This window comes from Myotis daubentonii, chromosome 12, assembly GCF_963259705.1.
Source record: "Myotis daubentonii chromosome 12, mMyoDau2.1, whole genome shotgun sequence".
Taxonomy (NCBI): Eukaryota; Metazoa; Chordata; class Mammalia; order Chiroptera; family Vespertilionidae; genus Myotis; species Myotis daubentonii.
Window position 1 is genome coordinate 61,190,436 of NC_081851.1, and position 72,089 is coordinate 61,262,524.

The following is a 72,089-nucleotide window of genomic DNA, read 5'->3' on the forward strand; positions in this document are numbered from 1 at the left end:
TCTAATGAACAAAATAAACTGACAAACAGAAACAGACTAATTGATACAGACTGACAGCTGTTAGAAGGAGGGAGGTTGGGGGCCTCGGTGAAACAAGTGAAGGGACTAAGAAAAAAAAATAAACAAAAAAACAACAACCCCAAAACTCATAGAAACAGACAACAGTATGGTGATTACCAGAGGGAAAGGTGGGTAGTGGAGGTAAAGAGGGTAAAGGGTGGATAAATGGAAGGATACACTTTGGGTGGTGAACACACAATGTAATATAGAGATGTACACCTGAAACCTGTGTAATTTTATTAACCAATGTCACCCCCCCCCCAATAAATTCAACTAAAATATAACACCAACAACCAAGCAAGCAAAAAAAAAAAAGCAAACTTGATGTGTCTGGCAATCTGAAGTTCTTACATGAAAGAGACCTGATGGAGATTTTTCCCAAAATTTGACAATAATCCTAAACATTTACATGCTGTGAAGCTGAAAGAGACTTTGAAGCTGTCAGTAAATAAACACTGTGTTAACTGTGTTGGAGGGAAACACCAAATCACCTATTTTCTCTTCAGAAAATGACATCCCCAAATGGAGTAACATAAAGAGCCAAAGACTATGCAGCCGAAACAGTCAGACACAAGGTATTAGAGAGGAAGGCCATGAACTTAATCAATAAAAATATAATTTTTCTGTATGTTGTGGTATTAACTTCATAAAATTTGTGACGTGGGGTTTGTTTTCTCATTCTAAATAAATATTTACTTGCATGTCCAATTTTGATTCATAATTTGCTTTCTTAAGGCAGTTCCCCAAATTTGTACATGCTTGAGGCCCCATGCATCCTGGATCTGCTTCTGAAAGGGGCTGCGTGGCCAACAGTCTAATTGACAGTGGCCATCAGTGGATATTTGGGTGTGCCTATGGCAACATATCCTGCACCCAAATGCCATTTGTCATTTGCATGGCTTTTAAATGAAACAAAACCGCAACAACAACAAAAATTAAGAGCCACTGCTCTTGACAGCAGAAGCAAACAAGTAACTTCGCCAGCGAGCGAGAATCACTCTCCTGAATTCAGTGTTTGTTATTGCTCTGTGTTTGTTTACACTTTTACCACGTGTACATGTTTATACATTGATATCGCACCATGTGCACGCATTCTGGTTACTTATTGCTATCCTACAACAAATTACCTCAAACCAGAATGCCTTGAAACACAATCATTTCATTATGTCTTATGACATCTCACTTTCTTGGATGGTGATCAAGACAAGCTTGAAGTACAGTTCAAACAAAGGGAGAAGCTTGAAAGATAAATATTTGCCAGGCGGATCTGGTGGCAGTGGCATCACCCACCGATATCTCAGCTTGAGCGAAGAACTGCTATGGGAAATAGAAAGAAGGGACTCACATTCTAAACATTTATTTTTTGAGGACAGACCCCAAGAATATTGAGGGAGGGGAGAAATGGCGAGGGGCTGGGGGAAGTGTTTGAGATGAGGTGCAGATTTAACCGTCAAAATATAATGATGAAACATGCTCGTGGCAGTGAATCCAAGGATTGCACAGGTTACCACAAGGACAATCAATTCTAAGGGCATTGCCAAGGTGGAGTGTTTTGCCTGCCCACTAGCCAGTCAGTTTTGGGGAGTTCGGAATTCAGCTTGGGTGTGAGAAGGAAAGATTTGGCTGCTCTCCAGGTACAAATAAAATACCTTGATTGTAATTAGGCCAGTGAGATGTTGTCTTAATCTTAAAAGAGATACACAGTTCCTCCTGTGAAACACAGATTTCCCACCGACTTCAAAGGCATTCCTGAGGGCAGGGCAGGGATGGGGGGACATGGGGTGTGTCCAGATAGGCTGTCTGGGGTGGATGTCATTCAAGGCTCTGTTTCTCAGAGGAGATGAAAGCACACAGCAGTGTTTGCTGCAAGCGACAAGCACAGTTTCTGTTTCCTGGTGGCTACATTCACTTCTTCATGGTTATTTTTGATACAGTGTTATAGACTATGACATAGTTGCCAAAGAGTTCCTGCCAGCATTCTTTTGTATTCTGACCTTAAGTTAAAACCCAGTCTCTACCTACGTTTTGAAACACGCTCAAGCAAGTCCAGTTCACAAATTTGGATTTCTGTTGCTCCCACTACAAAATGATTCTAGGGACTGCAAGATACCTGTGAATTCCGGGGAAGTCGATCACTCAAGCAGGTGCTCCCATGGAGTCTTGTCACGGTGCTCATGGTGCCCTTGTCCTGGACTTGAGTGTGTTCACCTCCACTCCAGCTCTCTGGAGCAAACCCATGGACACTCAGTCATCTATGCAAATGGTTGTTATGATTACACTAGAGGCCCGGTGCATGAAATTCGTGCATGGGAGGGTGTCCCTCAGCCCAGCCTACATCCTCTCACAATCTGGGACCTGTTGGGGGATGCAGGGATCGGGCCTAAACTGGTTGTGGGACATCCCTCTCACAGTCCGGGACTGCTGGCTTCTAACCACTCACCTGCTTGCCTGATCACCACTAACCACTCACCTGCCTGCCTGATCGCCCCTAACTGCCTCTGCTTCATCCAGAAGGACGTCCAGAATGACATCCGGAAGGTCGTTCAGCTGTCTGGCCTAATTACCATATTACACTTTTATTATTATAGATGATTACAGAGTTTTCAGTGCCTCGCCTCAAGACCAGTGTGTTTTCCAGAGATACATGGTTGAAAACATGGACTCTGGCAGCAGACAGAATTGCATTTAAGTCTCAGCTTCTTAATTTACTAGTCATGCGGCCTTACCAAATTATTTAACCTTTAAAAAAATTATATATATATATATATATATATATATATATATATATATATATATAGTGATTTTTTTAGAGAGGAAGGGAGAGGGAGAGAGAAAGAGAAACATGGATGTGAGAGTGGAACATGATGTGAGAGTGGAACATTGATTGGCTGCCTCCAGCACACCCCCACCCCCGGGGATTGAGCCCACAATCTGGGCTTGTGCCATGACTGGGAATCAAACCAACAACGCAGTGTCCTCTCTTATTTGCAGTGCACTTTCGACAGTTTCAGTTACCTGGAGTCCAAGATGGGCTGAAAATAGTAAATAAAAAAATTCTGGAAATAAACAATTTATGTTTTAATTTGCATGCCCTTCTGAAGATTGTGATGAAATCTCATGCGGTCCTGCTAGTCACTTCGTAGTGGTTTAGGACTAGGTCGTCAACTTGACTGTCGAGGTATCACAGTACTTGTGTGCAAGTAACCCTTACTTTACTAAACAATGGCTATTCATGTAACTTTTATTACAGTATATTGTTATAACTTCTATTTTCTTGTTGTTGTTGTTTATATCTTACTGTGCCTATTTTATAAGTTAAACTTTATCGTAGGTATGTGTATGTATAGGAAGAAACATAGTAAATATTGGGTTCATTACTGTCCACAGTTCCAGGCATCTGCTGGGGATCTTGGAAGGGACTCCTCCTGCGGATCAGGGAGGGACTACTGTCATAGAAAGGACACCAGTGAGGACACCAACTGGCCATCTCTCTGGGGAGGAGGTGTCCCTGATGAGGCGCATTCAGTGCTAAATTGCCTACTAATTCTAACCGGGAGTTAATTCTTTGACAGCAGAATCACTCATCTTTGCATCTTCTCTCATGCCCAAGATGATGCCTTGCATAAAGCAGACTGTGGGCAATAAATAGATGCCGCATGGGGAAATTATGAGAGGAAATCCATCGTCAAGCACGATTTATGGCTTGGGGCTTAGGCTGCCCCAGAGGCATTGAACCAGGATGCAGGGAGTTAGAAAGTCCAGGAGGAGCTCCAAACCCCTTTCCATAAAGAAAGAAACAGGTGCGTTTTGAAGCAGCCCTACAAAATCCCTGTAGAATGGCCCGCTGCAAGCTTCGATGACGCCAATGCTTTTCTAGAGATCATGCAGGATGAAGGCTGTGAGTTGTAGATTTGTGAGAAATCCTGGACAAGACAGTGACTTGGACACCTGTCTACCTGTCTTTACCAGAGAAAAGGAATTTTTTTTTCTTTTTAAAAAATATATCTTTATTGATTTCAGAGAGGAAGGGAGGGGGAAAAGGAGATAGAAACATCAATGATGAGAGATAATCACTGATCAGCTGCCTCCTTCATGAGTGGGGATCGAGCCCCCAACCCCAGGCATATGCTCCGACCAGGATTCGAACCGTGACCTCCTGGTTCACAGGTCGACGCCCAACCACTGAGCTACCGCGGCTGGGCGAGAAAAGGAATTTCTTAATTTTTTTTCCCCTTTTACTTTATAGAGTTCTGTCTTTGATTTTCCAAGTTTGTATGAAGGGCTTTTGCAGTAATTGACTGTTAGAACGTTGGTGTGACTGAGGAACAGAACACATACCGCATGCCCTAGTGACAGGTTGCTGTGTTTAGGTGAAACGGTCAGGGGAAGGATGCAGATGGAAAGGTAGATGCTGATTTGAGTAAGGTCAGATAGCCTGTACAGCTTCCGAAACTGCCTTGGAGTAAGTATATTACATTCAGCTTCAAAGGCCTCAGACCTCCGTCAGTACTCTCAGCAAACAGCACCACGTTTCCAGCGGCTGTGTCTGCATGTGTTCCCGAGGTTCCCTTTCTGCCTTAAACTGCAGGAAGCCACTTTGTATGTAGATGTCTGGAGAAATTAATGACTCATGGGAGCAGTCATTAGCTATATCTGTTATGAGTTGATGTGCAGAAATTCTAGCTTCTTCATCCCTTGGTTAGAAACAAACCTTAAAAAGAAAAGAAAAGAAAGAAACCTTAGGTGTACCAATTCCCAGAGTTTCCCAGCAAAATTACACTTCAGTTGTCCACTCATGAGGCACCCTTTATTAGTCAGCTCTGGCAGCCATAACTAAATACCACAGATGGAATGGCTTTAACAAGAGACATTTTCTGTCCTGGCTGAACCCAGTTTGTTAGAGCGTAGTCCCCATGTACCGAGGTTGCAGGTTTGATCCCCGGGCAGGGCACATACAAGAAGCAACCAATGAATGCACAAATGAGTGGAATGGCAGGTCGATGTCTCTCTCTCTCTCTCTCTCTCCCCCCAAATATATATACATTTTCTCACATTTCTGGACATAAGAAGTCCAAGATGAAAGTGCCTCAGGGTGGATTTCTAGTGAGGGCTAGCTTCCTGGCTTACAAATAACCATCTCACTGTATCCGCAAATGGCCTTTATTTTGTGCCTGGAGAAGGGGGGGAGGCTAATTTTATTTTTCAATTACTATTTGTATTCAATATTACTTTGTATTAGTTTCAGGTGTACAGCATAGTGGTTAGATAATAATATATTTTACAAAGTGTTCCCTCTGATATTTCCAGTACCCACCTGGCACCATACAGAATTATTACAATATTATTGACTAGGCTCCCTATGCTGTACTTTACATCCCCATGACTATTTTGTAACTACCAATTTGTACTTCTTAATCCTTTTCATCCAGTCTCCCCCACCCCAATCCCCTCTGGCAACCACCAGAGAAAAGGAATTTCTAATGCAACTGTGGATATGCAACTGCAAAAGAATAGGGACCATGTATCACAGAAGCCTCCACGCAGGGGTCCTCAAACTATGGGCCCGCGGGCCACATGCGGCCCGCCGAAAACATTTATCCGGCCCGCCGGGTGTTTTTGCCGCCGCTGTGTGCATAGGAATTTGTTCATAGTTTTTTTTTAAACTATAGTCCGGCCCTCCAACGGTCTGAGGGACAGTGAACTGGCCCGCTGTTTAAAAAGTTTGAGGACCCCTGCTCCACAGGCTATTTTAAAAGTTGTTTATTAATTGATTGATTTGAGAGAGAGAGAGAAACATCTGTTTGTTGATCCACTGATTTATGCATTCATCTGTTGATTCTTGGATGTGCCCTGACCAGGGATCAAACCCACAACCTTGGCTTATTGGGAGGATGTGCCAACCAACTGAGCTACCCGGCCAGGGCCCACAGACTATTTTAAAAAGTGACCCGAACTTTTTACAGGAAGTCATTGGATCCCTACAAGAAAGTTCATCACTCGGATCTGCTAAAATTCATTTTCTGGTTGGAGAGCTTTTGGGCTTGCCCCTGCAAGGTGCTAGCGGCTGGAGGGCAAGGGTATGCACACTTAAGAAGATAGGGGAGGGTCTTACAAGTAAATGGAGGTATTGCAAAGGAACCATAGGATGGTGTGTGGAGGGGAAGCAACATCAGGGACCTGTGTGTGTGTGTGTGTGTGTGTGTGTGTGTGCGTGTGTGTATGGGGGGTTTGGGGGGTGTGGGGGAATCAAAAGGGAAAGCAGGGCGCAAGCAATAGCTGGGGGTGAGGGCGGGGTGGCAGGGAGGGAGGAGGGGAATAGCTGTGGAGGAGGAGGGGTGATGAAAAGGTGAGAAGGAAAGGAGTGGGGAAGCAACCTCACGTGCAGGGCTCCCAAGATTATGGAGAAAAGTTGTCAAGAGAATGGGTTTAGGGAATTGGGGAGGAGGGACTTGGTCCCAAGGAGATGCCTCCTGGGTTTCCTGCAGCCCAGGGCTAAGGGAGTGGACACAGATCCCCGGGCTGCGGGGGGGTGAGACCGGGCGCTGGGGGCGCCGCCCAATTCCTCCCAGAAGGGAAAGGCGAGGCAAACCCCTCGCCCGGCCCGCGGAGCGGGGGCGGAGCCAGGGCGCCGAGGGGCGTGGCGAGGACCGGGAGGCGAGGCGGAGGGCGGCGCTAGGACCCGCCGGCTCCCGGGAGGTTGATAAAGCGGCGGCGCCGTTTGACGTCAGTGGGGAGTTAATTTTAAATCGGTACAAGATGGCGGAGGGGGAGGAGGTGGCGCGGAGGCAGCAGCCGCACCTGGAGCTGCGGCGCCGGCGGCGGACCAGCGACCCCGGCACCGAGGTTAACCACGTCTCGTCCACGACCTCGCTAGGTACGGGCGGTGGGCGGAGGCCGCGGGGTCCGGCCGGGGGGCGGGCGCGGGCCGCTGGGCGCGCGGGCTCCGGCTGCAGGCGGCGGGGTCGTGGCCGCGGCCGCTCGGCTCTCCTCCCGTCGCCGTGCCGGGCAGCCGGGCTGTCGCGCTGCCGGGCCTACCCCCGCCGCGCCCCGCGCTCCCGCCGCGCGGGGCCTGAAAGGGCGCCCGGCGGCCGCAGCTCCCGCAGCTGTCGGGGCTCGGGAGGCGCGCGTCTGCGCCCGGCCCGGCCCCCTGCCCGCCGCGTGGCTGCCGCTGCGTCCGCCCCGACCCGAGGGGGCGGCCTTGAGCCGGGGCCGAGGACCCTGGCGCGGGGCGGGCGGCGGCGGGGCTGGGTCCCGGAGAGGTCGGGGCGCGGCGGGGCGACCTGTCACCCGCGGGCGCTCGCTGCCGTGTCCCGCGTGCGGAACGGGCGGCCGGGTGACCCGGGAGGGACGGGCCCGGCCCCGCGGAGGAGGAGCGCGCGCGGGGAGCGGACGCCTCGCTGCGGGGTCGGGACGCTCTCCGGGCACCTTCCCGGAGGGAAGCGCCGCCCGTGGGCCAGGCTGCGCCCGGCGCTCGCGTGCCCGGCCCCTCGGCCCTTGCACCCCTGGGCGCGGCGGCGCGTGGCCAGGGTGCGAGTCCAGACTTGGTTGTCAAACTGGGGCCCGCGTCAGCCGCTCAGACCCTCCGACGGAGCGTGTCCGGTGCGAGGTCACCTGACCCCTGGCTCCCGGGTTTTGCTGAATTGCTGTTACCACCGCGAGTGCGAGCAACGCCCCTGCCCCCCGAGACGCGGGCGCTGCGCCCCTCTCACCGACAGCACCCCTCTATTTCGGAGGTCAGCATTTGCTCTTCCACCGTAGCGCGAGCTGAACACATGGAGTTCGGTCTGGGAATTTTGATGGTACTTAAAGGCTTTTATATAAATCGTAAAAGCTTGCAGTGAGGGCAGTCCGGCCATGGCATAAGGTTAAGAGTTTGAAAATCGCGAGTTCATATTTAGTGCAGTTAACAGAGTTCTCTCTTCCCAGAATCTGATTTAAGATTTTTTTTGTGTGTGTGTGTGAGATGAAATGTAAAACGTTTTGATAAAATAGTAACGATGAAGGCTCACTTAAATAGAAAAGTTTCTGGGAAATGCACTTCTGCATTCACGGTAGCCCTGGGACGTGTCGGAGGTGATGCCAGATGGTAGTGATTTGGTAAGGGAAAAGAAAACCAGGAAATAAAGCTTATTTTAGTATTACCTGCCAACCAAAGCACATGGCAGAACTGTTTACACAGGAAAAATAAATAAATAAATAAATAAATAAATAAATAAATAAAAGGAAGTTTTGTCCTAGATCTCTTCTGGTTGGGATTCTCAAGTAATTGGCATTGCAGATGGATTGGTTAATTTAGCGCTTTTGGACCCTAAGGGATGTGTGTGTGTGTCTGTCTGTATATCTATTTCTCTGTGTACTCGTCTAATCAGAAGCGTAAGTTTTTACTCAGTTGTGGCCATGAACATCGTTCTTATGCTGTGGTACACTGAGAAGAGATGGGATCCTTAAAACTGGACAAACACGCTCACCATTTATTAAATGCTCAGTCTGCTGCTCACAGATTGTAGCATTTTCTCTCTCCTTATTCTAGAGTTAGCCTTCACTTGATAGTCATTCCTAGCAAATGAACGCCTAAAACAGTCCCTCTCCCTGCTCATTTGCTCTGAGTCACCCATTACTACATTAGAAACCAAATAACTTGTTAAGATTTTTTGTTTAAAGGAAGAGCAAACAGGCGAATGAATAGGGACTCATCTGTTTTCGACTGTAGAAACTCTTTGTCTCCCTCTGCTTTCTGGATGAGTAAAGTTGAAGAGCTAAGTTGGGGTGAGTCAGGTGCAACTCCAGTAGTTCAGTCTTAGGAAGGTGCTTCGTGTCTCTTTTAAGAGAAATGCTTACTCTTTTAGGAAGTGTAGGATCTTTATAAAGCATTAACACTCATATTTTAATGACTTTGTAGGATGATAGGATGTATGTAGATGTGATTAAACCTAATTAGTCAAGTTTGGAAATCCTTTGAAATTATTTTTTTGGGGAAGGAAGGAACTGTCTTAGAGTAATTTATTATAAGGAACAAGTTTAAAATGAGATTATTCTGGCCTTAATTAGAGTGCACCTATTTTGGAATTCCTTTTTCGTTTGCTACTGTTCTGTAACTTTAGGATAAAGTTTTTGAATATTCACAAGTAAAAATAATTTCTTAAAATTGTTAGAATTTTTCCAAAATTGTGATTTTTCCATCTGTCTGATAGTAAGCAGCTGCCTGGAAGACTGTCATCTAGTTTGATCCTGTAGTTCTAAGACATGGTTTTACTCTTTTTATTTTTTAAAAATATATTTTTATTGATTTCAGAGAGGAAGGGAGAGGGAGAGAGATAGAAACATCAGTGATGAGAGAGAATCATCGATTGGCTGCCTCCTACACGCCCCACACTGGGAATCGAGCCAGAAAACTGAGCATGTGCCCTGACCAGGAATTGAACCCTGACCTAGGTTCCTAGGTAGACACTCAACCACTGAGCCAGGCCTGTGGGGCAAAACATGTTTTAAAAATTGCAACACTTAGTAGCAGTATACATAAAAAAAATTGTGCCCCAGTGAAGACCTGTTTGACATAAAATTGTAAGCAAAGCCATTTAGCAGGCAGGCTCTCAAATGTAAGAGCTAGAAATGTAAGGGATGGGAATAAAAGCTAAACTTTTGTAATGGTCATTTACAGCTTTTACCAAAGGAGGTTTTCCCTGGGGTGGGTGCTGAGAAACAGCCTTTTTTTTTTCTTTTCTTTTTAAAAGTGTAATAGTACTGTAGTCTCTATAACCATTTTGGAATTTCACAACGCAGAGTACTAACCACTATACGATCACGGCGAGCTACTGGGGACCTGACCCATTTTGGAATTTCAAAGTTCAAGTGTGTTTACAAACTTTCCGGACATTATTTAACTTAAGGAAGATAGTTGGGAATATAAAGTAATTGAACTTGATTCCCCAATGAATTCATTACTCATGTAAGTTTCTTCCGATCCTTTACTCTTAGCACCCTTAGTACAGAAGACTCTGGTTGACGGCTTTCTCTGATAGCTTTAAAAATGGCTAGCAGAAAAAACCCCATTAACCTGAAAATACGATGGCAATAGGATAATACTTGTTACTTTATAAAGTACTTTAAACATCTGGCTTTGATTTTATTTTCTTTGAAAATCTTTCTGTGAGGGAATTAAGTTTCCCTATTAGAGGGAATGATTGTGACTTGTCACAGAAACTACTCAGAGGCCCTCTTACTTAGAGAAAGTAGGAGGCCTTTCTTCATTGAAAATTATCACAATTAGAGATGACTGGGTAAAACTTTGAAGTCTGATATCATATCAATGAGAAGATAGGGTTGTTAAAAAGTAATGGGTGGCTCAGTTGGCTGGAGTGTCCGCTGGTACACCAAAAGGTTACAGATTCGATTTCCGGTCACGGCACATCCTAAGTTGCAGGTTTGAATTGATTGATGTTTCTCATTTCTCACATCGATGTTTCTCTTTCTTTCTTTCTTTCTTTCTTTCTTTCTTTCTTTCTTTCTTTCTTTCTTTCTTTCTTTCTTTCTTTCTTTCTTTCTCTCTCTCTCTCTCTCTCTCTCTCTCTCTCTCTCTCTCTTCTCTCTCTCCCTCTCTCTCTCTCTCTCTCTCTCTCTCTCTCTCAATAAAAACATATCCTTGGGTGGGGATTAGAAAAAAAAAGTAAAGATGGGGCAAGTCACTAAGTGAAGTGGGAAATTAAAAATTTTTTTAAAAAAATCCTCATCTGAGGTTATGTTTATTGACTTGAGAGAGGGAAGAAGGGAGCGAGAGAGAGAGAAACATAATTGGATAATATTCGCCCCAACCGGGGAATCGAACCCTCAACCTATGTATATGTATGCCATGACTGGGAATTGAACCCACGACCTTTCGGTTTACAGGACAATGCTCCAACCAGTGGAACCACACTGGCCAGGGCAGGAGTGGGGAATTTTAAAGTAGAAAGGGTAATGGTAGATATTGTAGAAAGAAGTAGAAGTAATTAAATAGAACAATTTTGCTTGTGCACATTGAGAAGCACGAAGTCTTCATAAATGCAGAGCCAAGATAACTACTGTATTTTAAAAATGATTTTTCCAGTTATTACTAACCACAACTCTGTGTGTTTGGGTGTACACATATTTGCTAAACTTGAGTAGAAATGTGTGTATATAGGAAGACACACTCAATACCCACTCTGGAGCAAATGGCTATAAGGTAGTTGATTTTATGGGCAGATGTCTATTTGAAACAACTGTTAAGTCATGAAAGACTAGTGCAGGGGTGGGCAAACTTTTTGACTCGAGGGCCACAATGGGTTCTTAAACTGGATGGGAGGGCCGGAACAAAAGCATGGATGGAGTGTTTGTGTGAACTAATATAAATTCAAAGTAAACATCATTACATAAAAGGGTACGGTCTTTTATTTCAATAGTTTTATTGCCTGCGGGCCGTAGTTTGCCCAAGGCTGGACTAGTGTATACATCCTGTTTTTACACAAGGAGATAGTTTGTACTTTTCACTGACTTTGGGTTTAGCCTTCTGGCCAATACAAGTAGAATCTAGGGGATTCCCTTGCTAATGTGCCAACTTAACAAAATTTACTTACATAATTTGTATTTCTATGGTTGGCATCAAAATAACCAGTAACTCTATGAACTTGGTGAAGAATGTAACTGATGAAAGTTGCTTATCTAGATCTCTCATACATTCATCTTTTTATTGCATAATACGCAGATTGTGGGGGTTATGTTTCTTTAACCATAGAGAAGAAAGATGGTGTATGGAAAAAGGAGGAGGAATCCAAACCTGAGTGACTTCACTTCAACTCTCTGGTCCTCGAAGCCTATGACATATGGGAGTGATGATAATCCCCTAACAGGGCTGCTATGGGAAACAAATGAGATGACGGGGTACAAGTGCTTTGTAAATTGTAAAGTTGTCTGTGCTTAAGACACAGTAATAGATATGTAAGGAAATGCCAATTTGACTACTTGTGCTATTATTTATATGTGTTTATTTGCAACCAGAAAGTCTCTTCTAATTGTTTTTCTGTAATGTGGACAGAGGTTTAGTTTGGACAAGGGTGGTAGGTAAATTTTTAACTTTATGTGTAAAATGGTGATAATGTGTTCATGATTAGGGTATTGTGAGTGTTAAATGTGATAAAAATGCTTAACCCAATGGAAAACATTCTATTAATGGTAGTTATTACTATAATTTGTGGTTATCTAAGAGGAGACTTTGAATGAAAAATTAATTTGTAAAATAGGTGACTTGAAAGGTCCTTGTTTAGTTTTTTATAAGATAAAAATAAACATCCATACTTCTGTCATTTTAATAAACTTGCATTTTAGAGGATCACTTCATGTGGCAAAATAGTCTTCTGAAATTGCTTATTTCAATTACAAGATTCAATATGAATTCATTTTTTAGTTAAGGTCATGACAGTTTCCAAGTAGAGTGCTTTTTAAACAGTAAACATGCAAAATCTAACGATGGTCTGTTATGCACAAGAATTACTAAAAAATGATTGACTTAATACCACACTAATTATTATCATATATAAGAAATAGCTGATGAATGCATCAATAAGTGGAATCAACAAATGGATGATTTTCTCCCCCCTTCCCTTCTCTCTCTCAAATCAATAAAAAAATTTTCCCCTTTATATAATAATTTATAGTAGAGTCACAAGTAGTGATTAGAACATAGTTATTTTGACCAGTGACTTACTTTTGAGTTCTATAAACTTCCTATGACCTTCAGAATGGATTCAGAATGGAGGCTTGGATTACTCAGTAATAACATTTCCCCCCTCCTACAAAGTTAATAATCACCTTATTGGTCTTTAAACTTTTTTTGATTATTAAATAGATAATTTATGAAGGCACTTTGAAGCTTTAAAGCCTTCCTTAAATTCTTTAAAGGGGGTGAAATTGGCACACTAAACAAGCTGTTTTTTCTGTATTTGAATGAATGTATTTATGAGATATTAAAAGTTGGATTAAGTTCACTTGTATTAGAATGGAGGGTGATTTTTTGAATAGGAGAGAAATCTTGGCTGGAAAATGAACCTTGTTCTTAGATTTTTAAAAAAGACAGTTATTAATTAGATCTTCAGAAATTGCTGTTTTCATCAGCACTTTAATTTTAAAATAAGTATGTTAATATAGACTGGCTACGTGGAGTTTTTGTTTACAATTGAGAGGCTTTTTACGTATTGCAAGAAAATGACAGTGTACTTGGATATTGTTTTCAAAAAATTCTAAATTTAGGCTAGAAGGTCAAGGGAAGGTCAACAATTGTAGCTGATGCCAAATGTCTTACAACTGGATGTTAAGATGGAAATTTTTTTAATATTTTATTTTTATTGTTGACATTATTACAGATGTCTCACCCCCCCCCCCCCCCCCCTTTGTCCACCTCTATTCAGACCTTTCTCTCCCTCCCCTCCCTCTGGCTTAAGATAGAAATTTACTGCCTTTAAGTTACAGCTAAACTTGTGATTGATGGAACAGGGTTTGTGACCACAGCTCTTTACCTAAAGCAGTGATATGATAATTCACACCTTGTTGTAAAAGTTTAATTTTTTTAAATTTAAAAAGCAATAATCTTTGTAGACACTTGGAAAACACAAAATAAAAAGGAAGAAAGTAAAAATCATATCAACTAGTGGTAACCACTGCTGACATTTTAGTATACATCTTTTAGTTTATATCCTTTTGTAATTTTTCCTAAATTAAGATCTTACTGTAATTTTGTAATTTACTTTTTCATTTCATATTGTATTTCCCTATGTGATTAAAAAAATCTCTACAACATGATTTCTTAAGTGGCATTGAAGTACTACTTAACTAATCCTCTTTTTGGGTGTGGGGTTATTTCTTGTAAATAATGCTGGCTAAACATCTGTGTAGATAAATCTTGACATTTAGGATAGGTTATAAAGTAGATTTGTGAGTCAAATGGCATGTATATTTTCAAGATTGAAGACACACATCAGTAAATCCATTCAGAAAGGTGTATCCAGTCTGTCTCCCATTAGAATTAGTTTTGTGCTTATTTACAGATACTTTTGTTTACAAGTGGGCGTTATTTAAAAATGCAACACAGGTAAAAATGGAGATCTTACTGCTTTATTTACATATCTTTGGTTACAATTGATGTTGAAAATTTAATAGGATAACTGAATGCAAATTATTAATTGTATATGTTCTTTGACCATCTCTCAGTGTTTCTCTTATTCTTTCATAGATGCCCTTTTGCATACAATAAATTCCTTTTCATATTTGCTTTTTAATTAAAAAAATTTTATTTATAATTTACAGTATTACAGATGTGCCCCACACTGTCTCTATCAGTTGACCATATTGGCGTGGGTCAATTTCTAAGGTCTGTTTTGTTCCATTGGTCTATATACCTGTTCTGCCAGCACCAGGCTGTTTTGATTACAGTGGGTTTGTAGTATAGTTTGATATCAGATATTGTGATCCCTCCAACTTTGTTCTTTCTCACGATTGCTCAGGCTTTTCAGGGCTTGTTTTGGTTCCATATAAATTTGGGGATATTTGTTCTAGAACTATGAAATATGCTGTTGGTATTTTAATAGGGATTGAGTTGAATCTATGGTCATCTGCTTCAGTGTCCAGTAGTGTGGTAGACTCCAAAGTTTAGGAGCTGGGTTCAAATCGCCACCACAACCAAGCTTCAGCTTCCTTAACTAAAAACACACACAAAAACCCCCACTTTAAAAGTTTAATATGAAAAGATAATGTCTTAAAAGCACTTGGCATGTATTGAGTGTAGAAAGTTACCCCTTTTTCAGGGTAAAGGAGAACCTTATGGGACGGATTAGTTTTCTTTTGGGGGTAAAGAAGTGGAGAAGGACAGGCCAATAGACGACCATATTTAGACAAAGAGCTAGCTTTTTTCCCATTGATGTTATAAGTTGACACCTACCTTATAAAAGGGCTTTGCAGTTGCTTGTAATGAACACCTATGTTGAAAAGTGCAGAACAGCCTCCTGTTCTAAGCTTTCATGTAGATGGGAGATCAAATAGAACTTACGCATATTTGTGATTACAGTTTATCATTAAGTTTATAATTTCAGAAGTAGAAATTACTGTGTGCCAGTGTTGTTGAGGAAGACTTCATGGAGATGGGTGGACTTTGTCAGGCCTTGAAAAATGGGTTGGTCTTAAGAGAGCGTAGTGTAGGATGTACTAGTTTGAAAGATAAAGATAGTAAGGGAGCTTTTTGCAAAATAGTTTAAGCACTTGTCTCTCCTTTCTAATAATTTTTCTAAAAGGATTGCTTAAAAAAGTATTTAAAAACAATTAGAGAAAGGCAGTTGAAAGAACAAATGGTGTTAGAGCAACCTTCCTATATAATAAAAGGCTAATATGCAAATTGATTGAATGGCTGAAGGACCGGTTGCTATGATGTGCGCTGATCGCCAGGGGCAGACACCTCAACAGGAACTACCCCCTGGTGGGAGCGCTGCTCAGCCAGAAGCTGGGTTCATGGCTGGTGAGTGCAGCGGCGGGAGCCTCTCTGGCCTTTGTGGCAGCACTAAGGATGTTCGACTGAGGGCTCCCGCACTGCAAGAGGACGCAGGCAGGGCTGAAGGACTTCCCCTCCCTCCCCCTGAGTGCACAGATTTCGTGCACCGGGCTTCTAGTGTTTAATAAAAGAGGAATATGGGCTGTTTTCCTGTACCCCAGTAGAGCAAAGAATTGATTTAAATAACTGGAAAATTCTTAGGAAAACTGCCTGAGCAGTCCCAAATGTGACTTCTTAAGAACTATAGAGCCCTAACTGGTTTGGCTCAGTGGATAGAGCATCAGCCTGCGGACTGAAAGGTCCCAGGTTGGATTCTGGTCAAGGGCATGTACCTTGGTTGCGGGCACATCCCCAGTTGGGGGCATGCAGGAGGCAGCTGATCGATGTTTCTCTCTCATCGATGTTTCTAACTGTATCCCTCTTCCTTCCTCTCTGTAAAAAAATAAATAAAATATATTTAAAAAACAACAACAATCAAAATAAACAAACAAAAACTGTGGAGATGTGTTCCTTCTTCCTGTTTTTGAGCAGGTGTATTTTAGGAATGTCTAGTTCAGTGATGGCGAACCTTTTGAGCTCGGCGTGTCAGCATTTTGAAAAACCCTAACTTAACTCTGGTGCCGTGTTACATATAGAAATTTTTTGATATTTGCAACCATAGTAAAACAAAGACTTATATTTTTGATATTTATTTTATATATTTAAGTGCCACTTAACAAAGAAAAATCAACCAAAAAAGTGAGTTCGCATGTCACCTCTGACACACGTGTCATAGGTTCGCCATCACTGGTCTAGTTTAAAAGAATCCTGACATGTACTTTAAAATTTCCATGCTAGAGAAACGATGAAAGGAGAGTATGCTGAGAATTTCTGACTTTCTTATCCCTTTTGTTTTCTCAAGTTAGTTACATTTTATCTAGCTGGATAGACGTTGGTTTTTGGTACTTTTCCCTTCTTTTTACTCCTTACAAATTTTGCCTTTATTGAGCCAAGTTTGGGATTTGAGTGTATACTTTACTCCCCCCCCCCCCCTTTTTTAAACTGCTGCTTTAACAAGTCATCTGAGGTAGAGTGTTGTGGCAAAATGGAACTTAAGCTTCTTATTTCCAGAGTCTTGGCAGATAGATACCAATTTGAGATTTGTCATGAAAACCCTATTCTAAATTTAAGCTTGGGTTCTGTGTGCATTGTTGTTATTAATTTTAGTGACTCCTTTCCTAACTGGTTATCCCAAATGTCAATAGCTCTTTTGTGGGGTTAATATCTTTTGACTTACTATGGAGTTAATTTTGGGGGGCCAAAAAGGGAATGTTTAAACTATTTGTCTGAGTCAAGGAAACCTACTCTGACTTTGGATTCCTGTCCCCTGTGTTACAAAACTTTGTAGCCACTGTATCAAAAATACTTTTGAAAATAGAAATTTAATGCATTGTTGCTTTATAAAGGCTTATAAGAAAGAGAATGTCTCATAAAAAATATGGAGTAATTTAGTGTTATTTGTTGCCTAGTCCAAAGAAGGAGGTTGAACTAGCTAGCTCTTACATGCATCACTTTCTCTATTTACTGTCACCTCCTCACTTTGTGCTTCTCACCTTATTCTCAGTCTCTTCCAGTTGCCTTATATCTGATTTCTCTGTTTTTAGACTCTCATTACACTTCTTACTCACTCATCACTTTCACCTTATCTTTCTAACACAGTTTTGATCTTATCACTCCTCTGCTTCAAAATTTTCCGTGGCTCTCTTCAGGATAATGCCAGTACTCTTAGCCTAAACTTTTAAGTTTAGCCTTAATCTGATTTTCAGGGCTCAGAGGGATGCCGCCTTCTCCAGGATGTCTTCATTAATAACCCTAAATAGTCAATATAGCATTTTCTTTATACTGTTCTTTTATGCTTGTTTGTGTTCAAACCTTAGGAGTTAGGATTATTATTAGCAAATTATACATCTCTAGTATCTAGCATAGTGCCTTGCTCTCTAATTACTGGCTTGAGGTATGTAGGGTGGGGACCTTCCTCACTTACTCATGACACATCGTATAAGTCATTGTGTTAGTGAATATGAACTAGTGAGTTACACATTTATTTATATTACATATAAATATATATGCATATCTTACCAAAGGTGGGCAAATAAAATTTTATTTTATTATTTATTTATTTAGAGTTTATTTGAGCCCAAACTGACTGATGACATATGCTAGAGAGCAAGATCCCAAATGCTTCTGCATTTTATATTTTAAAAGTGTAGAACTTAAAATTTTCCCTTCAATAAAGCTTATGAATGAAAAAGAATTGTTTCCCAAATGGGTGACTGTATAAATGATTGTTTTGACAAGGAAATTTTTGAAGAAAGTAATGGGAAAAATAACTGTATGCCAAAATTTGTTATAAAAATGAGATATACCCCTCTCCTTTTTGTTAAAAAGTTGTATTTTTTAAAAAAACTTTTTAATGATTTGAGAGAGAGAAACATTGGTTTTTTGGTTCGCTTATTTATGCGTTCATGGGTTGATTCTTTTTTAAAAATATATATTTTTATTGATTTTAGAGAGAGGCAGGGAGAGGGATAGAGAGATAGAAACATGGGTGAGAAAGAAACATCAATTGGCTGCCTCCTGCACCCCCCCCTATTGGTGATCAAGTTGGCAACCCGGGCATGTGCCTTGACTGGGAATAGAACTGTGACCTCCAGGTTCATGGGCCTGGGCAACAAATTGTATTTTTGGTAACTTTTTTCAATTTTCTGAAAGTCTTGAGCACATAAGAATTCAGCTTTGAGTTTATTCAACAAACTTGTTTGGTTGGCACAGTTGGAAGATGATGGATTTGACTATTATAAAGACCTGGGTGTGTATCCCTACTTGATTACTTTAAAATGTTATGTCCTTGCAGATTGCTTAATCTAAGCCTCAGTATCCTTTATACAAACAGGAAACTCATTGCTACCCCCACAAAGTGATTTTGAAGATTATAGAGATATTATGCTATTACTAGAGGCCCAGTGCATGAAATTCATGCACTCGGGGGAATCTCTCAGCCCAGCCAGTGCCCTCAGGGGATGTCCAATTTCCGGCTTAGGCCCGCTTCCCGTGGGGAGGGGGCCTAAGCCAGCAGTTGGACATCCTTAGCGCTGTCATGGAGGCGGGGGTACCACCGCCACTACCACCATGCTCGCCAGCTGTGAGCTGGCTGAGCAGCACTCCCCCTGTGGGAGTGCACTGACCACTAGGGGGCAGCTCCTGCGTTGAGCATCTGCACCCTGGTGGTCAGTGCGCGTCATAGCTACCGGTTGTTCTGCTGTTTGGTCGATTTGCATATTAGCAGGTGTTCAGTGAATATTTATTGAGAGAATCAAGACTTATATACCTTCCACTTGTGTTCTTATCGTCCCCTGAATCAAAATTACCTTGGTGGTTTTCAGTGCAGTGTTTTTATAAAGGTAGATTACTGGACCCCATATCTAATCGGCTGTCTCAGCACTGGACGAGAAGTACAAGAATCTGTATTCTAAACAAGCCACCCTGGTGGTTCTTAACATGTTAAGCGCCCAGCCTGTCTTGTCTTCGGGATGGAAAGTATAGTGTCAGTCACTGGTGACTGACAAGGCGTTTAACATGTTAAGCTTTAGAGTGCATGGGACTCACAGTTTTATTGTGTGGCTGTACCTAATTAAATACTGACAGTGTAACTCAGTTTTAGTCCCATGTATAATTAAATTACAGATGAATTGACCATTCCATAGCAAATATTTTCCTGTTGATCTGTAGAGAAGAGTTATGTGTATCTGTAGTTTTGATTATTTTAGTTATTCTAGTTTTTGTCACAAAATCCAGTATGACTCAGAACTTTAAGGATCTAGAAATCTAGAATACTAGATGTTTACCAATGCACTTCGCCCAGACAAAATAAAACCCTTTAAACCACAAATAATCTGTATTTGTTATTTTTTTACTGACAACAAGAATGGATGATGCCCTGGCTGGCTTGTCTCAGTGGTTAGAGTGTTGGCCTGTGGATTGAAAGGTCTTGTTTTTGATTCCCAAACAAGGGCATGTAACTGGGTTCTTCCCCGCCCTGGGTCAGGGTGTGTTAGGCAACCAATCAATTGTTGTGTCTCAGATCTATGTTTTTCTCTCGTTCCCTCTCCCTCCCTACCTTCCACTCTCTCTAAAAAATCAATAGAAAAAAAAAATCCTGGTGAGGATTAACCAAAAATAAAAAAATAAAAGTAAAATAAAAAAAGAATGGATGAGCTGATATCAGGGATTTAAGTGAAAAGCATAATTCAAAAGTAGGACTGATTTAGTCTCCTTTCTATGGCTGTACCACCTGAGAACAGTGGTTGGTCCTATAACATTTAAAGGCAGTTTGGTATAGGAAACAGCTTGGGCTTAATATAAAAACCAAGGTAGAAATCTTGATGCATATACTACTACTTTTAGCTGTAGAATCTTCAAGAAAAAGAAATTTTAAACTTGTTTGAATATCCGCATTTCCTTCTCTCTAAAATGGGAATAATTGTTAAAACACAGGGTTGTTGAGAGGTTTCCTGTGACGGTGCCTGGCATAAGTCAGAATCATAAGAGTCTCAGTGAAAGTAAATTCTGAAGCAGTTTAAAATACTTCATTAAAAACAGTTGTAACATTTCAAACTTATAAAAATGACAGGAAACTGTAATAGATGCCCAAATGTCCATTGCATAGATCTGTTAATATTTGCCATGTTTGTTTAGAATCCTTTTTTTAAAAAGAGAAATAAAGTGTCACTGTGTGGTTGAAGGGTTCTCCCAACATCTCTCTCCTTCCTTTCCCCCACAGATACAAGCCTCTCTGGAAGTGATATATATGTTTCCTGGTTTTTAAATAGTTCTGTAAAATGTCTATATATTTTCCCTAAATAATACATAGTATTGTGGCATATTAAAATTTTTTTTTTAGTAAGTGGCTTAAACTATGTACTTGTGGCTTCACTTTTTTTCATTTTACATTGGTTTTGAGGTTTATCCATGTGTGCACATTTAGATCTTATTCATAATTTCAATTCTCTATTTCATGGTTTATTCGTGGATATTTAGGTTCCAATTTTTATTTTTACTGTTACAAACAATGCTTCAGGAAACAAGAGACCTTGTCTCTTTCTTCATGTGCATATGTGTAAGAATTCCTCTAGCATATGAACAGAGTTACCTAAAAATTAAATTTAAAAAGTTTCACTACTGTGTACTTTGATTGTTTAAAAATTTGGACCAGGGAGCAAAAGTATACCCCCACTCCCCAAAGAAAGAGCAGATGCAAGAGTCTTGGGGTGACTTGGGTGAGATTTTTTGCAAGACTTTCCTTTAGAAGAAAATAGAGAAGAACCTAAATGAGGACTCTTAAGTTGCAGAGCCTAAATAGAATTTTTCTGAATTTGTGTTGTTGTGCAGAGTCCCATGAGCCATTCATTACTCATTGTAGCATCTTTTAACTAGCCAACAAAATTGCTTTATAAACTCCAGCCTCATTTAAAATATCTAATTTAAAATTAATTTCAGTTGAAAAATATTTTTTATCTCAAAGTACGCTGATATCCAAATGTATTCTTTAAGAAGTACTTAATATTTGATGATAAGCTTTGGGAAAATACTTTTAGCTGATATATTTGTAATCTATTTTACATTTTTCTTCATCTATTTAGATAAATGCATGAAAGAATTTTTATGATTCAGTATTCTTAAAATGGGAACAGCAGAAATTCTGTTGCATCAGTGCTGGTTACTATGGAAACAGATTTCAAGTGCAAAATAATATGTAAATCTTATAGGAAAACCACTTTTTGTTTATCTCTTGACTTGATAGTAATGAAAGAAGGAGATGAACTACATCATATACTCTTTAAAAGCATTTTTAAAACTTGGTGATTTAGGATGGTCTTGTTGGTCAAAGGGGTAAAGCTAATGAGGGACATTATCTGAAGGAGCTCAGAACAGGCCTCCCCAAGATGTGCCAGTTTGGCCAATGAATTATTTTGTGCTGAAGGCAGTTGAGACCCTACCCCTCCTTTTTTAAAAAAATACATTTTACTGATTTTTTACAGAGAGAAAGGGAGAGGTATAGAGAGTTAGAAACACCAGTGAGAGAGAAACATCGATTCAGCTGCCTGCTGCACACCCCCTACTTGGGGATGTGCCCGCAACCAAGGTACATGCCCTTGACCGGAATCAAACCAGGGACCCTTCAGTCTGCAGGCCGACGCTCTATCCACTGAGCCAAACCAGTTAGGGCGACCCTACCCCTCCTTAATTACCTAGAACTGTGGTCGGCAAACTGCGGCTCGTGAGCCACATGCGACTCTTTGGTCTCTTGAGTGTGGCTCTTCCACAAAACTTTGTGGCCCATGTGCAGAAGTAGGCTTTCGGCCTGGGCGAGTCTATTTTGAAGAAGTACTGTTGGTATTTGGCTCTGTTGACTAATGAGTTTGCCGACCACTGACCTAGAAGAATCTGAATTGGGGGCCTTGCTCACAATAAGAGTTATTACCAGAGATAACCTTTTATGGCTTATCTATAGGGCAGGGCAAACTTCTACTTACTGAGCCTCTGTTTTTACCGTCCTGTCAATGACCTTTCTCCCCTCTGAAGCCTCAAGGCATCTTACCTCATTTCTTGGCTTAGGCTGCCATATACACTTCATTTTACTTTCTGTCTCTGAACCTGTCATGCTTGTAGGGGTTCCCATATCAATATATAATTAAATTTGGTTATTTTTTTGGGTCTCAAATCAATTTAAATAGACCAGCTGTAAGACTCTAGAAAGAGGGTAAACTTCTTTCTCCCCCACATATCTGATGTCTGACATTGTTAATAGTTCCTCTGCAGGAGTCTGTAAAGTTTTTATTTTGGCAATTTGCATTATAGTTCCAGTTTCATATGAGAGAAGTTTAACTTCATAAGTTCTTTAATAACATTATTTTATAGGAGCAAATAGTTAAAACCTTTTTTTTTTTTTTTTGCTAGTAATTGATTGGCTAATAGCTTCTTTCTTTCAAAAACATAGTTTATTGAAGTCCAAGTCTTTGTCTGTCTTACTCTAGGCCAGTGGTCGGCAAACTCATTAGTCAACAGAGCCAAATATCAACAGTACAACGATTGAAATTTCTTTTGAGAGCCAAATTTTTTAAACTTAAACTATATAGGTAGGTACATTGTTATTAACTTAATTAGGGTACTCCTAAGGCTTAGGAAGAGCCACACTCAAGGGGCTAAAGAGCCGCATGTGGCTCGCGAGCCGCAGTTTGCGGACCACGGCTCTAGGTAGTACCTATTTGGGGCCGGGGCAGGGAAGTAGAGCACTACTATAAAAGTTAACCCAGGTGACTGATGATAATTCCTTACCAGTAGTTTTCAACTCTAGCTATATATCATGTCAACATATTAAAATATTTTTTACATTTACATTTTTAAAGTAGGTAGCCAGAATGGATGGTTAGTTGTGTCATAGTATTAGCGGTTTCCCAGAAAGAATGGATGATTATAGTTGAGCTTAAACATTTTTCTTCTGTGGGAACTTTAACATCACTTGAAACTACATGAAATGAAATAAAATGATATTTACATACTAAACACTTGGAAATATTGTGATCCTGGGTACTCTTACTTCCTGTGGACCAGCAGTGTTGGTATGTTGGGGTTAGAAGTGTGCAGTTTCAGGCTCTACCCTGGATTTACTGAATCAGAACATGGATCCCCAGGTGATTCATGTGCATGTTAACAGTTTGTGAAGCACTGCTATAGAGGAAATAATACTAAATTAGTAAGACCTGGCCCTTTAGTGGTCTAGGCATGTGTTTTCCTTATCTTTAAAATGGGTGAGTTTGGCTACATAATGTCCAAAACCCCTGTGAGTGATATGTTAGATTTAATTTTAAGTACAGCAAGTTCTTACTTAATTTTGATGGATTCTTAAAGCTGCAGTGAAATTACATATAGCATAATCAAGTTTACCGTAAGCTAATTGATAATAAACAAGAGTTAACCCTTTGCGGTCGTATTAAATTTGGACATGGGTGTCGTACTGGTCAGAATTAATTTCCATTGAAAGAGCAGTGATACATAACATGCAAGATTATGAAGGATAAACAAGATTTATTAATTCTTTTTTGGAACTACGTCACCACTAGTAGAATCACTACAAACGTTATCACTTTCTACGTCAGAGTCAGTATTCAAGGTGCCAAAATAAAACTCTTCATTGTTACTTTCAGATTCGCAGTACACTTCTTTCGGTAACTTTCTTTTTGCCGTTTTGGAGTATTATTTTGAAATATCTTAACAAGCGAGAATGCCTAATTACAGTTAAATGTAATTTGTAAAGCTTTATTTGAAATTCTGCGAAGTATCTCCAAAGCTTATCGATTTCTTCACTCTCAAAAGGCAACTGACTCGCCATGGTGTTTTGCATGGTGTTTTGCATGGTGAGTGTGGAACGACCGCGTTTGTTTATATTGAGTTTCGATATCTCTGATTTGTCGGGGCAATGTTTTGGTTCGTGACAAGGTCGCTTAGACACTTAAGAGCTTTCAGAGAAATTATGAACTGATACATGAATGAATAGAGTTAAGATTCGTACGGTTCCTTGCTGTGGTGGCTGAGAGCAGACATATGACCGGAACGGTAAAAAAGCTTTGGTGACTGAGAGTAGACAAACGACCGCAAAGGGTTAAATTCCTGTAGCACATTTCTGGTCATAAAACATCACTAAACTTATAAAGAAAGATCCCAAACACTTCTAATATTATACATTGAAATAAATATGAGCTATATATACATTCAAAAAGAATAGAAACAAGATTGTTATTTTCCATTGCACTTATTCCAGTTCTGGGTAGCAGGTACCGGAACACATCCCAATAGCTCAACCACCACCATCACACTCATGATGTAGAACATTTCCATCTCAAAAAGTTTCCTTGTATTCGTTTTAGTTGGCTTAGCTTGGTCTGCTATAACAAACTAGAGGCCTGGTGCACAAAAATTTGTGCATTCGGGGGGTCCCTCAGCCCGGCCTATGCCTTCTTGCAGTCTGGGACCCCTTGGAGGATGTCCACCTGATGGCTTAGGCCTGCTCCCTGGGGGATCGGGCTTAAGCTGGCAGTAAGACATCCCTCTGGCAGCCTGGAAGCCCTCGGGGGATGTCCACTTGCCAGCAGGGAGCAGGCCTAAGCTGCAGTTGGACATCCTTAGCGCTGCTGAGGAGGCGGGAGAGGCTCCCACCACCACCGCTGTACTGGCAGCCATCAGCCTGGCTTGTGGCTGAGCAGAGCTCCCCCTGTGGGAGCACACTGACCACCAGTGGGCAGCTCCTGCATTGAGCGTCTGCCCCCTGGTGGTCAGTGTGTGTCATAGTGACCAGTCATTCCCAGTCCTTCTGCTGTTAGGGTCAGTTTGCATATTACCCTTTTATTATATAGGATAGAGGCCCTTTGCATGGGTGGGGGCTGGCTGGTTTGCCCTGAAGGGTGTCCCGGATCAGGGTGGGGGTCCCGCTGGAGTATCTGGCCAGCCTGGGTGAGGGCTGATGGGTGTTTGCAGGCTGGTCACACCCCCTTCAGGGTGGGGGTCCCCACTGGGGTGCCTGGCCAGCCTGGGTGAGGGGCTTATGGCTGTTTTCAGGCTGGCCACAACCCCTTTAGGGTGGGGGTCCCCACTGGGGTGCCTGCCAGTCTGGGTGAGGGGCTGAGGGCCGTTTTCAGGCTGACCAAGCCCCTCCAGCGACGGAAGCTCCCAGCCTCTCCTTTTTTTTCTTTTTCTTTTTTTATTCTAGGATTTATTTACCTTCTATAATTGAAACTTTGTTGCCTTAAGTGGAGCTCAGAGCCGGCCAGGGTGGGCGGGAGGGAAGCCTCTTGTTCGCTCCAGCTCTGTGGCCACGGCCGGCTTAAAGCAGGTATCTGGGGTTTATTTACCTTCTATAATTGAAACTTTGTTGCTTTCAGTGGAGCTCAGAGCCCGCCGCGGCAAGTGGGAAGCTTGGCTTCCTCCATCATTGGGGCAACCAAGCCTCCTGCTTGCTCCAGCTCCGTGGCTGCTGGCCGCCATCTTGGTTGGGCTAATTTGCATATGGTCGCTCTGATTGGCTGGTGGGCGTGTCTTAGGGCATAGTGACGGTACGGTCAGTTAGCATGTTTGTCTTTTATTAGTGTAGATTACCATAGACTGAGTGACTTAAGCAATATTTACTGCTCAGTTATGGAGACTGGGAAGTTCAGAATCAAAGTGTCAGCAGATTCCGGTGAGAGCCCTCTTTCTGGTTTTGGAGATGGCTATCTTCTTGCTGTATCCTCATATGGTGGAGAAACGTTATGTCTCCCAAGTCTCTTATTAATCTCATACATTAGGGTTTCACCCTCATGAACTAATTATCCCCCAAAGGTACTACCTCCAAGTACTATCACATTGAAGATTAGGTGCCAGAGGCCGGTCCATCCTTGTTGCTTGACACAGTCACTGCAGGGAGGAAACATCTGCACAGCATATGTTTCAAGGGACTTGGCATACTGTTCTTAATATGTTTGCTCCCCTTCTTAGCACTATGTGTTCTAACCGGGGCCGCCTCCCCGAGAAAGATTGTTTCCCCAAGGTGGGGATATTTCCCTGGAGTTAGGGATTAACAGGACTAAGGAAGGGAATAAATCAGTAAAACCCTTTAACTAAGTGCCAGGCGGGTAGTTAATCACCTTAACTACGAACAATCACGCTTAAGCTACATAATCTTTACTTAGGCCATTGTCTTTCAGTTACTTCCTTGTAGCTTAACAGAACAGTAGAGTAGTGACCTTGGAATGGAGATAACAAACTAACCGGAACCTTTGGAATAGATAGATAGGATTAAAATCAACAGAACTAGATGGAGGTGGGATTTTTGGCAAAGGTCAGATAAGAAACTATGGACGTGAAACAAGGAACTGTAGAAGGTCAAGGGAGGACCCAAAACATACCATGATGTGACTATAGAGGCATGCTTATAGGATCAAATGGTATAAATACAGATGTAACAGGAGAATAAAGAAACTGGCTATGCTGATCATCTGAACACTGTCTCCGTGTCCTTCATTCTTCGCTGACTCCGCCCACACCTTTGGGAACCCCTGGACTGCCAGGGCTGGACCCTGGCAATTAGGGCTTCAACATACAAATTGAGTGAGGCAGGTACACAAACGTTTAGTCCATAGTAGTAGTCAGTTCTCTTTCTGTATCTTCTGTTCCTGGCAGTCACTCATCTGCTTTGTTACTTGTAGATTTGCTGTTTCTAAATTGAATCAGACATTACAATATTTTGCATGTGGCTTATTTCACATAGTATAATGCTTTTTAGATTTATTTGTGTCATTGTGTATTTCAGTAATTCATTTCATTGCCAAGTAGTAACCCATTGTATGGATTTAACACACAATTTATTCATTTTCCAGTAAATCAACATTTGAGTTGTTTCCAGTTTATGGACATTATGAATAAAGCTGCTATGAACATTTGTGTTCAAGCCTTTTGTTGTCATATGTTTAATTTCTCTTTTAATTACATAGGAGTGTGATTGCTGGTTGTATGGTGAGTGTATGTTTAACTGTATATAGGGTATTGCCAGAAAGTTTTTCAAAGTGGTTGTATCATTTTATACCCTCACCAGAAATATATGTGAGTGCCAATTTCTCCCACAAACTCTTGTGTCAATCTTATTATGAATTTTAGCTATTTTAGTGAGGGTATAGTGGTAACTCATTGTGTTATCAATTGACATTTTCTTAACATTTAATGGTGTTGAATATATTTTCATGAACTTACTGGCCATTCATATATCTTCTTTGAAGTGTCTATTAAAATCTCTTGTCCATTTAAAAATGGAATTGTACTTATTGAGTTGTAGAAGTTCTTTATATATTCTGAATACTGGATTTTGATGAATGATTTTTATGTCTGTTATGAGGGATATTGATCTATAGCTTTGTTTTCTTGTAATATCTTTGCCTGATTTTGGTATTAGGATAATAATAATAATACTGGCTTTATAAAATGAATTGGGAAATGGTCCCTTCTCTTTTTTTTCTGTAAGAGTCTGTGTAGAATTGGTATAATTTCTTCTTTAAATGTTTGGTAGAATTCACCAGTGAACCCACCAGGACGTAAAGTTTTCTTTGTAAGATGTTTAATGGATTTGATTTTTAAATCTGATTCCTTTTAATTTTCTCTACTAAAAAGTGAGTACCTTCTTTTAGGTAGCCAGTTGATAATGAGTTTCTTAGAGTAGGGTTCTTGATTCCAGGTATTAGGAGGCAAGACTTAATGTGAATTTAGAACTGTATTTCTGGGGAAGTGGGTTGAGGTGAATGGTGGGGTAGTCACAGAATTTTACAGTCACTTGATCTTGTCTTATATATATTGGAAACCTTTTGTTTTTTTGATTCTCCATACACCCTCCTGTCTCCCCCCCTGCCCCCCCCTCCCATCACCAAAATGCAGTGGAAGTAGAAGATAGGCTGAGAAAGTATTTTAGAGACTTTCTTCCACTTCTAATAGCACTGGCTTGTATCTCTCTTTTAAAAATGTTTAGATCTGCTTCATCTCCTAATAAAGCCTTTATTAGACTCCCTACTTAACAAAAACATCCTCCTTTTAATAGAAATCTTCAAATATGTACAGAAATGAATAACATAAGGAAACCGTGTAGACACATCTCCCGGATTCAACTATTGTCAGTATAATGGCCAATTTATTTTATTTAGTCTTTCATAGCCAGCCTCCCACAAGATTATTTTGAAGCAAATAGCAGATTGTATGAATATTTTGTGTCTTTAAAAGATTAAAGATGTTAAAAAAATAGCACATATCACACTAAAAAAATAATTTAATATCAAATATTCTGAGTTCATATTTTCCTGTTTGAAATTTTTTATATTTGCTTTGCTTAAACACTGCGTGTGGTTGATAAGCCTCTTAAGTCTCTCTTCTGTAGGTACTCTTCCCCCTTCTCCCCTCTTTGCTTTGCAATTTATTTGTTCAGTTTTGTTCATGGGATTTTCCATGTTCTAGAGTTTTCTGACTCCATCTCTGGTTGTGGTGAATGTGTCTCCTATATTTCCTTTCCTGTAGCGAGATCTAGAGCAGCGATTTTCAACCTTTTTCATCTCATGGCACACATAAACTAATTACTACAATTCTGCAGCACACCAAAAAAATATTTTTTGCTAATCTGACAAAAACATAGGCACACTTGTGATTGATTTACCAAAAAAAAAAAAAAAGTAATAATTACCTACCCTTTTTCCTCCAGAGTGACTTTTTAAATAATTAGGTGCCTATAATTGTATATAAGGCAGCGATTTACAACTGGTGTGCCGCAGGAAATTGTAAAACGTGCAATACCTGACTATTTAGTCAGGAGCACTGACCTCTTTTCTCTTAGATTGTCAAATAAAAGATGACAGCAGTCAACAATAATAGCCATCTGGTGTGAATGAATCAAAATTATACCCTTCTTTGGTCAGAGCAGCAAAAATATATTTTGGTGTGCTGCACATATCTTGTAATTAGCTTATGTGTGCCATGAGATGAAAAAAGTTGAAAATCGCTGATGGATCCCATCAATTTTTCACCTAGTAGTCTTTGAAATCATGGTGCATTGCTGCCTTTTTGTAGTCCCCATTTCTAGAGTGAAGACTATCTTGATTCTATTTATGCAGGACTTTAGACACTACTTAATTGGTTCCTGTGTGTGTTATTTCTAATTGGGAATTTGATTTAGGAAATCTGTTTCATTCTATATCATACTTGATCTTGAAAATAAATGAATATTGGACAGTCTTTTAATAACATTCATTAGGAATATAAACTCGATGTCCAATATAAACATATTATCTAGTAATGATTATATATATAATACTAATACATTATTTTAGTAAAAGACCTTAGAATTATATCCAAAGTGACTATCTAGTTCATATTTTTCTTGTTGATGCTCTAAAACTGTGAGTAATAAATGCTAGAGAAGAATTTTTCTTCAATGATTTCTTGCTTTTCCACTTTGAAACTGCTTTGTTGGTGAACTATTTTGAGTGAAATTCTAACAGACCAAGTTTGCTTTGAAATTCTGTATTGCTCTTTCTTTCTTGGCTTTACTAATGCATTCACTTTCCGAGAAATTCTGTTTTGTTGACAGTGATCTCAAATAGCAATTTCTTCTCTTCCAGGTAACAGTGCATTTGTAATGGCACTTAATACTTTCCACTGAATTTCAGAGCCAGTCAGTTATCTTCCTAAACTTCTCAAATAATATTTTCAGCTAAAAACTTACTCCTCTACTAGCTCACCTGTTCAGTTTTTAAGCATTTTGAAGACTGTAGATTGTGCCTTTATAAGGAAATGGCCTCTTTGATTCAGTTGTATGGATTTGCGGATAGGCGTTCTATCAAGTTGTCCACATCGTTAGTCAGTCTGTCACGTTTAACAAGATTACTGGTAATTGTACTGACCTAGAGGTCTATGCTTCCTTCAGTTATATTTCCTTGTCCTTCACAACTGTGCTTTGTTGAACATGATAGTTTGAACTTGGAAGATAATTTATATTCTTTTATTCCTCACTTCTGTAGACTTTAAAGTGCCATGCTTTATTTCTAGAGTGACAATATTTTTACTTAAACATTTTTGACATTATGGTGATTTACTTTTTTTGAGATAATAGTGAAAGCAAAAAGTTCCAAAATTTAAAAAAATGTACCAAAAAAAAAAGGAGAGCAGAGTGCATATATTTTTGCTAAGCACAACTCCAGGTTTTTAACTGGATGATTAGCATCAGCTAATTGGCAACAATCCTTGGTTTTGAGTTGGTCATAGTGTTTATAGTTAGAAATTTGAATTTTGATCCTTACTGTGGAAATCCTAATTGAAATAAAGGACACAAAAGCAGAGTAGAGTATTGAAAGTAAAGCAATTTCAGTTTGAGGCTTTGCCAGTTTAGGCTTATAGAGAGGTAGCAATGGGGCTTTAACTAGTTTTGCTGTTTGTCGTCTGTGTTTACAGCCTGTCCCTGTTTACAGCCTGTCCCGGCTTTTTACTCCCATTCAGTTGAGAGAGACACATCATTGTTCAGTAAAGTTCTTCTGCAAGAGTTACTTTCTTCAGGTGTGCTGGGTGGACAAGGAAGAGTTTATGTAGCTGTTTTGGCGAGCTGTGTAATTTTGAAGGTGGTGGCTGAAAAAGAACACCGGAGGTAGCTGAAACTAAGTTAGAACTGTGCACCTCACTGACCATTTTTCTTGTCTTCCACTAAACCAGTGGTTCTCAACCTTCTGGCCCTTTAAATATAGTTCCTCATGTTGTGACCCAACCATAAAATTATTTTCGTTGCTACTTCATAACTGTAATGTTGCTACTGTTATGAATCGTAATGTAAATATCTGATATGCAGGATGGTCTTAGGCGACCCCTGTGAAAGGGTCGTTCTACCGCCAAAGTGGTCGTGACCCACAGGTTGAGAACCGCTGCACTAAACGTTAATCCTGTGCTTTGCTTTACCATGTACTATTGGGTTACTCTAATTAAATTTGGGACTCGTTAGCTTTATCATAGTCTCATTTTTGGAGACTTCTGTGGACCTTAACATAGCCCTCTAAAGTTTCAGAATGAAAAGTGTTTACATTTCATACATATTTTAATCTTTGTAACTTGGAATAATTTTCAGGCAATACCTAACAAGGAAAATTGGATTGTGAATTATTAGGTGAAATTGATCCTCCCACCCCCAACTAGTTTCTGTGTGCATACAGTAGCAAAAGTTGTTTATGGAATAATGCAGCAATATCTACTGTTCACATTTAGCTGTTAAAGACTTAATTGAGATAGAAGCCATATTTAGCATTGCTGCTTATCTGTATACTAGAGACCCAATGCATGAAATTTGTCCAAGGGGCTTGGCTCTCGCAGCCCTGGCTTCGTCCAGAAGGTAGTCCGACTGTCCTGTCTAATTAGCACATTACACTTTTATTATTGTAGATATAGTGGGAAATCTTACTGGTATTCTTGGTCCTATTATAGAAGGAATGGGAAATCCAACCTCTACTTGACCATCACTTATAAATATTTTCAGATGGTTATAAGGTGTGTGGGGGGTGGGGTGGGAGGGTGGTATGGGAAGTTAATTGAAATTTTGCCTTAGTTGTGATCCTTTAGAAAAAGTTTGTAATGCAGGAATTCAAGTAATGTTTTTCTTCTTTTAAATTCTAGGTGAGGATTATGAAGATGAGAACCTAGTAAACTCTGATGAGGTTATGAAGAAACCATGTCCAGTACAGATTGTTCTTGCTCATGAAGATGACCATAACTTTGAGCTTGATGAAGCAGCTTTGGAGCAGATATTGCTACAGGAGCACATTCGTGATCTTAACATAGTGGTAGTATCCGTGGCAGGAGCTTTTCGTAAAGGGAAATCATTTCTACTGGACTTCATGCTTAGATATATGTATAACAAGGTGAATAGTGTCTTTTAAATTGAACCCAATTTAAAACAACAAACTCTACCAACCAACCAATTTTATTTAAAAGCTAATAGACAAAAACTAGTAAGAGCTGTATTTTTAGTTTTACAAAAATCAGTTCTTAATAAGACTTCTCAGTTACGACAGTAATATATGTTTGATCTCTTGATTGCTCTTCATCTCTATAATTCCTTTTTGCTTATAATAGATATTGATGCATAAGATTGAGCATCTATGTTCCAGGCATTGCAGCTCTAATCCAAGATGCCTGAATATACTCCAAAGTCTCTGAAGTACTGTTCATCTCTCCCTTTTTGTTATTTCCTCATACCTTCCCCTTCTTGAACACCTTTCCAGTGGGTGGGGTAGGCTGATAGAGACTTTTGTAGAAGTACAGCTTTGCTCCTCAAGTCACCTTCAGTGACGGTTACGTTTTGAGATGAAGTTGAGTCCCTTATAGTGTCTTCCATGTTCTCTTAGACTCATTTCTTGCCTTTGTTTATAAAAGTATCCTCTAGTTTTTAGTTCCTTGAGTGTGTCATGTTTTTTCTCAAATGTTGCTGTGCCCTTGGCTAATCTTCACAGGAGGCCTTCCCAGATGTCTAAGACTAAGTTATGTCCTCCTCCCAATACTCAAGGCACAGGTCATGTATTCTATTGATACTACTTTTTTTGATTCCACTTTATTACTTATTTTTTCTGGCTAGTATAACCTCTGTCAAGGGTGGGCCTTATCTTGAATACCATATCTCCTGCACCTAGCACAATTCTTGGCCTGTGTAAGCACTTATTTTATATTTTGGCCAATGAGCTCCCTTTCTTTACACATTTTCACTTTTTTATGGTGCCAGACAACTGTTATTTCCCTCCTCTCTTGCACCCCTCCGACTCCGACTTTTTCCCTGAAAAAAGCAAAAAAAAAAAAAAAAAAAAAAAGTTTTTTTCCATTTGAATCAGAATGTTTTTATAACAGTTGCAAGTTGGGCTGAAGGAATGGGAGTTTGATAGAGACCAAGAAAGATCTGGGAATTTGGAATGGATCATTTAGCGGGAAGGCTTTATTGAGGGCATTTGACATTTTGATATTTAGAAGCCACATAAAGATGCTAGAAATCACACTTTGACAGAATTATGTAATTGTCTAAATCAGCGGTTGCCAACTGGTGGTCTGCGGACTACTGGTGGTCCGTGAGGTCTGAAAGGTTGGGCTCCGCTGGTTTAAGGAAACCTTTGGAGCAGTGGTCGCCAACCGGTGGTCCTTGGACCACTGGTGGTCCATGAGGTCCGAAAGGTTGGCGACTGCTGGCCTAAATATTGGTCAAGGCGCTCACCTTTTTGAGATCTATATAAATCTGTAACTGGGTATGCATCTGCTTTTCAGGAAATTTTTTTTTATAGGGGTCTCTTCAGGAATATTCAAGTATGCCTGAGTATCAGAATGTAGTTCATATTAAAGAATACTATTATATTGGAAATTCAAAAAGAGATAGTATTTTAAATATATTTTATTGATTTTTTACAGAGAGGAAGGGAGAGAGATAGAGAGTTAGAAACATCGATAAGAGAGAAACATTGATCAGCTGCCTCCTGTACATCTCCCACTGGGGATGTGCCTGCAACCAAGGTACATGCCCTTGACCGGAATCGAACCTGGGACCTTTCAGTCCGCAGGCCGATGCTCTATCCATTGAGCCAAACTGGTTTCGGCAAGAGATAGTATTTTAAAGTTTTTCCACTTAAACTTGTTTTTTTCCCCCCCTGAGTTTCACACCTGAAATAGAGGAATGTATAAGTAGTGGCATATCCTTTTAAAAGTACACTGTACATTTAAAGGTGATAAAGAATTTCTGTATTTTGAGGTTCCAACCTCTTAAGTTAGTTTGAGTGTGTTGTCTCTATCTGTGCCTGAGCTGTTCACTGCAAATGTATTTGATTTCAAGTAGGTCACAGACAGTAAAATGCTAGAAGGGGAAGGAAGCTTAGGTCACTTGTCTGGCAATGACAGATAAGTTTCACCTCAGGTGCTATTTGTGATTCCATCTCTGATCACTTAGTAGGGGCTGTTCAGAGGAGGAATAGCAGCCCACACATGTATTTGCAGTCTCTAGCTAATTAATAGGATTCCTACCCCCTCTCCTGGGGAAGACACTGAAGCCATAGAAAGTTATGAGGGCTTGAGTGCTGTTACATACCTAATTAGTAACTTCTAAGTTGAAATATTTTTATTAATTTTTATTCAAAAGGTTTCTATGTAGAATTCCTGATATAAATAATCTCTCTTAATTGAAAATTGCATTAAACAGTGTCTGATTTTTAGGATAACATGCTTGTACTGATTTTATGGTGGGTTATAGTTTTCCTAGGAGATGAAAGGGGGAGAAATAATAGTGGAATGGTTTTGGATTTATTTCATTAACCTATATGCCCACGAAGATGGCATGCTAGCTAAAGAAGGTAGGAAGTGATATAATATGTGGTCTTTTCTTTTTTTAAAAAATGTTTGTTTTTAGTGTTTTTTTTTTTTATTGATTTCAGAGGGAAGGGAGAGGGAGAGAGAAACATCAATGATGAGAGAGAATCATCAGTTGGCTGCCTCCTGCACACCCCACACTGGGGATTGAGCCTTTACCTGGGCAGGTGCCCTATCTAGGAGGGGATTTGTGACCCCCCTGGTTCATGGGTCGACGCTCAACCACTGAACCACACTGGCTGGGCAATATGTGGTCTTTTGTGACTGCCTTCTTTCACTCAGTGTTATTATTTATGTATTTATTTAGAGAGGGAGGAAGGGAGAGAGAGATACATACACATGTCTCCCACATATGCCCCAACCAGGGATCGAACCTGCAACCTAGATATGTGCCCTGACTGAGAATTGAACCCACGATACAGATGACACTCCAACCAACTGAGCCACACTGGTCAGGGCACTTTAAAGGTTCATTTATGTTGTAGCATTATCGGTACTTCATTCCTTTTTAGGATAATATTATTCTATTGTATAGATTTAACAGATTTTATTTATCTACTAGAGACCCAGTGCACAAATTTGTGCATGGGTGGGGTCTGGCCGGCCCGGTCCCAATTGGGACTCATTGGGACCGGGCCTGTCAGGAGGAAGAGATGGTGGGAGGTTGGCTGTTGGGCCCTGCCCCTGACAGGGGTGGTGGGGGCCCATCAGGGTTGGGGCTGGCTGGGGGTGAGGCTGCAGGCGGTTGGCTGGCCGGCCCCGCCTCCTATTGGGGTGGGGCAGGCAATCAGGGGTGGGGCCGACTGGGGGAAGGGGCTGGCTAGCAGGAGGGGCTGCAGGAGGTTGGCCAGCCAGCCCCGCCCCCTATTGGGGTATGGGGGTCAATCAGGGGAGGGGCCGGCCGGGGGAGAGGGGCTGTGGGCCAATCGGGGTGGGGCTGGTGGGGGGGACAGGTTGTGGGCAGATTGGGGTGGGGCTGGCCGGGGGGAAGGGCTGCGGGAGGTTGGCCGGCTGGCCCCACCCCCAGATCAGGCCTGTTCTCTGGCTGCAGTGAGCGTCATAGTGACAGGTCGTTTCGGTTGTTACGGTGTTCCGTTCACTAGCTTTTTATATATATAGATTGATTAGTTAATAGACTTGGGTTTCCATCTTTAGGCTTTTGAATAATGCTATAATTGTATTAACACATTGTTTGCGGGTAGTTTTTATCGCGCGCTAACAGGTGGCGCGGGCCATTTTTGCTAATTTTTTGCGCAAATGGCAACGTTCAGTAAAATTACGATAACTTTAGTTTACGTATTTATACGTTATCCGCATACTACCGCTAGTCTATAAAAAACGTATTAATACGTGTCCCGTGCCGCTCTACCACCAGTCAACGTAAAACGTATAAATACGTTTCCCACATACAATGTGTTAACATAGTTTAACATGTATTCACTAATTATACATAATACTTTTATATATCTGTATATAAAAATGGTGTGAGGTAAGGGTTCAGTTTCATTTTTTGTATGTGTCTATCCAGTTGTCCCAGTACCATTTGTTGGGAAGACTATTCTTTCACCATTGAATGGTCTTGGCAACCTTGTTGAAAATTAGCTGGTTATAGACATGTGAATTTATTTCTGGGCTCTCAATTCTGTTTCAGTGACCTATATATCTTTTCTAATACTGGCACCAGACTGTCTTGATACTGTTGCTTTGTAGTAAGTTTTCAAATCAGGAAGTGAGAGTTCTCTTATTTTGGTCTTCCTTTTCAAGATTATCTATTGTAGTGAGGCAGGGGGTCCCGCGGGGGTGAGGCCAATGCAGTCCTAATGAAGCATGCCCGACTCCGGAGACCGGTTCAAGACGCAGTCTGAGTTTATTGTTTAAGTGCAGCAACATATATAACTTTCTGGACCAATCAGAAGTTTACACCATCCTTAGGGCAACCAATGGTAGGAAAGATAGGGTACTATGTAGGGGCTCTAGGGGGCTTACTTAGGCGGGCACTGCCACTTCCCGGTGTGCCGAGGAAGCTTGTATAGGCGGAGTGCGCTCACGCCATTGCATCTGCCACTGCACTGAGATAAATCTCCTGAGCTCTTCCCACATTGTAGGTCTCTTGCAATCCTATATAATAAAGAGGTAATGTGCTAATTGACCATCATGCCCTCAAAAGATGGCGGTGCCCACAGCCACAAGATGGTGGCGCCCAGTCCCCTCAGCCCTGCCGGGGTGCGCTCCTGCCGCCGGAGTCCCCCAGTCTCTTCAGCCCTGTCGGCAGTGAATTTTCATGCGACCATTACCTTTTTAAAAAATCCTTACCCAAGGATATGATTATTTCTTTTAGATCATCTGTTCTGGCGGAGCAGGCCTAAGCCAACAGGTGGGCGTCCCCCAAGGGTCCCAGACTGTGAGGGGCCGGGCTGAGCTAAGGGACCCCCCATGTGCATGAATTTTCATGCACCAGGCCTCTAGTTTTATATGAATTTTAGATTTGGCTTGCAGATTTCTATGGGAGATTAACTGGGATTCTGTTGATTGGTTTGAGGCTGAAAGTTTGAGTATTGCTCTCTTAATATTAAGTGTTCCTGTCCATGAAAATGGGATGTTTCCCCATTTATTTAGCTCTTTAATTTCTTTAAAAAAAGTTTTGTAATTTGCAGAGTAAATTTTATCGGTTTTTAAATTTATTTATTTTTGGATGCTATTATAAAAGGAAGTTTTCTTAATTTCATTTGTAGATTGTTCATTGCAAGTTTATAGAAATACAATTGATTTTTGTACATTGATCTTATATCTTGCAACTTTGCTCAACTCATTTATTAGTTCCAGTAGTTTTTTAGCGGATTCTTTATAGAGTCTTTTATATACAAGATCATTTCATCTGCAGTAGAGATAGTTCTACTTTTTCTTTTCCAATCTGAATACCTTTTATCTCTCTTTCTTGGCTAATTTTCCTGGCTAGAACCTCCAGTACAATGTTGAGAACAAGTGATAAGAGCGGACATCCTAATGAAAGCATCTAGGTTCTCAACACTATGTATGATGTTAACTGTAGATTTTCTTGTAAATTTAAACAAATCACGTTCAGGGTGTTCCTCTCTATTCCGAGTCTGCTGGGAGCTTTTTGTTTTGTTTTTTTTAAATCATGAATAGATGTTGGGTTCTGTCAAACACTTTCTTTTGCATCTATTGATATGATCGTGTGATTTTTCTTTATCCTGTCGATGTGATAGATTATGCTTTTAATTCTTTGAATATTGAATCAGCCTTACATCTTTTGAATAAATCTGACTTAGTTGTGGTATATAATTCTTTTTATACATTGTTAGATTCAATTTGCTAATGTTTTACTGAGTATTTTTGTATCTGTGTTCATGAGATATATTGATCTTTAGTTTTTCTTACTTGTAATGTCTAGCTAATTTTGGTTTTCAGATAATGCTGGCCTCATAGAAAGAAGTAGGAAGTGTTTCCTCTGCTTCTATTTCCTGGAAGAGTTTATAGAGAAATGGTGATCGTTATTTCTTCTTCAAATGTTTAGTAGAATTCACCAGTGAAATTGGGCTTTAGTTCATTAATTTTTTAGAAGGCTATTAATTATTCATTAAATTTCTTTAGTAGATATAGATCTATTCAGATAATCCTATTTTTGTATATGTAGTTTGGTAGTTTGTGTCTTTCAAAGAATTGGCCCATTCCAACTAAGCTATCAAAATTGTGGGCATAGAGTTGTTCTTAATATTTATTTTCATTTTGATGTCCATGAATTAATAATTTTAACTCCTCTTTGATTTCTGATATTATTAACTTGTCTTTTCTCTCTCTCAAATAAATTTCATTGATCTTTTCAAAGGAACATATTTTGGTTTCATTGATTTTTTTTTTTTCCTATTGATACTCTGTTTTTTTCTTTTCAGTTTTTTTGGTTTCTACTCTACCTGTATTCTGTTTGCTTTAGGTTATATTGCTTTTCTTTTCTAATTTCCTAAGGTGGACATTTAGATGATTAGTTTTAATTCTATCTTCTTTCCTAATGTGTGCACCAATGCTATAAATTCTCCTCTAAGCACTGCTTTTTCATGAGTGTATTTTTGTTTTAGTTCAAATGTTGTAAAAGTTCCTGTTGACCCATATGTTATTTCACAGTCTGTTGTTTAGACGCCAGTGTGTTGTTTGGGGTTTTCAGCCCTGATGTTAATTGGTTTCTAGTTTAATTCCTTTGTAGTCTGAGAGCGTACTTTGTATAATCTATTCCTTTTAATTTGTTTTTCGCCCCCAGAATGTGGTCTATTTGGGTGAATGTTTTGTGTGAGTCCGAGAGGAATGTGTATTCTGTTGTTGGATGAAATGTTTTGTAATTCCAGTTAGATTCACTTGATTGCTGGTGCTATTCAGTTCAGCTATATCCTTATTGATTTTCTGTCTGCTGCATTTGTCAGTTACTGATTGAGGGGTGTTGAAGTCTCCAAGTATAACAGTAGATTTGTCTATTTCTCCTCAAACGTTCAGTATTGTCTCACATATTTTGATGCTTTGTTGTGAAGTACATACACTTTAAGGATTGTTAAGTTTTCTTAGAGAATTGGCTCCTTTATTATATGTAACTAGAAGCCCGGTTCACAAAAATTTGTGCACTGGGGGGGGGGGGGTGGTGTCTCTCAGCCCAACCTGTGCCCTCTCACAGTCTGGGACCCCTCGGGAGATAACCACCTGCTGGCTTAGAGGCGCTCCCCTGGTGGCAGATGGCACGCCTGATCCCGCGCTGTCTCTCCCGGTTGCACACGGCAGGCCCGGATCCCGCACTGGGGTGGGCTGTGGCCGGGGATCGCGCTGCTGCCTGCCCCCCTTGCCCCGGGCTGCACACAGCAGGCCCAGATCCCACACTTGGGGGGGCAGCAGCTTTGGATCATGTTGCCGCCCGCCCTGCACATGGCAGGACCGGATCCCGCGCTGGGGCGAGCGGTGGCTGGGGATCACGCTGCTGCCTGCCTCCTCCCACCCCCCTCCCCCCACCCCGGGCCGCACACTGCAGGCCCGGATCCTGTGCTGGGGCGGTTGGCGGCTTGGGATCTCGCTGCTGCTTGCCCCGGGCTGGGCAGTGCAGCGAGATCTGCCTGCAGTATGCAAATTTAACGGCCATCTTTGTTGGGTTAATTTGCATACTCTTCTGATTGGCTGATGAGTGTAGCGAAGGTATGGTCAGTTAGCATCTTTGCCTTTTATTAGTGTAGATACCACTCTTTATGCTGATAATTTCCTTGTTCTGAAGTCAGCTCTGTCTGAAATTAGTACAGCTACTCTAGCTTTTGTTTGATTAGTGGTTGCATGGTATAACTTCCTTACTTTTAACCTACCTGTGTCTTTATGTTTAAACTGTGTATGTTTTTTGTAGACAATGAATAGTTGGGTCTTTTTATCCATAGTGACAGTTTCTGTTTTTTAATTGCTTTATTTTAGATCATGCATATCTAAAGTGATTATTGATATAGTTGGATTAATATCTCTTATGTTTGCAACTGTTTTGTTACAATTGTTCTTTTTTTTTTTTAAATATGCCCTTACTAGGAATCGAACCATGACCTTCTGGTTCATAGGTCAATGCTCAACCATTGAGCCATGCTGGCTAGGCAATTCTTTTTTGTTTTTGCTGTAACATTTTTAAGCAAATGGCAGATATAGCCTTTCACCATAAATACATGCATATTTAACAAAAGGACTCTTAATATTATTATTAATAACATAACCATAATACCATTATCATAGCAAAGAATCAACTTTGTTCTGATTTAACACCATCTAATATAATACCCACTCTGGGTTCAGATTTTTTTTAGGATTTGAAAGAGACTTTTACACTTGGATTGTTTCAGTCAGGTTCCAAGCAAGTCTTGTGGTTATTTTTAGAGTCCATATTTTTTTAAAGAGAACATTAAGCTAGTGTGAAAACATTGTATCTGTTATTCTGAGAGAGATACACTGTTTTTGACGGTCATTCTGTCGGGAACTTTGATGTCAAAATAGATGGTAGCTATTTTTTATGATTATTAAACACTAGAGTTCCAGTGCATGGATTCATGCACTGGTGGGCTCCCTCAGCCTGGCCTGTGGGGATTGGGCCGAAACCAGCTCTCCGACACCCCCCAAGGGGACCCTTATTGCAAGAGGGTGCAGGCCAGGCCAAGGGACCCCACTGGTGCACGATCTGAGCCAGGGAGGGACCGAGAGAGGGCTCCAGGGTGTGTCCAGCCTGTCTTGCCCAGTCCTTATTGGCTGGACCCCAGCAGCAAGCTAATCTACCGGTCGGAGCGTCTGCCCACTGGTGGTCAGTATGCGTCATACCAACTGGTTGAATGGTCAAACGGTTGGACACTTAGCTTATTAGGCTTTTATTATATAGGATAAGAAAACTTTCCAAAATGGGGAAAAGTGGTGTGACTCCACTTATTTAGAAGCATAAAGAGTGAAAATGTGAGCAGATTTGAGAGGGTTTAGGTGTGAGAGAGACCATATTTGATGGACCTCCTCAGATGAGATTTGGGACTGCTTTTGTAACTGCTTGTGTAATGTTCCAGTGTATTTTACTCTCACTGGATTTACCTTCCTCATCAGTAAAATAAAGAGTGGGTGATTTTTATATTTCTAGTTCTTAATTTTTGTGTTTAATTTACGTTTATGCTTGACTTTAACAGGGTCATCAAAGTTGGATTGGTGGAAACAACGAACCATTGACTGGCTTTACATGGCGAGGTGGTTGTGAAAGAGAAACAACAGGCATACAAGTCTGGAATGAAGTGTTTGTGATTGACAGACCTGATGGAACAAAAGTAAAATATTTATACTTACTGTGTTTTCTCCCGTATTCTTTCTTGAGCTATTTTCTAGTATTAAAGGTTAAAACAATACAGAACTATTAATGTCTGATAGCTTTAACTTATAGTGTTGGGCAAAAATAAGTTTACAGCTGTTCATATGGAAGGTAATACAAGAATAAATAATAATAAAAGAATAAACTGTTTTGTGTACTTTCAACTGCAAACCTACTTTTGCCCCACCCTGTATATGGATTATTATGTTAAAATCTGTGAGATAGTTAACTTAGAGTACTTTTCTTATCCTAATTACTGATTTTAGCATTTATCATTTTATATTTGACTAGAGGCCTGATGCATGGATTTGTGCACAGGCAGGGGGTGGAGGTGGAGGTAGGGGAAAGGGAGTCCCTCTGCCTGGCCGGTGCCCTCTCGCAATCCGGGACTCCTTGGAGGATGTAGCAGTGCACCAAGTGGCTGGCGGCTAGGGAGGAACCCAAGCCGGGCACCACGCTGCTCGCACTCATCCCGGCCTGCTGTGCCTACTACCACTGCTTGGTAGCGCTGCCGTTGGGTTGGGAGAGGCTCCTGCCACCACAGCTGCGCTCGCCAGCTGTGAGCCAAGCTTCCGGCTGAGTGGCGCTCCCCTTGTGGGAACACACTGATCACCAGGGGGCAGCTCCTGCATTGAGCATGAGCGCCTGCGCCCTGGTGGCCAGCACATGTCTTAGTGAGTGGTTGGCTAGTTGTTCTGGTCATTCTGGTCGTTGGGTCGTAACGGTCACTTAGGCTTTTATATATATAGATTTTTTTTAGTCACTATTGGTGAATATTTTACTTAGTATTTTAAACTTTTAAATTTCTAGGTGGCTGTGCTGCTAATGGATACTCAGGGTGCCTTCGATAGCCAGTCAACAATCAAAGACTGTGCAACAGTGTTTGCTCTGAGCACTATGACTAGCTCAGTCCAGGTGAGACGCGAGATGCTGTGGTATGATTGGTTCAGATCAGCCTAATACCTTTCCTCTTCCTCAAAATGCCTTTTGATCGGAGAAAAAAGGGTTAAAGTTAGAGCTATTTACATTTCCTGCTTGCTGTTCTGGCTCACAGTATAAAATTGTATACTTTGAGTGCTTGCCAAGAAAGTAATAAACCAATAAATAGCCAATTCCTTTGGTTTTTCTTCATAGTATCTAATGCCTTTTTTTTTTTTTTAAAGGAAAAGTTATTATTACATGTTATCCTTAGTTGGATTCAGTCATATGGCTGCCAGTATGTACTCCTGACATAAGAAATGTTTCTTCTCAGTGGTAGGTTATAGGTGATGCTGTCACAGTCTCTTGGAATTTTTGTTTTGCTTTCCAGTAATATCTGGAACATATGACCAGCCTTGAAGTTCCCATTTCCATTCTTCCTCAATTTGAAGTATCTAGTTGTCTGAGTGGAAGGAAGTTTTGGATATTATGCGATAAAAGAGGAGTACTTTTCAGCCTGGCTTCTGTTTATTTTAGGGCTTGGGATATCTGTCACTATCAACTAAATGATACTATTGGGGATCCTCAGTCTCCTTTGTCTATTTTGTTCACCCTCTTTTTCTCTAATCTTGCAAGGTGGCAGAACTGCTAATCCCTTCAGGAAAGCAGAAACCACATCTTTGTGTTTATATTATCACAGTATAGCCCTTCAGATTAGCTGGCATTGTGGCTTGCCTTAAAACAGTGGTTCTCAACCTTGGCTGCACATTAGAATCACCCAGGAATCTTTTTAAAATCCTGATTTCTGGGCCTCATCCTCTGGAAATTCTGTTTCTTTGTTACTAATGTTGTGGCCCCACCCCATAACAAAGAAACAGAATTTCTGAAGGATGAGGCCCAGAAATCAGGATTTTAAAGATTCCCAGGTGATTCTAATGTGCAGCCAAGGTTGAGAACCACTGCCTTAAAATATAATGTGGGGTGGAGTTCTCTGTCCTAAAACTTGTACCATGGTTTTCTCTTGTTTGTTTATTCAATTTTATGGTAGTAGAAGGCTTGGTTTTGGATAATCATTTATGGTCACTCATCCACCTTCTTACCCATGTGCCGGGGTCCAGCCCATCAATGAGTATTTTACCCATCTTGCCTATCTCACATGTGGTGGTTGTGTGCAGTCAGATATGAGATCTAAATGAGGTAATGCATAAGAAAGTGCTTTGTAAGCTATTAATAACCAGGAAGGTTAAAGTTATATTTTATTATTGCTTTCCTCCTGGTCTTTGAGGCTAGATTTCTCACCTTCCTTACATAAGCTGTCTGGCTGATAGATCAATGACAAATTGATCCTCCTTTCATTTATACTTTCAACAAATAATTATTGAGCATCTATTAAGTGCAACACAGTATGTTAAGTACTAATGATCTAAATGAACAAATCCTGTCTCTCATTGCTATTTGCAACCTGGCTCAGACAAGGATCTGGACCGCTTATCTAAAAGCTAAGGCCCGTGTGGTAAAAATAGGTTGGTCATGCTTTTGGTTTTAAGTTTATTTGTTTATTTATTTATTTTCTTGGTTTTAAGTTTAAATCTAGAGTTTAATCACTTCAGTCATTAGTTACTTTTTTAAGTAATCTGTTTGGAGTTAGTCAGCTGAGAATATTATTTTAATTTTGCTGACCTATATTGGCTGTTTATATTCTTGACTTCCAAGTGATTCAGCTAGATTATCACTCATTTGCTGTTAGAACAAATTGTTCTGTCTTTGGAGCAACCCTATTTTCTTAGACAACGTTATTTCTTAGCAGAGTGACGTCTGTGGACATCCATTTTTCTCCTGTGGTGGCCTAGGTCACCTTATGAAGACCTGAGCCAGAAGGATTGGACCTAGTGGATCTTTTCTCCAATTTTCCTTCCTTGAGAGTACTTAGACCTTCCGTCATTAGCTCTGGTCTATGAAAGCTTCCTAAACATTTCAGAAAGGGCGAGAGTGCCACCTACTGTTATTAATTTTTTTTTTCAGTTAGCACAGGCTGTTGAAATTTTCATGTTAAATTATTTTGTCTGATGAGTTTACTTATGTAAAAAGAGAACCATATTAGAATTGATGGTAGTTGAGACACCCACTGAGTAACTATCAGCTATATACTGTGATTGTACTGGTATCAGGGAGGAATTTATCTTTGTAGAACTATGCCCCTCACATTCATTGACTTGGAAAAAATAATTTTGGAAATAATCTTTACTTTAAAAAAACTGTTTAATAACATTAAAGTAACCTTGAGAAGGAAAATAGAAACTTACTACTTAATATACCTTTTTAAAAGTCTGCCACTTTTTAGGCCCCATATGCATGTATTCATGATTTTTATAGTTTACTACCACTGTTTTCCTCTGAATGTTTTATCCTGACTATTAGGAAAAAAGAGAATATCCTTTTCATGTGCCACGGATTAAGATAGTGAGTGGCTAAGTGATTCATTTGTACTGAGGTATAAAGTAGCCTTTATTTCCGTAAGTAAAGCTATACACAGCTGGGTATTCAAAATAAAATACCAGTAAAAACAATTTTGTTTTAATAGGTATATAATTTGTCTCAGAATATTCAAGAAGATGATCTTCAGCACTTGCAAGTACGTAAGACTTAATGTATGTCCACGTATTGAAAAATTAATTCCTACTTTATTGTGACTTTTCCCCTAAAAGCCTATAACATTGTAAGAAGATTTAATACTGCATGATTTTAAACTGATGTATGACTTCTTATTCATTAAACTTTTTATTAATTAAATTTTAATATATACCCACCCAGTCTGTTAGAAAATTAAATGCTTGGCTTTCAAATGATATCTGATATCTAGTGAGTGGTCTGTTGTAAAACAGTTTTACAGATGTCTTCTTTCAATCTCTTTGGAGGCATTATTTAAAATAACTTAATTTAATAGTTATTTACAGAGTATGGCAGGCTTGCAATGGAAGAAATCTACCAGAAACCATTTCAGGTAAATAAATATTTTATCATTTTTTAAAAGTTACCTCTATGTACAGCTATCAAGTCATCTTATTTTGTAACTGAAAACAGGTCATTACAACAAACTCATTTTTAGCAATAGATTCAGCAGAATTGATATTAATTTATGTTAATGTTATCACCAACTTATCAATTGTAGGGTAACCAAATACTGGTAGGAAATAGAACAAATGACTATAGATTCTTAATTAGATGTTATTTAATTCTAAAGCTTAAGACAGTCACTTAAATTTCTTTTAACATAATAAACTACTACAAAATAGTATAGGCTTCTTTGGTGTGGTGTATTGCAAGTTGAGGTTAATCCTGTTTTTTATTTTGGTTTCATAGAGAATTACTTCTATTTCTCCCCCCTTCTGCTCTTTTATCCCCATGTTTTTTAAATGATAGGTACAGAATATTGTCAGAATTAATCTGGGTGGAGTTATTTTAGAAGTATTTGCTTTGCTTGCTTCTCTGGAGCCCTTTCATGACAGAGATTTATTAAAAACAATTCTGCCTCAGTCTTGTCTGGCTCAAGTGATCACTTTTATGAAATACTTGGGCACGTTATAGGCTCATTTTGTGCATATGGATGAAATACACTCTATTGGTCCTGTTTCATTTTTTTCTGAGTTGGGGTATTTTTACCACTAACGGGATATTTGCCAGTGTCTGGAGACATTTTTGGTTGTCACATTTTGGGTGGGGAGTTAATTTTAAAAAACCTGCAGTATTGCTTGTGGTGGCTCTTTAAACATAGCGAAGTTCTCAAATGGAGGCAATTGTTTGGTGGTATATGGTCTGGGAGTGTTAGTTTAGGTAGGCCCTTGATATAACTATGAGCAGTATTAACTATTTAATACTACAATTTTTTATAAGGATTGTTTAGAGCAGTGATGGCGAACCTATGACACGCCAGTCAGGTGACACATGAACTCATTTTTTTGGGTTGATTTTTCTTTGTTAAATGGCATTTAAATATATAAAATAAACATCAAAAATATAAGTCTTTGTTTTACTATGGTTGCAAATATCAAAAAATTTCTGTATGTGACACGGCACCAGAGTTAAGTTAGGGTTTTTCAAAATGCTGACACGCCGAGCTCAAAAGGTTCGTCATCACTGGTTTAGGGCCTTATTTGGCTTCAATTGTTAAAATAGTGGCTTTTTTGGTAAAATTTTGTAAAAAATGATTTCTTTTCCCCCTTGTGTATAGACATTAATGTTTTTGATTCGAGATTGGAGTTACCCTTATGAACATTCATATGGTTTGGAAGGTGGAAAACAATTCCTTGAAAAGAGATTGCAGGTAAGTCCCACTTAGGAGAGTGTAAGCGCCAAGCCAGGTGAAGGAGTGGGCTGCCTGGACTGCTGCTTAGACTACCAATCTCTAGGTATCCTTGGAATAAATTGAGTATCCCAATTAGCCCAGATGACTCCACACATAATTGGTGAAAAGAGGACAATGACTTACTTACCTACATAGATTGCATGCATGTTCCTCTCTGGCCCAGCTGATCTTCTGATCATTTGGAATAGACTGGATAATGTAATGTGCATGCACTGAGCACAGATGATGTGAGGCCATCTCTCCAAGGAATACTGTCTCATAGAATGACAGCATATGGAGCTAGAAAGGGATCTTAAATATCATCTAGTTCAGTCTTCTTAAAAAAAAAAAATACGCCAAAACCGGTTTGGCTCAGTGGATAGAGCGTCGGCCTGCGGACTGAAGGGTCCCAGGTTCGATTCCGGTCAAGGGCATGTACCTGGGTTGCGGGCACATCCCCAGTGGGAGATGTGCAGGAGGCGGCTGATCGATGTTTCTCTCTCATCGATGTTTCTGACTCTCTATCTCTCTCCCTTCCTCTCTGTAAAAAATCAATAAAATATATTTAAAAAAAAAAAAATACAAAACTAAAACCCAGAAAAGTGACTTGCTTTTGATCACTTCAACTAATTATTGATAACTGGACTACAACCCAAATATCCAGTCTCCTGGCCCATGCAGATGCCATACCAAGGCATTCCTGGAAAATAACCTCGCCAACATGATCCTTTATTCCTACAGGTACTCTCCGTGGCATTATTTGGGAAACCCTTATGTTAGATACTACCCATCCACTCACATACACAAAAGATACATAAAGGTCTCTTTATTCATAAGGGAGAGGGTTCTGTCTTGATTAATACAATTTTCTTTGCCTAGGTGATGACACATTTAGTTTCTCAACCGCATTAATAAACTTTGGGTACAATATAGTTGTCTTATTTCTAAAATGAGATTAAAACCAGCTCCTCAATCTTGGATTATTTGAAAGGCATTTTTGTTTTTAGACCCTACTGTTGGAGATCATTTTAGTCATCAAGAATTTTCTCTGGTTTGTTCAGAAAAAATTAACACACAGCACATGAGGCATAGTACCTAAACTGAGAATTATGTACTTCAAAGCCAAGAGGGATTTTTAGTGTCTTACTGAAGTGACATAGGAAAGTGCTTAAAATCATCAGTGTGCAGCTTGATGACTTTGTACAGACTAAACATAGTCACCATGTTATTGGCATCCTGACTCACCCACCTCCATCCACTGACACCCACCCTTTCCCCAGCCACAAACCCTCTACTAGTATCCTGACCTCTAACTGGCTTTGTTTTTATAAGTTTTACGAAGGGAATCATACACAGTATATATTTGTGAATAGCTTCTTTTGTCCATTAATATGTTTCTGAGATTAATCCATACTGTTGCATGTAGCTTATTCATTTATTCTCATTGCTCTGCAGTATTCCATTGTATGAATAAACAATGATTTTTCAGTTCTACTTTTGATAGTGATTTAGGTAATTTCCAGGTTTTGTTGATTATGACTGGTGTATTTTGGTATGTTTTTTAGAGTGATTTTTGAGAAGTTATATTGGGATAAGTAGTTATTAAAAATCTAAAGTTAAGATTTTCTTCAAGGAAATACAGAGCTATCTCTCTTCTCCAAACATTGATAACTAGCATTAATCGTAAATAATCATTGGGACTGAGAGCTGAAATCCTAACACATTTCTAAGGTTTTTTGGACTGTGCTGGAGCGGTTCACTGTAGCTATTATTTGACCCTTTTATTTGTAGGCAGATTAATACTTTGTTTTTATCTTTGCCATTGTAAGTACTTTAAAGGCAGATTCTTAATTTATTACCTGGCTTATAAATCTCAACCATGATTTGTTATTCTGGTGTTAGATATGATTAATTATTAATTTTTTATTTTTTTTATGTCCTTGGCAGCTAACATAGGGGGGAAAAAACAATCTTTTCTGGTTTAAGACAAAGTGGGGTCTTACCAAAGTGGTCAGAAATGGATCTTTAGTAAAATTTTATGTTGTCAAACACCTATCTGGAATAGTATCTGAGTTAAGTGTGCATGCATTGAGTATGTGTGTGTTTTCTTTAAAAAGTTTTTTGCTCCTATTTGCACCTTCATTCTGTCTCCTTCTGCCCTCAGGTAAAGCAAAATCAACATGAAGAGCTACAGAATGTAAGGAAGCACATTCACAATTGTTTCTCAAATCTTGGTTGCTTCCTTTTACCACATCCTGGTCTTAAAGTTGCAACTAATCCTAGTTTTGATGGGAGATTGAAAGGTGGGAATTCCCATTCTTGCTAAAATCAGAACTTATTTTTTAGGGGCTGAAAGTTTTTAAAAATACATGATTCCTTAAATTTTGTGTTTGATACTGGAGGACATTTTAATGCATTGTTAATGATGTGATTATAATGCTCTGTGTGGTCTTTCTAGTTTTTCATTGGTTTTTTTTGCAAACAGCTATCATACTGATTAACATTTTATAATGTGGTCTGTTGCTCAGCACTGATGTCCTAAAAGTTCTGAAGGCTGAGAACATTCCAGTATTTCATCTGGTTGCTTTCTGCTATAAAGCTTTACCAGTGTATTCTCTTGATGCAACCAGATTTAAGTCTCTCCTTTTCAGGGGTGGTAGTATAACTTCATTATGTTTGTTTTTGGATTATTTTGAGAATGATGGAAAAAGGCTTAAAGATTGATGAAACTTTTACAGTATGCCTGGGAAAAATCTTAACAATTAATACAAATTTTTGAATTATTTGCCTTCTGAAAGGGATAGTTTAGTTCAGTGGTCGGCAAACTCATTAGTCAACAGAGCCAAATATCAACAGTACAAATTTCTTTTGAGAGCCAAATTTTTTAAACTTAAACTATATAGGTGAGTACATTGTTATTAACTTAATTAGGGTACTCCTAAGGCTTAGGAAGAGCCACACTCAAGGGGCCAAAGAGCCGCATGTGGCTCGTGAGCCGCAGTTTGCCGACCACTGGTTTAGTTAATACTTAATGTGGGATATGTTTGTGTAGTCCACACTTTATTATTTGACTGAAAGAATTCTTGGGGTGTGAGGGGAAGTGTTGGGGGTGCTATATTTTTTTCTAGGATATGACATGTTTGGATGAGTTTAAAGTTAATCTACTTAAGTAATAGATACTGTTAACTCTTATTTCATGAAATAGAACTTTATGAGCTCTTACCAATGGGTAGTTCCTAGCTTTTCTGGACTAATACATTGACTGATTTCACGTCCACTAGACATTGATGAAGACTTTAAACGAGAGCTTCGAAATCTGGTGCCATTGCTGCTTGCCCCTGAGAATTTGGTGGAAAAAGAGATAAGTGGATCTAAAGTCACTTGCAGGGATCTTGTAGAATATTTTAAGGTAGGAAAACTCTCACATTAAATGACTTTGCTTAAGCTAGAAATGTAGCTGACATATGTATAAGAAATTTATTTTAAAGCAAAAGTATAATATCTGCCTTGAATTTGGTATATCATCATTTAAGGTTATTTAACATTCTAGCAGACACCTTGTATCTTCTGGACAGTGATTTTGTTTACAGAACTATCCTACTTGTTCTCCAGCTCTGATATGGAGAGGAGAACCATCCACTGTATTGTGATACCACTGTCATTTGTGAATGACAATAGGGATTGGGAGCATAATTCTCCATCTTGAGCGCTTACAAAAGCCTTCTCTCAGAGTTCTGAGGACTTGATAAGAGCCGCTGAAAGTATCAGAACTGGTTTCTGAGCGCAAGTAAATTATTTGTAGTATTTTTTTCCTCTGTTCTTTTCAAAATTTTATAGCTTGATAGACAAAGCAAGACCTTTATTTATTCATAGTAATGGATAAGTGGAAGGGAAAACACAGTTAACTAAGAGTATATTTTTGGTCATTTTATACATACTATCTTTGTTTAGTTATGACTTAATTTAGTCAATAGAAAGTTGAGATGAAAGATTCCTATATGGACTTACTAAAATCTCTCATCTTGCCGCCTTACTCTTAAACCACAAGTACATAATTCTTTTTTTCTTAAACTGAAAGAGAATTTAAGCTGGTCTAAGTAAAATACTGAATTAGAATGTTTTCTCACATATTTAGTTGAAACATTGGTAGTGGAGAATTATGTTTCTTTTAATAAAGTGGATGGCATTTTATATATAACTTTGGAATATGAGAAATAACTTTCATGCACATTGGAATTATATTTAGAAACATTTCTCTAGAATATTATTTAGCAACATAGGCATTTAATAATGTTGAGCCCTAGCCGGTGTGGCTAAGTGGTTAGAGCATTGGTCTGCCGACTTTTCATTTACCACGTTTGATTCTGGCCAAGGGCACATCCCCAGTAGGGGGCATGCAGGAGGCAGCCGATCAGTAATTTTCTCTTATCATTGATGTTTCTATTTCTCTATCCCTCTCCCTTCCTCTCTGAAATCAACTAAAAAAAATATATTTAATAATGTTGAGCATAGGGTTAATTTTGTTGGAATGACACTGGATGATTTTTAAAGTCTAGGCTTTCCTTTTAATAGTGTGGATTGTTTTTATATTTATATTATGATTTTTCTTTCTTTTGGAAACCTATCAATATAACAAGTCTTCAATATTTTTAGGCTTACATTAAAATTTATCAAGGAGAGGAACTTCCACATCCAAAGTCCATGCTTCAGGTAGTGTGTGCGTCGTACATGTATGTATTTGTGAAAGAGAAAAAAATCTTTGCTTTAGAGATACTAGTAAATGCTGTAAATGGGGTGGTGCTTCTTTGCATGCATATAAATATCAGATATTTAAATCAGTACTTGTCATAGGTCCTGAAGTTTTTGGTAACCACAGATTGCAGACCTTGCACACAGATAGGCCACCAGAAATAAGAATCCTCAGTGCCTTCCCTTTAGTTGCTCAGAAAGTGTAGGAACATTTGTGTTGCAGAAGCTAGCTTAAAATGGGCCTCTGGACCACACTTCTCCTTTCCTCTGCATCTTTGACAGTGAATATTGTTTGAAATCAGTCTTATTTTCTTTTTGTATTAATGATTTAGAGTTACTTCTAATGCTGTCTCAGGCAATTTCTCCACTTTATGGTGGACTAAATAGTATTTTCTCATAAAACTCACCCAATAAGCAGTTTTATGCATTTAAAAATATCCCTCGTGTAATATTGATTAGGAGAGAGAGAACCATATTGGGTAATACTTGATTCTTTACATCTGGAGACTTGATGCATTTTAGGTTTGTGTCTATCTAATTGCCTATAATTTCCTGAGCATACTAGTATGTGGTATTTTCTATAAACCCATTTTAACAAACCTAAGCAAAATAAAATTAGGCAGACAGTTCTGTTAGAAGCTAGAAAGAGTGTTACTGTATTCTTTATACTAGTGTTTCATTGAAAAGGAAAACTGGAAGTTGATAACATTTTCTCTGGTTCATTTTCAGACTTCTTTATTGTATATAACTTACTGTGTTGATCAGAATTTATAGAGGTTTCTTTGCATAAAATTGGCACATTTTATTGTTTTAGGCAACAGCTGAAGCTAATAATCTTGCTGCAGTAGCAGGAGCAAGAGAGATTTATTGCAGAAATATGGAACAGGTTTGTAACTACAATTTAAATTTAAATTTGTAACTAAAATTTAAAAAGAGTAAGATAGATTTTTATTATGTAAAATAATTGAAGTAAATTGTACTCCTTATACAATGTTATTTTATATCATTTCCTAATTCTCTGTTATCTAATTCTGCTGGAAATAAACTAACAAAATAATTCACATAGAGTGCAAGAGATGGGTAGTATGTTATTACACAAACCATACTGGAATATTTTATGACACATGATTCATGGTGCTGTTAATTAATAGCTTCTAATGTAATTAACACTAGCTTAAGGGCACTAGCAATTTCTATGCTAAGCTTACTAACTTGAACATTAAAGTACCTTTTTAATTTATTATCTTTTTCCACTCCCTTGCCAGTAGTCTTTTGTACTCTTATGGTGTATTGGTGGGTCAAGTGAAGTCAGGTTCAAATTTCAATGTAATTATTTTTGTCTTGTATTAGTTATATTTGGAAAATTTATTTTGCCCGAGTCAGTTAAACATACAGGTTATAAATAAGTAGGTTGTGGTTATGTGTGAGACATAATGAAGAAATTTAAAATTGAACCATGTAGGTGGTTTGACTTTTTGAGACAACACTATGAGTAGGGAACTTTCAAGTGTGAATTATTTCTAGCATGTAACCTTTGTACTGTAATTGTGTCTGTACAGGTATGTGGTGGAGACAAGCCTTACATTGCACCTTCAGATCTGGAACGAAAACATCTGGATCTTAAGGAAGTGGCAATTAAACAGTTTCGTTCAATTAAAAAAATGGGTGGAGATGATTTCTGCCGTCGTTATCAGGACCAGCTTGAAGCTGAAATCGAAGAAACCTATGCAAATTTCATAAAGCACAACGATGGCAAAAATATCTTCTATGCTGCTCGTACACCTGCCACACTGTTTGCAGTCATGTTTGCTATGTATATAATCTCAGGACTGACTGGCTTCATCGGTCTAAACTCTATAGCCGTCTTGTGTAACCTGGTCATGGGTTTGGCACTGACATCTCTTTGTACTTGGGCATATGTTAAATACTCTGGGGAGTTCAGAGAAATTGGAACAATGATTGATCAGCTTGCTGAAACACTGTGGGAACAGGTTGGTATCTGTCTCTTGGTTTTCAGTGACTAATCTCATCCCTGTGACTCCCCCTCCCACACAATACTTGCGCACCTACTTTTCTTTTATATACAAAATGGCAAAAGGATTTTTCTGTTTTGTTTGGATGTATAATCTGAATATAAAGTGTGAATGGGAGAGTGTTTTTTTCTTTAAAGTCGTACTTTCAGAGTGCTTTGGTTGGCTTAAATCTGTAATATCCTTTGGACAGATTCTTAATCATAGGCCTAACTGCCAAACAGTGGGCAGGGCAAGTCTTTAAGGATTTCTTTCTTTGAGAAGAGGAAATGTAATCGGTGAAAGAGTTACGAAGGTAAGGAAAAGAAGTTTGGAAGTTCAGTACTTTAGGAAAGCAAAAGAAGTTTCTTACTAATATTGGCAAGAACCAATGCATGCATATATTCCAGGGAAAATGTTAGGTGGCATTCAGGTCTTCGTTGCCTATCATGAAGATAGTGGTGATTTGCTGATATACTACAAGGAACAATCCAATAGTGATTTCTTACACCAAAAAAAACCTTTGTTTGACCTCCGTACCAAGGAAATACTGATGAACAAAGCAAAGCACTACAGAGAACCAACTATTAATCATAATCTTTACTTCACCCAGAAATCAAAGTCGGACCTGACATGTTTCTACTAAGGCAAGCCATGTTATATATTGGCCAACTGTATGTTAGAATTTCCTATGTACAGAAAATTGCATTTAAGGATGTTGTCATTAAAGTGATGATCATCATGAAATACTTTAGCATCATGTCGAGGACCAGAATGAAAGCTACAGTTATTACTGATGGACAGTAAAATAGGCATTTTTCAGATATCATTTCTGGGCCAATGAAGTATTGGGCTTAATTGAAGATGTAGAGTATACAGGTCCACATTGGTTTTGGCTTTAAATGCAAAGACTGAAGAAGTAAAACATTTTTTTTTTAAAGAAAGTTGATTGGGTGGTGACTTTTCTTGCAATACTGCTATTTTATAAAGTGACCCACTATATTAATTTGGATTTTGAATTTATTCTTTAGAGAAACGCTCATTTTTATTCAGGTCCGATTTGGAAGCTTATGTTTGGATGTTTGTTAAATTTAAATTTTTGTCTTAAAAGTCTGGCTCTTCACATTCCTTTGATACCTTCTAATAGAAGATGGATTAAAAGCTATTACAACTTCACTTTTTAAAAAAGTGTTATCCACTTTAAAATTTTGGACCATTACTAATGTTCTGCAACAAGAATTTCAATAATTGTACAAGGTCTTCTTTTGAAAACCAGTCATCTTCTATACAGCATTGATTCTTAAGATTTTAGAGGTGTCATTATTACAAAACAGTTAAATGGAAGGATCTCAAGTGGGTGAAATTATTTTCAGTGTAGTTGAGGTAAGGGGATCACTAGTCAGAGAAGGTCTGTGCTGTGTCAACAAAACTTGTCTAAATTTTATTTTGCATTTCTCTTTTCTGTTGCTTCAGAGGAGTCCCAGGAAGGTGAGAAACCTACAGTCTCAAATTCCTGTAGTCTTAAACGCTAACTTACAGGCACTCAGTGATTCTCCTAACAAATCACTCCATGTTTTAGGTGTTTTCCAAACTGTTTGAAGTTACTAGACGCCGAATGGTTCATCGTGCTCTTTCATCAGCACAGCGACAGAGACTGCCATCCAACAATAACAAGAAGAAAAATTAGACAGTATTTTAAACTTTTTTCTCTATCTGAAGTGTTCACACTTATACATGTAGGACAATAAGCAGGACCGTCTGGGCCGGTCTGCATAAATGCTGTGTACATACCAGATTTGATGCTGCAAATAGGGTATGGAATTGCACATCCATCTCATAGGAATTGTAAATGGTTTGAATAAGAGGAAAGTGATTTTTGTTGCATTAAAAAATGTCTAACTGCATTATTTATAGCATCATAACTTTTTTTTGGGAGAAGCATCTTTTTATTTTCCACATTCCTGATTATTTTCTTCATTGCTTTGAATTGAATTTTTATATCTATTTTTATGTGTAACTCCTTTTTTACCTCATGTTTTTATTTGTTTTGCACATTTCTCATACCACAGGTATTGAAGCCCCTGGGTGATAATTTGATGGAGGAAAACATAAGGCAGTCTGTAACAAACTCTATCAAAGCAGGCCTGACTGACCAGGTGTCTCATCATGCCCGGTTAAAGACAGACTGACAGTTCATCTCCTCATGGACTCCACTCTCCCTCTTGTTCATGCTTGCTGTACAATGAGAACTCAAATACAAATAAACCAAAGTTTACAATCAACTGTAGAAGTAGTTTAGTACAACTGGCTTCACAGATGGCTGCCACAGAGTGTGAAAATTGTTGGTTGGTTTTAAGCATTCTGTTCATGGCTCCTAAGGCATGGAAATTGGCTGAGGAGCATTAGTTTATCATGCACATTTGTGCCATGTTTTTAAATCTTTCTTTTCCTTTTTACTTAAGCTAATGTTAGTGAAATTTGTTTTATGTAAAAGGATATTTCAGGGAAATATTTTAAGAAATCTATTTAGAGTCTCTCTAACAGTGTCCCATTGAATTTTAATTTTTAGAGAAGCTATGAATCACTGTATAAGGAATCAGATTGGAATGACAATGAAGCCTTTATTGAGCCACTACATTAAAAGTATATATTGCTTTACTGCCTTCAATACCAGTATTACATAAATGCATGTATCAGAAACTTCACAGAAATTACATGACAACTCTTGTAGCTAAGAAAGTGATTCTGAGGTGTACATTTGTCTTGCCTTTTGAAATTTATAAACCTGCCCTAAAAGGAGATGCATATCTGGGAATCTGAACTGTCATTATGCAGTTTAGCCTTCATGTACATAAAATATGCCATTAATTTTATTGGGGGAGGAATTCCATCCAAAAATGTTGCCTACAGCTATGAGTTAAGAGTGTCTGTACAGTGTGTAGCTTTTATTTTCTAAACTCACAGATAGGGCATGTATATGAAATATAAATATATAAATAACAATTTTGTATTAAAAGTTTTGTAGTTTATGGCAAAATCTGGTTCTGTGGTAGGCTAATAAGTACAGTCCCTGTGAAGGAATGTTTGTGGCTCACGTCGGTGTGTGAATGCATAAACTATTTGAAGTTTTTGATATATTTGTGATATTTATCTTCCTTGAGCACTGCAATCTCACCCCCCAAGGGAATCCAATGGGAATGTTTATTGTGACTTTGTTCTCTGTTGCATTTTAAAGTTATTTCCTGTAATTTATTTTCAGTACATAATTAAAAATTTGTTGTATATATAAAATGAAACTTGTGATTCTTTCTTTAAGGAATTCTTCAAGTATGTATTCCACTACATAAATCACATTTGTTTATATTGAAAAGAGCATGAGCAGGAAACACCCAAGTGAGAGCTCTAAGGTACTGTACCTTTAAGCTAAGCTTGTAAAAAGTTATTTTTCTGTGTCTGTCTTGGATAGGGAGAACTTGTGATTAGCCTGGGTGTAGCTCAGGATTTATTAATTTTTTTTTGTGTGTGTGATATATGTAAGGTTAACATTTGCAATATTTTTGTAGCTTTCTTTTAGGACACCTGTTAAAGCACCTACTTTGGTTTTTAAGTGAAGAAAATTCAGATATTGAATTGCATGCCTGAAAACTCTAAGTTTATCTTGGTTGATATTATTTCCTCCCCCTTTCAACTCCTGTTTTTCTATGGATTGTATTTGTTTCCATCTGTATTAAATTGCTACCAACTCATCTGTTCTTAAACATAAAGAATCCACCTGAAAAGTGTCTCTTTTTATTTCTTCGACTACCCTGTTTTATGAATGCTGTGGACTGTTTTTATGAATGAAAAAAATAAAAAGTTTGTTGTATAATAACAGTTCTTCTGAAATTAAAGACATAGCTTACTCTTTCCTAAACTAAAGGGCTGTGAAATCTAGACCATTGGATTTTTTAGTATTGTTGGAAGGAGTGTGTTTTCTCTAGAGACGATTACTTCTATAAAGGATTCCAAGAACACACTGGTTTCAGCTGGAAGATTCTGAACATTTTTAAGCAAGAAGCAATAAAAGAGGTTAAAGATAAACTGTTGACTGAAGTAACTTCAGTGTAGTACAATTTTCTGTGATACAGTTTTTCTTAGTAGTCTATATTACAAGGTGGGTTTTTACAAAAATAGTTTAGGCCCTAGCTGGTTTAGCTCAGTGGATAGAGCATCGGCCTGAGGACTGAAGGGTCCCAAGTTCAATTCTAGTCAAGGGCACATACCTTGGTTGTGGGCTTGGTCCTTGGCCCTGGTTCAGGGTGCGTGCGGGAGGCAACCAAACAATGCATCTCACATTGATGTTTCTCTCTCTCTGGCTACCCCTTCCTCCTTTCTCTAAAAATCAATGGAAAAATATTCTTGGGTGAGGATTAAAAGAAATAATTTAGGACAAGTGATTTATCTTCCTAGTTAAGGCAAATTAATTTGGCCCAGCCTTCGTGGCTCAGTGGTTGCATGTGGACCTATGAACTAGGAGGTCACATTTCAATTCCCGGTTGGTCAGTGATTCTCATCATTGATGTTTCTGTCTCTCCTCTCCCTCTCTGAAATCAATAAAAAATATATTTAAAAAATGACAATTTACTTTTGTGGAAGAGGCAGTTCATTTGTGACCCTGTTATAAGCATGCCTTACACATTTCTCATGAAGACAGCTAGTTGCTTCAGTGAACATCGTCTTGGTAGAATAAAAAATCAGTATTTCATTTCAAGGGTTACGTTTTCAAAGAACCCTGAGCTGGACTTACTTCACTTATTTTACTTCCAGATTGGACAGGGGAGGGACTTTACCCTTGTAGTGTGAGTGCTGTTGGTGTTAATTACATTATTTCATCATTATGGGATTAAAAGTAAGCTTAGGCCTTGGTTAAGAACCTATTAAAAATATACCAGCAAACACTGTGATGTTTCTGTTAGTGGTCCACTATGTAAGTATTCAAAATGGCCTTTCAGAAAGCCACTTTAAGCAGTTGAGTCTTTTAACTAGGGAATTGGCTTTTTGACTAGCTGCTTATCTGCTAGCATGGGTAGCTGGTGTCAGTTGGAGACACTTTTAGGTTTCAGCAGTTTCATTCATGGCCCGAATCCCCACACCGACCAGCATTGGCCTGTGCGCCTGTGTGTTTTTCCATGTGTCCTAGATGTGGGGTGGTGATGAAAACCCATTTGGAGAGCTGGCAGCCGTGCTCCTGGCCGCCACCTTCCCAGGAGGCCCGGTTTGCTGCTCAGATGACTGTCGCTTAGAGTGCACCTGGAGCCTCTGTCATGGGGAGGACTTGCAGTTGGCCCCTGGGCAAACCAAGCTAAATTAGGGCTTTCCCAAGTAGGACCGAGTTGCCACTGCCTCTACCGAAGTCATGTGCCAGATCTAGGAGTGTCTGCTTTAGATTTGCAGTTTGCTGGAGTTTAGACAGGAATTGATCTATTCTTGACATACTTCAGTGCAATACAACTACTATGCTCTTGTAGTTTCATGTCTTAGGGTTCATCAGAACTCAAGTTAGCAGTTGACCAGATGAAAATTACCCAAAGGTATGTATAAAAAGGGTTAGGAGTGGGGATCACAGCCTTTTTTTTTTTTTTTAATATATTTTATTGATTTTTTTACAGAGAGGAAGGGAGAGAGATAGTTAGAAACATCAATCAGCTGCCTCCTGCACATCTCCTACTGGGGATGTGCCAGCAACCCAGGTACATGTCCTTGACCGGAATCGAACCTGGGACCTTTCAGTCCGCAGGCTGACGCTCTATCCACTGAGCCAAACCGGTTTCGGCAGGAGTGGGGATCACAGCTACAGACGATTACTTCTATAAAGGATTCCAAGAACACACTGGTTTCAGCTGGAAGATTCTGAACATTTTTAAGCAAGAAGCAATAAAAGAGGTTAAAGATAAACTGTTGACTGAAGTAACTTCAGTGTAGTACAATTTTCTGTGATACAGTTTTTCTTAGTAATCTATATTACAAGGTGGGTTTTTACAAAAATAGTTTAGGCCCTAGCTGGTTTAGCTCAGTGGATAGAGCATCGGCCTGAGGACTGAAGGGTCCCAAGTTCAATCTTCCAGCTATAAGTGGTGCAGTAAAGCACCCTCACATACATCAACACTTTTATGCTCACCACAGTACTGTGAGATGGCTGGGAAACTGTGAGAATCCATACGAAGTTTCAGATACAGATGAGTGATGTGAAATGATGAGCAAGGTGAAAGCCGTCTTGGCTGTGTTAGGAAAAGCACCAGAAGATGGAGAAACCAAGATGCTGTTAATACGGAAGGTGAAAATCGCCTGTAATAATGCATTTAAAAACATATTAAGTAAGAAGTGAGTTTTTTCCTGTCTATCTTGCAGGTAACTGTTTGGTATGAGCTGTCAAGACCTTTCCTGTGCTTACTGCCATGTTTGTGTAAAAGGTCAGGATCCTACCTCTGGGCTGTTTTTGGTGTCATTGTGTGCGCACCTACCGACTGTGTTTCTCTTGATTAAGGAAGTGTAGTGCCAGGCACAGATTAAATCAGGACTTAATGAAAATGTCCTTAAGATATTAAAGACATGATTATAAAGATTTTTCAAATATAAAAGAGAGAACCATGTAATGATCTGGCATGTACCCATCACTCAAATAGTTATCAGCACATAGCCAATCTGGTTTCATTTATATACTCCCACATGTCTGTCCCCACCCCCAATTTAATTATTTTTAGGGAAATCTCAGATATCTCATTTCAATTATAAATACCGCAGTATGTATCCGTAAACCATCAGGACTTATTTTTAGCAACTATAATACTCATCACTTCTAAAAGAATAAAATATTACTCAATATCAAATATCCAATAAGCCTTCAACTTTCCCCAGTTGTCTTATATCTTCATACTGTAGCCAAAGTCCCTGACCATCCACTATAAATAAGAATGTGTACGTACCTGTATGTCCACTCATTCAGCACTTAGACACCTGCTATATTCCAGCTATGTATGCTATATGCTGAGATGCAACGGTGAGTCACAAAGTCTTGATATGCTAGAAAAGGATGCTAGTAGTATGGGCCAATTTTGACTTTCTCCTGAGGCTAAAATGGGAAGCCTTGTCATTTACCTAGAATACAGCAGGGGGCAGAGGAAGTCCGTTTATCCAAATCATTTGTGGCCGCTTAGCATTTCAGATGTAGCCGATTAAAACTTACTTCGTTCAGCTTTTGAAGGAAACTAGAATCTGGTTTTGCAGGGTGCTCATTGTTTATGGAACACTTGGTACCTGTGCTATCAAATCTGTGAAAAAAACATTTTCTGGAATAGTTGAGAGAGAAGCTTGTTAAGTAAAGGAATTCTACTCCAAATGCTTTAAAAAAGAGACTATTGAATGGATTTAATATTAATTTAATGTTTTCTATACAGCAAATCTGAATTTCCATTTAGGTGTTTGCTTAAATTGAACTGTGGTTGCGTTTTTATTGTTGCTGAGAGAATGGGTCAAAGAGACCATCATGCTCATTAGGGAATCTTGTTTCCTACTTCAGGAGTAGTAGCCCCTCCTACTTCCTTAGCTTTTCAAACAAGAGGAAGTTTTCAGAAATGTTGAGATAGCAAATGCCGTGTGTGTGTGTGTGTGTGTGTGTGTGTGTGTGTGTGTGTGTGTGTGTGTGTGTGTGTGAGAGAGACATGTTGCTATGGGCACAAGAATGGTATTGGAGCAGGAGAGAGGAAAGGACCAGGAATGTGGGGTGTTGTGTTTTGGGCAAAGACCTCAAGAGCATATTCTAATTTTGGACTTTTTAATGCTATTTGGATTTTTCTGGGTGCTTTAAAAAAGCGATATATGCATTTGAGTTATGAAGCTAGATATTAGAATTACCTCTGAAAAGGCAAATCTGAGCTAAAGCAAAGAGAGTTACTTGAGCAGCCAGTATTCTGTTGGCTCTTTCATTAGTCAATGCTTTCCCCCGCCCTCCTGTTCTACTCCTCTTTATGGGACAAACGGGAAAATTGTGCCAACTCTCTCTAGCTATGGTTCCATGGAGAGCTAGTGGTCAAGTAGATGTGCAAGGGGAGGGACTAAATCGATTTCTCATGAATCTGTGGCAGCACCCTCTATTATTAAGAATAAAACCAATATAGAGATGCCTATTTCAGTTCTTCAGTCCAAGCTTCTTCCAGAAACCTGAGCACTTTCAGTACTGGCAAACCGAAGTGATGATTCTGCCTCCAGCAGGAGAAAATCAGTACACACGAGCTCCTCTGAGGCAGACACATTACAGGAACCACAGCTCCACAGTGTTGCGTAATCTTATGACAAACGCCATCCGGTGACTTACAGTCCCCGAGGATCTCTCTGACCAGGGTCCCACTGGCCAGGCCCAAAGTTGGCTCCGTCTCTCCTGGTTTTTCTGCTTTGCTCATATGACTTGCTTGCACGTTTGCCTACTGCGAACAAGGCCATCTCCTGGTTTGGTGGATTCCCAACCTGTCAGATCCAGCCAGGCTCCATGGAGCTGAGGGCAACAGTCAGTGGCTGAGCAGGGAGGGCCTCTCAGGCCATTGCTTCTTAGCGCCTGCCTGTGCCTGCCGGGCTAGCATGCAGTCACCAGCTCTTTCTGTTTCTCAAGGGAAGCTGGAAGTCTGAATTGAAATAATTCAGCCCAAAATTTCTTAAAAATACAGATGGAACAAACGAAACACAATTTGTTTTGCAGGCAGTTCAGTTTGAAGGCAGCTACCTGTTCTTTGAAGTAATTCCTCCCAGGCACTTCACCGCTGGATATTCCCCAAACCCCATAACTGCAGTCTGTTCTGAGACATCAGACAACCCCCAAATCGAGGGACATTCTCTGAAATGCCTGTCCAGTAACCTTCAAAATGGCCAAGGTCATGATAAGCAAGGAAAGACGGAAAAACGGTCACAGGTCAGAGGAGACTAGAGAGACATGGTGACTATATTCCATGTAGGATCAGAACGTTAGTGGAAAAATTGGTGAATTCCGGGTAATGTCTGGAGTTTAGTTGATGGTACTGTACCAATGTTAATTTCCTGATTTTGACAAATGTAGCATGATAATGAAAGATGCTAACGTGAGTGGAAACTGGGTGAAGGGGATATGGGAGCTATGTACTGTATGTGTAACTTTTCTACAAATCTATAATTATTCCCAGATCGGAAGTTTATTAAAAAGAAAGTCCCTTCCAAGCCCGAGATAACCTTGAGTTGTTAGGGTTCGGAGAATGAGACCAGGTCTCCAGTGTCAAAACCAATGCCGTCGCCCTGGTATTCTTTCTCCCAACCTGTGTGTCGCATGCCTAGCGTGGTGTCAAGCTCTACTGTTGTTCTCTTTTAGGTCAAATGGTACCAAACACCCATCTCCCCCCAGTGGCCTGTGGATTAGTCCAGAAGCATGCAGGTGGTCATACATCTTCGCAGTACAAAATGGTGCCTCTCTTCCTCTTAGTAAGAGAGAGTCGACTCTGTGGCCTCACACACTGCTGCCCTCCAGCTGCCATTGCTCTGGGGCCCCTGGACTCAGAGCTTGAAATTCATAGACAGGGTTTCAGGGACGCTCGGAGGACTGGCACTTTGCCTAAGGATATGGTGGTTTGTCCTGTCTGCCTGCCTGTGCGGCTGGGTCATTTTCTAAATGGCTCTGGCTCTGTGGAGCAGGACCCGAGAAGACCCCCCTCCTCTCCAAGACAGCATTCCCAGCGTCAGGAAAATTGAAGAAGCAGAGGGGGCCAAGTGAGTTGTCAGAGTGAGGACGGGGCCAGCCTAGGAATGAGAAGCCTTTACAAATATGTTCATCTCTCCAGGGGAATTAAGTTTCTCCAGATTTGCGGTCTTTCCGGATCCACAGGAATTGTATCACCCTGCAGTGTTCGCAGGCGATCATTCCTCCTCGCAAAGCTCAGCCTCCCCTGTCAGGACCCAATCAAGTGACCACAAATCAAAGAGAGCTTGGACTCAGTCCACTAATAGCAGGGAAAGCCATTAGCTAGAGTTGTTTGAAAAGGGAAGTGGCTCAGATATCTCTGGTCTCACCAGAAAAGCTTCTGTAATGTCAGATTATTGTTACCAAATGGCTTAGTGGACTGAGGCATCACATTTCTCATAATGAGAGGTTATTTATTGCACCACGGAACGAACACACTCTCCCTTGCTCGCTTGCACAAGATAAGACGAAGAGGCCTTTCAAGTTGAATTAAGTTTAAAAGGAAAACAACACACATGCTCCCAGCGAATGCGGGGGTTTAGCTCTTGCTGTGTAGGGGGCAGTGTCCATGACTCCCTCTGTGGGTGGACCGGGGGCTCTGCAAGGCTCTCCAAGCCCACTCTCTACTAGTAAGTCTTGAAGTGGAACTCGTGGGGATCATTCTTTAGGGTCAGGGCATTGTTTCAGGGATGTGTTCATCTCAAGGGCTGCAGTGATTGGTTCAGGGGTAGGCATATGACAGAATGTGGGCCAATCAGAGGCCTTTCCAATGATCTAAGAAGAGTGAGTGCTGAAGGCTTCCTAACTCAAGGAGGGAGGGAGGATGGATGGGAATCTAGGGTTCCAGAGGCTATGTTTTCAGTCACCCCTGGAAATCCTGTCTCTGTGAGAGAGAATGAAGCCAAGTAGAGGTAAGGAGGGCGGAGAGACAGAGAGAGAAGGTCTTCCCGGCACTGAGAGCCCAGACACGTGGGTGAGAGCTCCAGTGCCCTTCCAGTGAAGCTCCATTTGAATGAAGCTTGTGTGCACTGGGCTTCTACCAATTGCAAGAAAGAATAGTCTGATGAACACCTGTCTTCTACAACTTTCCATAAACACCATCTCTAGATGGCACACCCCAGCTGGGCTCAGGCGTCAGGGGCCTCTGGAATGGGAGGCGGTGGAGGAAGGGGAGTGGAGTGAACACACCTTGGCTCAGGAGAAGGAGCAAAACCAGAGAGCACAGTGTGGGCTGTCCTCCCTGCGGTTCTGTTGGTTTTGCTCATTGCGTTTTCTGGTAAGGTTCTTTTGAAGAAAGGGCCCTGCAACTAACAGGGGTTTCCATTCTCGAACTTAGAAGACCTTTGCCAGCCTCTCCAGCTCTAATGTTCTTTGTTATTTCTCTTTCTTGGTCACCTGGCCTCCATGTGTGCCTGTTAGAGGCCTGAGAGCATGCTGTGCTGGAGGGAGGGTTAGGCCCAGGCCAGGAGAGTGGAGGAGGTGGGATGAGAGGGGGCCCCGAGGGTTGGAAACAGGACTGAGCTCCCACCAAGGCACAGCGGCCTCCATTCCTTCTCCGGACTCTCCTGCGGGCCCTTGCTGAGAGGAGCCTGCAATAAGGGAGTCAGTTTCCGCCTCAGCTGGCCGTTCTCACTCTTTGATGCTCCACCCCAGTCAGAGGGCAGGTGTGGCGTGCGGGGTGGTCTGCGATTCTGGACTCCTGGAAGGCGGCCTCTTGCCAAGCACAGGTGCTCTGAGGTCGGAGAGAGCGGGAGAGCCTGCTGGGAGTGTGGCAGGCTGTCAGGGCAGAGGGCGAGGGGAGGGGAAAGGATGTGGGGTGGAGAATAATAAACTCCTTCGTGGATCTGAAGGCTCTTGGAGTCCGATTTTCAATGATAAATAATCCCAGGATTTGTTCAAAGCTCAACAACGGCCCCCAGTGCCCTCCAGCTGGGCAGAGCAGCCGCGTGGGGTTTCAGACCTCCTGAGAGTGTCAGCCTGCCTGTGGCCTTCGCAGTGGTGGAGGGAGGGTTCTGAGAACACGCCGCTGGGAGATACTTATCCAAAGTCATAGTCACCACCACCCGTGTTTACTGAGTTTCTGTGCAGCATGTTAACAAACAAGGCTGTGCTCGCCGTGAGAAACTTTGAATTTATACAGCCAACCGTTACTGGACACCTAACGTGAGCCTCCGTACCATCCTTTCACGAGGCCTCTGTGTGGAAGGGGGAAGCATAGAAAAAGAAGCCGCTGTCCCCGAGTTCAAGTCCAGAGTGAGATCATGCGCTGGTGTCCAGAACGTCCTTCAATGCCCCAGGATGGGCTGCGAGTGATGAGGAGGCCCTGGGTGGCCTGGTGCCTTGAACTGGTTCACGCAAGAGCAGGAGGAGAGCTGGGCAGGAGGACCCAAGTCTGAGTCCTTGCAAGAAATCTCAGGAAACAAGTGAGAGACCACAAGTCCAGCACCAGGAGCCGGTGGAAAGATTCCAGCTTCTGTTGGGAGGGGTGGGGTCCATGCAGGGCCAGAGGGTCAGGAGGTGGAGCGCTTGAAGCTGCCCCCATAGCAAGGAAGTCAGACTGTGTGTGTGTGTGTGTGTGTTTGTGGCTGTAAAGTCCTTGGAAAGGACTTTCTCCAAGAAAGCTGAAGCAGCCTGAAAACTGGGGGAGGGTGTGCTGGTGACCAGGGTGCGACCACAGTCCCAGTTCCCGTCGCCACTCCACAGCTACTATGGCCTGTGCCCAAACCGTTTCATTCAAAAAGAAGTACTTTTCAGGCAGCACAAAGAAGTCCCAGAAAACATATTATTCAAAGAAAATGTCTTTCTAGGGCAGCAATTTTCAACCAGCGTGCCACAAGAATTCTTAAAACATGCAACACCTGACTATTTAGTCGGGGACATTGACCTCCCTCCCTCCCGCCCCCCACTTAGATTTTTAAAAAAAGAAAAAAAAAAGACAACAGCCAACATAATAAATACATGTCTATCAATAATGGAATCTAAAAATCAAAATAAATGAACAAGGAATCTAATGAACAAAATAAACGGATGAATAACATAGAACCAGGGGCATGGAAACATCAGACTTGACGAATCTCAGAGGGAAGGGGAGGGAGGGAGGAAGAGATTAACCAAAGAATTTACATGCATATGTGCATAACCTATGGACACAGACAATAGGGTGATGAAGGCCTGGGGTGGGGTGGGAACTGGGTGGAGAGGGACAGTGGGGGAAAAGAAAGGGGATCTCTGTAATCCTCTCAACAATAAAGATTTAAAAAAAGACCATAGCTGTCTGCTGTGAATGGATCAAAATTATATGTATTTTTCAGTAAGATGGGCAAAATATATGTATTTTTTGGTGTGCCCCAGAATTTTAGCAACTAGTTTATGTATGCCGCGAGATGAAAAAGGCTGAAAATTGCTGCTCTAGGATTTTAATGTAGTTGGAGGGAAGGCAGGGTGGAGTTCAGAATTCCGAAATGGTACATGGTGTCCTTTCTGACACCGCTGTCTGTGTTCTGGGAGTACTTTGGGCTCTAGGACTGCAGGGGAGGGTAAAATGATCTCACTGCAATTTGAAAAAAGTGTCCATTTTCTTCTTATTCCCCGAAGAAGTGGGAAAAAACCCAACTGTGTGTGTGTGTGTGTGTGTGTGTGTGTGTGTGTGAGAGAGAGAGAGAGAGAGAGAGAGAGAGAGAGAGAGAGGTGTTGGGGTGGGGGTGGGGTTAAAATATTAGATGACACGACATCTGATAAAAAGACTTGTTTTCTGTGTTATTCAATCACTTGCCTTGGTAAAAAAAAAAAAAAAAAAAGTTAAATCTTTCTTTTTGTTTTTTTTTCTTTTGTTAATCCTCACCCAGAGGATATTTCTTCCATTGATTTTTTTTTTTTTTTTAAAGGGAGAATGGAAGGGAAGGAGGGAGGGGGAGAGAGAGAAACATGGGTGTGAGGAAGACACATCGATTGGTTGCCTCCTGCACATGCCTGGACTAGGGCCAGGGATCAAACCTGCAACCCAGGTACCTGCCCTTGACTGGGAATCAACCCCAAGACCATTCAGTGGGCAATACCACTGAGCAACACTGGCCAGGGCAAAAAGGTAAATTTTTTCAAATCAACATTTCTAAGCTTCGTAGCAAGGATTTTAGCAGAGCAGTAGGAAAAGACCTCACATGTTTCCCAGGTCAGTTCTAGCATTGTCTTCTTTCCCTTTCTTTTTTTTTTTTTTTTAAATATATTTTATTGATTTTTCACAGAGGAAGGAAGAGAGATAGAGAGTTAGAAACATCGATGAGAGAGAAACATCGATCAGCTGCCTCCTGCACATATCCCACTGGGGATGTGCCCGCAACCCAGGTACATGCCCTTGACCGGAATCGAACCCGGGACCCCTCAGTCCGCAGGCCGACGCTCTATCCACTGAGCCACACCGGTTTCGGCTTCTTTCCCTTTCTATATTGTCATAGGCAGGAAGAAATTTGTCCCAAGGAGGCAAATTCTCTCTGTTCTCCCCTAAACCCCACCTTGAACAATGCATGTCCCAGACATCTGAAGGCTTTGTGGACTTACTAGAAGCCAAATGCTGTCAAGAATAAAACACACATCCGCTGAAAGTCCCCCGACACCCAGTGGTGAGGTAGGACTTTGTCTGGCTGTTGAGTGTGTGGGAGTGATGCCTAGTGGGGGAATCCAGGATGGTGGGAATGGGGCCAAAATACACAGCAGCTGCAAATAATGCTGGGATTTTGGCTCTATTGCCCCGAACCCTGGAGACAAGGTGGGCTCTAGGAACCCTGGGAGGGTGTGAATACTAGAGAGCTAGGCAGGGACAGGTTGGACAGGTGTGCATCCCTGTGGATTTAGCGTGTTTCCTTGAGACCCCAGTTCACTGATCAAGGTGTGAAGATGGAGGAAGTGCCTTCCATCCTGTTCTTCCTTCTTAATTTTCTAAATAAGTTGCCAGTTCACCTCTCTGAGCCTCATCTTCCTTGTCTGATGAAGGGATTGAGATAGATAATCTTTAAGGTCTTTGCAGTGTTAACCTCCTGGGTAGGGCGGCTATCTAATTTATCAGGCCCAGTGCAAAGGGAAAGGCAAGGCCCTTGTTCAAAAATCAGGGGCAAAGTGCTATTAAAAGTCTTACAGTTAGAAGGCTTTCCCCTTTCTACAGTGGCCTCTCTCTCTCTCGACCTGTCATCATGTTTCTCTTTCATTTACTTTTTAATGTTCTAAGTAAAGTTAAAATTTAATATTAACACGACTTCTACCATTCATCTTTGCTCACCATCGACTTTCCTTATACTTTTCACATGACACTTTTCATATATACTAATGCTTTCGGAGCATAAATAAGTCATCTGGCTAATCCAGACTGTGCTTGCTTAGTTTCCTTTGGGTTGTCATCATACCAGGAACAAAATGTAAGCATTTTCTGCAGAATTTGGGATCAATCTGTAGCTCTCCTATTTGAGAAATTCAGGTGTAAGCAGCCAACATTTGAAGCATGTGGTCTAATAACTAAAGATTGCCTTTCATAAATCTTGCCTTATAAACATACTCTCAGGATATTACTCAATGTGTGCTGTGTATTAAATATTTCTACCACACACACTTATTTATCACAGATCTGTGCTGAGGGAGAAAAATTTAAAAGAAAAGCAAAAAATTTGTCATTATCAAATTGCACCTAAATCAAATAAGTGAAAAGTCCAAATACTAATACTTGAATATGAATGTCTATTAATTTACAAGGTACTTGCAGTTCCGAATAATTCAATAAAAATTTTAACCCAGGTAAAAATTATAATCCATGATCTACCTTCTATTTATTTGTAAGATTGTGAATTGGATTTATTTTTTTCTGTGACTATGTCTTGTTTGTAAATATGTTTTATTTTTCATGATAGTCTGGAAGCTTCTTGGGAGCAAGGCTCAAGTCTTTTGTACTTCACATTTGGATCCCAGCTCTGCCACTTAGAAGTGATGTGACCTTGGCAAAGGTCACTAAAACTTGGTAACAAGGGATGAATAATATTACCTGCCTGAAGAGTAAATGAGAAACTTCACATGAAGGCCCCAGGACAGTGCCTGGCATGAAGTATGTGATTAATAAACATGAACTAGTATTATTATTATTTTTGTTGTTGTCACCATTTTCTGGTGCTGTCAGAATCTCTCATATTCTACCTGCAGGTAAACACTACATAATTAATTGTCATCTTGAAAAAAGGTATTGATGGTACCTTTATTATTATTATTTTTAATCTTTATTGTTGAGATGTCCCTCTTTCTTCCCCTCATTGCCCCCCTCCACCTGGTTCCCACCCCACCCCAGGCCTTCACCACCCTACTGTCTGTGTCCATAGGTAATGAAATATATGCATATAAGATTTGTTTAATCACTTCCTGCCCCCTCCCTCTGCCCTCTGAGAATCATCAGTCTATTCCATTTCCATTCCTCTGATTCTATTTTATTCACCAGTTTATTCTATTCATTAGATTTCTTATTCATTTATTTTTATTTTTAGATTCAATTGTTGATTGTGTTTGTTGCCATTTTGTTATTTTTTATCTTTTTTTTCCTTTTCCTCTTCTTAAAGAATACCCTTTAACATTTCATATAATACTGGTGTGGTGGTGATGTACTCCTTTAACATTTTTTTAAAAAATATATTTTATTGATTTTTTACAGAGAGGAAGGGAGAGAGATAGAGAGTTAGAAACATCGATGAGAGAGAAACAGCGATCAGCTGCCTCCTGCACATCTCCCACTGGGGATATGCCTGCAACCCAGGTACATGCCCTTGACCGGAATCGAACCCGGGACCCTTCAGTCTGCAGGCCGAGGCTCTATCCACTGAGCCAAACCGGTTTTGGCACTCCTTTAGCATTTTCTTGTCTGTGAAGCTCTTTATCTGACCTTCAATTTTAAATGATAGCTTTGCTGGGTAGAGTAATCTTGGTTGTAGGTCCCTGTTAGTCATTACTTTGAATATTTCTTGCCACTCCCTCTGGCCTGCATAGCTTCTGTTGAGAAATCAGCTGACAGTCGTATGGGCATTCCCTTGTAGGTAACTAACTTCTTTTCTCTTGCTGCTTTGAAGATTCTCTCTTTGTCTTTTGCCCTTGGCATTTTAATTATGATGTGTCTTGGTGTTGTTCTCTTTGGGTTCCTCTTATTTGGGACTCTGTGCTTCCTGGACTTGTAAGTCTATTTCTTTCACCAGGTAGGGGAAGTTTTCTGTCATTATTTCTTTAAATAGGTTTTCAATATCTTGCTCTCTTTCTTCTTCTGGCACTTGAAATTGTCCCAGAGGTTCCTTATACTATCTTCATATTTTAGGATTCTTATTTCTTTTTGCTCTTCTGGTTGGGTGTTTTTTGCTTTCTCATATTTCAAATCATTGATTTGATTCTTGGAATTCTCTACTCTACTGTTGAATCCCTCTACATTATTCTTTATTTCAGTCAGTGTCTGCTTAATTTCTGACTGGCCTTTTCCATTTTTTCCCCCCCATTCTCAATAAGATCCTTAAAAGTCTCACTAAGTCTCTTGGAGGTTTCTAGAAGATTCTTGAGTAACTTTATAACTGTGGTTTTGAACTCTATATCCAATAGTTTATTTTCTTCCATTTCTTTCATTTGTGACATGTTTCTTTGTCTCTACATTTTGGCTGCTTCCCTGTGTTTGTTTCTATGTATTGGGTAGAGCTGCTATGTCTCCTTGAGTTGGTAGAGTGGCCTTGTGTATTAGGTATCCTATAGGGCCTAGTAGCAGCCTCCCCAGTCACCTGAGCTGGGCCCTGTAGGTGCACCCCTTTGTGGGCAGTGAGCACAGTTTTATTGTAGTTGAGACTTGATTGCTGTTGGTGTCACTGGGAGGAATTGACCTGCAGGCCAATTGGCTGTGAGAACCAGCTGAGACTACAATGGGAGAGCTGCTGAGCAGGAGACACCCCTGTGGAGCAGGACTTGCTTCGGTGGGGCTTTGGTGCTCACTGAGTCTGCCCCTTGAGTGTGTCGCTCATGGATGTGTAGAGTTGTAATCTGGTATGGTCTGACACTGACCACTGGGTACACTGGCTCTTGGGTCTCCAGGAAGGTGCATTGGTTTACATCTATGCACAAGGGGCCATCCAGCAGGAGCTACAGAGAGATCTGAAGATTCCTCCTCTTTGTATCAGGTTTGGAAGTGCCCAGACGAGACCCAGCTGTGAAGCAAGGCAGGCTGGTGCTGGTGCTGGGTCTTGGGCCTTTTATTGATAGGTTTGGGACTCCCTGACCCAGCTGCAGCTTGTTTAGCCTAAGTAAGGACAGGCCATTCATATGCAAAAACCACTGCACACAGCTTGGGTGAGGTGGTAAATTGGATGAGGCGGGTTCTTAGGGAATCACCAGGGCGGAGCAAACAGAAATGGCTGCCAGTCAACCCTGCAAGCAAGGAGGTCCCAGCATATGATCCCTGCAAGCACCTCCATCTGGGAGAAAGCTGCCCCCGAGTTCCTGCCCCGATGCCAGACAATCCTGTTCCTCATGGTATGTGTCTGTGTCTCCCAGAGCCTCACCCTTTTGTTTGTTTGTTTGAAGCCATTGAACCAGGAAGCCTGGAGCTCAGAGGAAGCAGAACTTGTAAGTTCAGTTCATGCACCGGCCTTTTAAGAGGAACAGCTGGGTCTCCAGCAGCCTCTGTGTCACTGAGCCCCAATCCACACTGGTTTTTACAGCCCGTGGTTATGGGGACTTCGCTTCCCAGCTCTGAGAGCTTGGGATAGGGGTCTGGTGTGGGGCTGGGACCCCTTGCTCCTCTGGGGGGCCTCTGCAGAGAGACTCTCCCTCCCAATTAAAAAAGCAGCCCACGTGGGGGCCGGACCAGCCCATCCCACGCCTCCGCACCGCCTACCGTCTCAGTGTGCTTT

The 72,089-nt window shown here is 40.4% G+C and overlaps 1 protein-coding gene across 9 annotated transcripts; it reads left to right on the forward strand.

Moving 5' to 3' along the window:
• Window positions 1-6,777: 6,777 nt before the first annotated feature.
• ATL2 (atlastin GTPase 2) lies at window positions 6,778-57,327 on the forward strand. 9 transcript variants are annotated; one of them, XM_059660080.1, is made up of 16 exons: window positions 6,813-6,934; window positions 11,810-11,955; window positions 31,859-32,103; window positions 41,263-41,397; window positions 42,249-42,353; window positions 44,938-44,988; window positions 45,301-45,357; window positions 46,585-46,677; window positions 48,863-49,001; window positions 49,980-50,107; window positions 51,352-51,408; window positions 52,262-52,333; window positions 53,007-53,438; window positions 54,930-54,944; window positions 55,036-55,269; window positions 55,526-55,738. In XM_059660080.1, the coding sequence occupies exons 3-15, from the start codon at window positions 31,903-31,905 to the stop codon at window positions 55,141-55,143; spliced, it is 1,593 nt and encodes a 530-aa protein (XP_059516063.1). In that variant the 5' UTR covers window positions 6,813-6,934; window positions 11,810-11,955; window positions 31,859-31,902; the 3' UTR covers window positions 55,144-55,269; window positions 55,526-55,738. The 9 variants fall into 9 exon arrangements, with proteins under 9 accessions (XP_059516056.1, XP_059516058.1, XP_059516059.1 ...); XM_059660073.1 differs by lacking the exon at window positions 11,810-11,955 and having other exon boundaries at window positions 6,778-6,934; XM_059660075.1 differs by lacking the exons at window positions 11,810-11,955; window positions 54,930-54,944 and having other exon boundaries at window positions 6,778-6,934.
• The last annotated feature ends 14,762 nt before the right edge of the window (window positions 57,328-72,089 follow it).

Excerpts from the sequence above, each read along its gene's own strand:
- ATL2 (XM_059660073.1), top strand. The coding sequence starts at position 6,817 with ATGGCGGAGGGGGAGGAGGTGGCGCGGAGGCAGCAGCCGCACCTGGAG. Across the intron at positions 45,358-46,584 it reads TCTACCAGAAACCATTTCAG|ACATTAATGTTTTTGATTCG; the intron begins GTAAATAAATAT and ends CCTTGTGTATAG. Across the intron at positions 51,409-52,261 it reads ATCCAAAGTCCATGCTTCAG|GCAACAGCTGAAGCTAATAA; the intron begins GTAGTGTGTGCG and ends TTATTGTTTTAG.